Source organism: Miniopterus schreibersii, assembly GCF_964146895.1.
Source record: "Miniopterus schreibersii genome assembly, chromosome: 2".
NCBI classification, from domain to species: Eukaryota; Metazoa; Chordata; class Mammalia; order Chiroptera; family Miniopteridae; genus Miniopterus; species Miniopterus schreibersii.
The window spans coordinates 115,997,398-116,069,486 of NC_138102.1; the positions used below are offsets into that span (position 1 = coordinate 115,997,398).

The 72,089-nt window shown below is 35.2% G+C and overlaps 1 protein-coding gene and 1 pseudogene across 3 annotated transcripts; both read left to right on the forward strand.

Annotated features, from left to right (window-relative positions):
- The first annotated feature begins 5,560 nt into the window (after positions 1-5,560).
- LOC308552511 (MSL complex subunit 3 pseudogene) lies at positions 5,561-6,966 on the forward strand (annotated as a pseudogene). The gene has a single exon. The product of its transcript is annotated as an MSL complex subunit 3 pseudogene (transcript).
- A 5,337-nt stretch (positions 6,967-12,303) lies between these two features.
- RASSF9 (Ras association domain family member 9) lies at positions 12,304-42,645 on the forward strand. Of its 2 annotated transcripts, XM_081129591.1 has the most exons (3): positions 12,387-12,628; positions 24,778-24,905; positions 38,045-42,645. In XM_081129591.1, the coding sequence occupies exon 3, from the start codon at positions 38,061-38,063 to the stop codon at positions 39,303-39,305; it is 1,245 nt and encodes a 414-aa protein (XP_080985717.1). In that variant the 5' UTR covers positions 12,387-12,628; positions 24,778-24,905; positions 38,045-38,060; the 3' UTR covers positions 39,306-42,645. The 2 variants fall into 2 exon arrangements, with proteins under 2 accessions (XP_080985716.1, XP_080985717.1); XM_081129590.1 differs by lacking the exon at positions 24,778-24,905 and having other exon boundaries at positions 12,304-12,628.
- The last annotated feature ends 29,444 nt before the right edge of the window (positions 42,646-72,089 follow it).

Below are 72,089 nucleotides of genomic sequence, written 5' to 3' on the forward strand. Positions count from 1 at the left end.
CAAAAACTGGATCCACAAAGTTAGATGTGTGCCCATTTACCTAACAAGCTCATATCCCTGCAAGTGCAGAAAAGGTCACACATTTCTTTTTGACCTACACTAACAAATTTATGTAGTATCCTTTCAATCCAAAATGGCACTTTTAGTCATTGAGAAATTCTATAACATTGAGTCTCAAAGGGAAGGTGTGGACTGAGATCCATGAACTTCCCAGGAGGCTCCCAGATCTACTTACAAATTCACCCACCTGTTCTCCCAGGACACAAAGGTATTAAAGGAGGTAACATTCTTCCAAAGAGCAAAAGGTACTGTGCTATGCTTCTTCAAGGAAAATTAATCCAAGTTCATACACTTCACATTATTGGTGTATTAGTTTGCTCAGGCTATCATAAAAAAAAACACAGACTGGGTGTCTTAGGCAATAGAAATTTGTTTTCTCAAAGTTCCCGAGGCTAGAAATCATTCATAGCTGGTAAATTCGGTTTCTGGTGAGAAATCATCCTGGCTTGTAAACTACTTCTTTCTCTCTGTATCCACACGGCCTTGCCTCTGTATGTTCTCAGTGAAAGAGAATTCTGGTATATCTTTCTCTTCTTATAAGGATACCAGCATATGGGACCAGGGACCTGCCCTTATGACTTCATTTAACTTCATCTAAACAACTCTCTAAATGCCCTCTGTTCAAATACAGTAACACTGGGGGTTAGAGCTTCAACATATTAATTTTGGTGGGACACAGTTTAGTCTATAACAAAGAGTATTAGTGCTTTGATACATATGAGGCTAATATGTTCTTTGTATTATAAGGAAAGATGGCTGGTAGTGTGGTGAACTAAAATTACATTCACAAAATCTTTAATAAGTTTAAAAAAAGAAACATTTCTAAATCTATTTCATTAAATATCAATTAAAAGCCATGTAAATGATCGTATTATAATTCTAAAAATGTAGTTGAGATTTATAAAATGGCAATAATAACAGCTACTTCTCAGTTATTATAATTTTCCCAACTCTCCTAAAGAGATTTAATTGCTTTTCTCCCATATAACCACTCTACTTTATGCATAACTCAATTCAAGGAATAATACTTTATATTATAATTGTTTTTTTCTATTCAATTCAAGCTCTTTAAAAGCCAGAATTGTTCTATTTAATCTTTGAATAGTAGGCTTTTAATTCCGTGCTTTACCTACTCTAGGGTTCGAAAAATTGTGTCAAAGAACTAATTAGCTTCAAGTCAATGTGTTTGTTAAACATGAACCAAGCATAAGTGGTAAATAATATGCTTAGCAAATTTATTAAGATTATGTTTATATTTTTAACATTAATATTTTAACCTTTTTAAAAATCAGAAACATTTGTTATTATATGACAGTCTCTTCAAATTACTACAGATTAATGTGAATCACTCACATAAGGCATTTCAAAGGAGAAAAAAACAGATTTAAGGCTTTTATCTTTTGGTATTAATAATATTTAAGTTAAATCTCAGAGTCTTCTAGAAATAATCCATTCCAGTAAAATAACCTTTGCCCAAATCATACATACCCTAAATATCAGGAAATGTTGGGAGAGGGAGCTAACATTTATTGATTATATATTATGTACTTGGAATGCTGTATATGTTACCTAATGTAATTTTCAAAAAACATCATATTAAGTATGAATTCTATCCTTTGGAGGTTAGGTAGAAAATTAAGGGTCAGAAAGTTTAAATAACTCAGTGTTCCACTGTCACTAGTAAGTAACAGGTCAAATTCAGATTCAGATATGTTAGACTCCAGAACTCATGGCCTAGGTCAGTAGGAATATATTACATGGCAATAGTTCTCAAACTCTCTTAGAGGAACCGATCTTTTCCTAAGGGAATATTGACTGAGAGTTTCCTATTGCCAGTATGAACCAAGTCCTGAACACTCACTGTTGTATATATGTACATTAATTTACCTTAGTCATAAGATAGAACATATTCACCAGCTTTCCTTCATTCAGCGGCTCTCCCTTGGCATTATGTATCATGTCCCTGAATTTTGTTTTACCTCCACTTGCTTTATACACAGAAAGTGTGTCTTTTGTCTCTGTAGTTTCCAGTTGGCTATACATTGGCAAACTACCTAATGTCAAATCGTATAGGATTTAATTGTTCTCAACTCCACATCCTTCTATATTTTTCACCATGCCAATAAGGTTAGAAGCCTGCAAACCCTATTTCAGAGACACTTTGCCAAGCGAGGAGCTTAAGTGCCAACTTTCTCTGAACTTCTGACATTGAGAAATATGGGCAGAAGTTTTGAAAGTGGGAGGTTCTGAGGGATTTACAAATATTGACCCAGCAGCTTTGGAGTGCACAGCCTGAAGTTTTAACAGGCGTGGTTGGCCCAAGACGTTTCCCCAGCAGCTGAGGAGCTGTTGCTGGTTCATGGGGGCAGCATGGCACCTCTTCCTGGCGTTCTGCCTTTGTTTCCCTGCTCAACACCTTCGTAAACAGTTCTCAGCGCCGAACCTTGCTTGGCTTGAACTACCTAAAGTGCTATTTAAAGTTAAGACTAGAAACATATGGTGTCAGTTGTTCTTTCCTCACCTATCCCATATTTGTCAAAGGAGACTTCTTGAATTTTAAAGTTATTATTAGTATTTGGCATGTTAAAGCTTGAAGACTAAATTTCTACTAATGAGCACATCACATATCTTTAGAAAACTTACTTTTTCTCAAGGAAAATTCTGCTAGTGCTTCCTGAGTCATGAAGATTCTTGTCACTGGATTAAAACTACTTTATTTTTATTTTTTTATAAACTCTAGCATAGAGGTCATTTAAGTCTATGAGAATAAACCCAAATCATTTAGATGCTTCCAAGTAGAATGAGCGTATATAGTTAGTTATATAATTTCAAAATAATACTGAATTGAGAGAATTGTGTTTCAAGCCTACTACTGTGTGGTTTGGAAATTAATTTATTCTCTGCTGCCCTTAGCAGGAAAATGAGTCCTTGCATGGATGAATTCTAAGGTCTGCTCACGTCCCTACATTTTTATTTTGTTCTATTTTATATGTTAACTGCAAAGCTATATGTGAGTTATTAACATAGTCGACAAGGTCTGTTCTTGTTTCTCCTGCATGCTAACACACTCCCTTGAGCAACTGCATTTATCGCTGAGTCTCATGTTCTTCATTTATATAATGAGAGATTTTAAATAGAGGGCATCTATGTTTTTTACCTCCTCTAAAATTATCTTTGGTTCCAGTTAGACTTCATTGTTTTGAGTAATAGTTAAATCATCACATGGCTCTTACCCTTGTATTTTTAATTCATAAAATTGAAATATTTTCTTTTCTTTTTAAAAATATGTTTTTATTGATTTTATAGAGAGAGAGGAAGGGAGAAGGAGGGGGAAAAACATTGATGAGAGAGAGACATACATGACCAGCTGTCTCCTACACGACCCCATCCAGGGATCGAACCAGCTTCCTCTCGGGGCATGGGACTACACTCAACCAACTGGCCAGGGCTGAAATAATATTTTCTTTTCTGCTGACTATATTGGGATCAAATGAGATATCAGATACAAAATGCCTTGTGTAAAACACTACAATATAATAATATGATTCTTTTAGCATAGTAGGTAAATGTCTATTTGAGGGTGTTTATATACCCATATGCATACATTTAATTTTATTAAATTACCTGTGTTTCACAACACTTTCTTTGAATTTGAGCGATTTATCGTAGTAGCCACCCTTATAGGGTTTTGTCACTTTATCTCTTCAGAGTTAATAAGTCCTGGTTACAAAGTGAAGAAATTTGGCCTTTTATTTAGGACACAGGTATCTAGCCAACACCCAACCAGTCAGCTATTCAAATACTGTTTAATTAATTAAAAGCTTATTGAAGCTGGATGACTAATTAGACAAGATTATGTAAGTCCTATGAAAGTTTAGGAGTGTCATTCTAAACTTTTTTGGAAAATTAAAAGAACATTGCCACAATAGAATCCTAGAGCTGAAATAAAATCTCTGTTTCCAGGCTTTTCCTAACATTCAAGATAGTTATTTCTTCCATGCTTAAATCTCCTAGATTAGTTCGCAAACTTGAGACAGGAAAAAACTTTAGAAGGTAGATTCTCATTGGAATAATAATAACAATAACACTAATAATAGCAACTCTGGAATTCAGTCTAACTTTTTATACTCTCTTAACCTTTTTGAGGTTTTCTACCTTCTTCTACGAACAGTTCTGTTCTGCATGGTGCCTTTTTGCTATATCATGATTGTCCAAAGATTCTGATACAGGCTTTGATCACACTCATCTGGCCAGTGTTAATTATTTGCGAGTTCTTTTCTGTTGTCCAAACAAAACAGATTCTGTATCTTGCTATTTTTTCCTTAATTAAGCATGGGGTTTTGAGTAAATCAGATAAACTGACTTCCTATAACAAACTGTGTAGTATGTTATTCCCTTACAAATTACTACATAAATTGTGACAGAGTAACTCAGATTCAAGTAACTGTGCATAATCAGAGATCTAGAACCTCAGATCTGCTGCTCTTTTCATGCAGGCCCTGGGAAGCACTGGCTTTTGCCAGCACAGACACATATGTAATTATACCAGTAAGCCAATTTTATCATTAAAACGTGAAGAGTAAATTTTTAATAATAAGAAAAAAACACATCTGTACAAGACAATATTTTTTAAAGAAAAAATCTTCTTAAACTTACTTTTAATGGAAAATTAGGACACATTTTTATTATGTTCTTCATATTGCAGATCTGAAAACTCAGGTTAAGGAATTTATCCAAGATCTGTACTAGGAAGTGGCAGAGCTATGATATGCATCCCAGTCTACATGGCTTCAAAACTAATGCTCTTCAGCCCTGTACTATATCTGCTAGTCTTTTAGTAAAGTCATATGTTCTAAAGCTAAAAGTCAGAAGAGTTCACATAATAAAAAGCCTTAAATGTGGTTTCCAGAGGTGGGGAGTGGAAGGAAGGAGAATTGAAGAAAGTGGTCGAAAGTACACACTTCCAGTTACAAGAGAAATAAGTATTAGGGATGCAATGACTAGTTATCACAGCTGTATGATATGTGTGTGTGTGTGTGTGTGTGTGTGTATACAATGCCATTCTCTTAATCATAAGCGTTCTCATCATAAGAGTTCTCTATCCTAAGACTTCTCATCAGAAGAAAAACTATTTTTTTCTTTTTTCTTTTCTCTTTTATTGTATCTATATGAAATGGTGGATGCTAACTAAACATATTGTGGTTCTCATTTAGCACTATATGTAATTCTAACCATGCTGTACACCTTAAACTTCTATAGTGATGCAGTATGTCAATTAGACCTCAATAAAAGTGGAAAAATTAAATATAAAAAAGGACTTCCTGATATAAAGAGAGGTTGGTTCCATAAGTGAACTAAACCAAAAATTAATACATTTATTTTCTTTGTTATACCTCCTTCAAAAATTGTTTTCTGCTTCCTCCAGCTCACGGGCCCCTCAGGGACGTTACATAAATCTCCTCTCATCCTGCACAGAGAGACATGCGGGCTCCCCACCCAGATGGTGATGCTATTATTGGGAAAGACGGTAAAAGGCAGAAAGATCCCAGAATATCTGATCCATTTTAGTGGCTGGAATAGAAGCTGGGATGGATGGGCAGCTGAAGATCATATTCTCGGGGACACCGATGAAAATCGGAGATCACAGCGTAAACTGACAAGAAAACCTTTAGCTCGCCTAAGCACCAGAAGAAAGATGTGCTGCAGTTGCCTGGTGTCAATTCTTTCTTTAAAAGCCTCCCCATTGAAGAAAAAGATGAAAATGCTGAGAACTCAATAAGCACTTCCTCAGATGACAGTAGTGAAGGGAAAGGTGAAGCAATAAGTGAAGAAGGTGACACTGAAGAGAAGACTGAAGTGAAGGAAGAGCTGGAGCTGCACACAGAAAGGGAGATGGGAGAGAGCGATGGCTCCAGGCATCCCTGAAAGAAGCCGGAGGCGACTGTTACTTATCAGCAGGAGGAAAGCGGTAGGCAAACTTCTAGGCAGACGAACATCATAACTCTTTTGGAATCCTACCTGAAGCCTTTTGCTACAGATGCAGCCTTTTCGGGCAATGAGGGGCCTCGTCATTGTCAGGCCGTCACATGCCAACCTGAATGTGCACTATATCCCAGCGTAAGAGAACGCTGATCTTTGTAAGGAGACGGTGGGTGGATTAAGGATAACCCTTGACTACATTCTCCCCCTGGTTTTATTGTATCCGTATGAACAAGTTCAGTATGAAAATGTGACACTGTCCATTTTTTTCCTTCCAATTAAAGAAAGTACCACAGACACTAACTAATAAGAACCAGGAGGATGTTGAATCCATCTACCCCTTAGTCCACAGAGAGTCAAACCACCACAGGTGAACCAGCCACCCCCAAAAGTTGCAAAGCTGAGCTAGAAGCCTTTCAGTCTCTGAGTGATGCCACTCTGCCAACAGCGACAGGCTGGCTGAGAGCAGGGCCTCGCCTCAGCCCAAGCGCCAGCAGCAGGACACGTCAGCCAGCATATTCAAGCTGCTCCTGCACCTAGGAAAGAAGACGCCTGTGCACAGCAGATCAGACCCACCTGTTCCTGTGACCCCTACCAAGGAGGGGAGTGCCGTGTTTGCCCGCTTTGAAGGCAGAAGAACTAATAAAATAAATGAGGTCCTCTCCTGGGAACTTGTACCTGACAGTTACCCTCCAAGTGACCAGTTGCCTCCACCCTGTTACATTTATGGGGCACAACATTTGCTGCGATTGTTTGTGAAAGTTCCAGAAATCCTCGGAAAGATGTGCTTTTCTGAGAAGGACCTGAAGGTTTTATTGCAGCACTTTGATCTCTTTCCGAGAACTCCTTCAGGCATCTTCCCAGAGTCTGCCTGTGTGGCTGCCTGGGAGGCACACTGCAGCACTGAGTCCCATGGCGATTTATTAAAGTTTCCATGGCTCTGGAAGAACAGCCTCTCTGCCTGGCTTTGCTTTCTAGGTCCCCAGTGGAGAACTGGGGAGATGGTGGGAGATTCGATGACCACCCAGGGGTGCCCAGTTATTTGAGTTGTTACATACTGTAGTTATTTCTGTTAAGGAGGGCTTCCTTGGTGCCTGCACAGTCTCCAACATCTAACCCTAGCGCCTGTATACACGTCATGTGTGACAGTGGGAAAAAGAGCAGCTATGTTCCCAGGGAAACGTTTAGGAAAATGTGTGTAGGTGTTTCAGTACATGTTAGAGTTGTTAGCAACAACCAAATATTTTAGTTATTTGTTCTTATGATGATACTGAACAACTCTAACAAAATTTAATTTCCTTTGGAAACTGCAAAGTAGTCCCAAAATATTTTAGAGGGAATTGATATTGAAGGCAAAAGGAAATTTGTTGCTATATATTTGCTAGTTAGAGTTCCTTTTCTGTGAAATTTTATTTTTAGTGATCTAAATAAAAGCATCGGCTGACTTGTTTGAGATTTTACAGCTATACTTTGTTGTGTAATGCTATGGTTCCCATTCTGTAAAATGTTATTTTTGATGGTCTAAATAAAGCAGAGTGCCCAGCCGGGCGTGGCTCAGAGGTTGAGCATCAACCTAGGATCCAGGCGATCAGGGTTCGATTCCCGGTCAGAGCACATGCCCCGGTTGCGGGCTCGATCCCCAGTCGGGGCGTGCGGAAGGCAGCCGATCAACGACTCTCTCATCATTGATGTTTCCATCTCTCTCTCTCTCTCCTTTCCTCTCTCTGAAATCAATAAAGATATATTTTTTAAAAATAAATAAATAATAAATAAATAAATAAATAAAGCAGAGTTGCCCCCCAAAACAACATTGTTTCCTTTCAGAATACATTATTTTAACATGGTTTAGCTTTTGAGATCAACTCAAGCAGAATTAAATAATTTTCATTTGATTGAGAAAAATATTCACTTTTTCATTATCAAATGCAATGTGCCATTTACATGTTGATTTTTCATATTCATTTAAATATATAGGGAAATACTACCTATCTACTTTGGTTGAGCTTCATACTCATAGATAAGCAAAAGAACACTATTCTACCACCAAAACTTATTTTACACATTTTATCTTTAAGGAAAGGTAGAGATTGTATGAAAACTTTCTTCTATGAAGATTTCCTATTGGTTTAGAAAAGAACTGATGCATTCTGAATTTTTAAAAGTATAGTTTTGCCCCAGCCGATTTGGCTCAGTGGTTAGAGCGTCAGCCCACGGACTGAAGGGTCCTGTGTTTGATTCTGGCCAACGGCGGGTACCTGGGTTGCAGGCTCGATCCCTGGCCCTGGTCAGGGTGGGTGTAGGAGGCAACAAATGAATGTCTCTCTCACATCCATGTTTCCCTCTCTCGCTCTCTCTCACTCTCTCTCCCCCTCCGACTCTCCCAGAAAAGCAATGGAAAAAATGTCCTCAGATGAACATTTTTTTAAAAAAGTATAATTTTCAAAAATGTGAAATGTATGAATCTCATACAAATATATAATCGGCAGGTATCAAAGATTGGCTTAATTTATTAATGAGGGATCCAGCAGAAGTATAAAGCTGGTCCAAAAGAAGATAGGAAAGACTACTATATATATTTAGTAAATTAAATAAAGAATGCTGAAATAAAATTAAGTTAGACATAAAATTGGTGATGTCCCATAGGGCAATAAAAACCAAAGCCTTTTTTAGTTATCTTTCTACTAGACAAAAATCATTTGTATTGCTCCTGAAAAAAAATACTGTAATTTATTTGCTACTCACTCTTCTGTGTGTGTGTGTTTTTGTTGCTGTTAATCCTATTTTTTTCCATTGATTTTTTTTTAGAGAGAATGGAAGGGAGGGGGAGAGACAGAGAGAGAGAAACATAGATGTGAGAGAAACACTTTGATTGAGATTGGTTGCTTCCAGCACGTGCCCCAACAGGGGCTGGAGATCAAGCCTGCAACTGAGGTACTTGCCCTTGACAGGAATCAAACCCTCGACCCTTCAGTCTGAGGGCCAACGCTCTAACCACTGAGCAAAACTGGCCAGGACATTTTTCCCAATTTAACATCTAATTTTTCAGAGTATGGGCCTAACTAATAGTAAAAAGTAAGTTTAAAAAACTACCTTCTTCCAGAGAAGTGAATGATCTTTGGGAGGAACTATTATGAAATGCTCCACTATATCATTGAAAAGACATGCAGTCATTAGTTTGCCATATTTTTAAGTTGAAATAATTTTTTCTACTACTCTGTTCCCTATCTTCCCTGTTAAAAAAACATAGTACTTTGTCTAATACTTTGTGTCAACACTTGTATGCAATGTTTTATTTAGTTCTCAAATGAATATCAATAAACACAAATCTTTAGTGAAACTCTGATTATTTCTTTGGAAAAAAAGTCTAATGAGAATAAACTTGTATAAAAGAATTTAAATATTTTGGAGGTTATTGATGTATATAACCAAATACATATATGTGTCAATCTGTACTAATCATGTAGAGTAGTACACTCTGACCACCATATTGACAGAGTTGAGCTTCATCATTTTAAAAATCAGTCAATTTGGTAGATACAAAATGAAATCTCATTTCAATTTACCTATATGATATCTGGTTACTAGTAAAGTTGATTTTTAAAAAAAACATGGTTTTGTTATTTTCTTTTAAAATTATTATTTGCTTATTTTTCTATTTGGATATTAGTGCCCATGTTGTGACTTCTTTTAGCTTTTAATACCTGAGGGACATTAACCTTGTGTTTTAATTCTTACACATGAAAGAGCTTGTCATGAACAGTATTAATAGAATATTTTATGTGAGGAAGAACAACATCATAAATGAGACTCATTTGTGCTCACTTGAAACTCAACATAAGATTATACTAATAAAGATGTTACGTTGTTTCCTCTTGTTCCATTAAAACTCTTTCATTGAAAAATGTTTTATATGAAAGCTACATATACAAATAATCTTATAAGGGTGGGGAACCGAAACTACAGGAAACAGGACATTTGTAAATGCAAAATTCTTTAAAAATTGACTGCAAGCATTATATTAATAAGTAAACAGTATAGCTTTATGGGATTGTGTTTAGAACAACTTAGAATAACTGGGTGATCTTCCATAATGGTTTAAATCATTTTTTGTGATGTGCTTGTAAAAAAAGAAATCAAGAACTGAAATTGATGTATACTCAAGGTTATGTTATTTATGTTGCATGCAAAGTGTGTATGTGATTATACACACACACACAAACACACATATATGTATGTGTGTATATATATATATATATATATATATATATATAGAGAGAGAGAGAGAGAGAGAGAGAGAGAGTAGGAACCTCTCTGGTTCCTATGCCAATACTGTGATATGAGCCCTCTGGTCTTTCAACAAATATATATGTAAACATAAGCATGTAAAACAAAATATGTCATTACAAGTTTTGGTGTTTTAAAGGTTTTCTTTGGTACTATTATCATAGATCATTTAAAAGATGGGTGTATTGTCCTGGCCCTGGTGGCCCGGAGTTAGAGCATTGGCCCCTGCAGAAGGGGAGTGGGTTCAGTTCCCTGTCAAGGGCCCCTACCTGGGTTACAGGCTAGATCCTTCCCTGGTCAGGCCCCCTGTGGGAGGCAACCAATAGATGTGTCTCTCTCACATGTTGTCTCTGTCTCCCTCCCACTTTCCCTCACCACCCCTTCCCTCCCTTCCACTCCCTAAAAATAAATCAATGGAAAAAAATATCCTTAGATGAGAATTAACAACAACAAAAAAGATGGGTTTATTTCTGTAAACTGCCCTACCTTCCGGGACTGGGAGAAAGGTAATTGAATTAAAGCACTGGCTATTATTATGTTTTCTAATTTGTAACAATTGGGGATATATATATATATATATATATATACATATATATATATTCACAGACATATGTGGTTTACATACAATAAGTACAATTACAAACAATAAATAGCACATTTTAAATATTATATAATTTATATAATATTAAATATTATATAAATTACGTATATGTATATATATAGAAATATACAATATAGAGGACTGGAGAATTATGATAGTAGATATTGGGAAGAAATTTTTTTTGAACTGTAGAATCCTGAATAAATCAGTGCATATAAAAGAATAGTAACTTTTGAGATCACTTTCTTTTGTTTTGTTTGATGTTGGGGATGGGTGTAGAGCTCCCACAGAAAGTGTGAACCCTCAAGTTCTCTCCAAGGCCCAGAGACCCGGTAGCCTGAAGCGTGACTCAGAGGGAGCCCCCCGCAGCCTTGGGCTTCTTTTCCCTGCCTCCCTTGGCCGCAGAACCCCTGGTTAGAGGCATCGCGTGGGGAGGGGCGGGAGGGGTGGGAGGGAGGGAGATTAGGGGGCGAAATCCTAGGGAAACACGTCCCGGGATAACTCTGCAGGCCTTTGCCCGCCTGCAGCGCTTTCCCCAGGCATCTGGGGCTCAGGGGCGCGCGGGGGCGCCGGGCAGGGAGCCGGCACCGCAGCCCCCGTCCAGCTCCGCCAGGGTCGCGGGTTCGAGCCGGAGCGGGACGCGGAGACGCCTGACCCCGGCTGCACGGGTCCAGTTCCCTGAGGTCCCCAGGCGCGCGCTGTCACTTCACTAGTTCAGCTAGCGGCGGGAACAAACGGTGGGGTCCTCCTGCAAACTCCCAGGCCCCCAAAGGCGCAGCGAATGCCCAAGATGGGCCGGGGGCCCGCGTAAAAGCTTCGAAAGTCGGACCCCAAACCTCGACCGGCTCTTGGGCCAGTGCTGGGATCAGAGCCCTTCGGTGCGTGACCTTTTGGAAGATGAACGTGAAGGGGGTGGCGGCCTGGAGGGGGAGCCCCCGGGTCCTGCCCGGGGCTGGCTCCCCGCGGGCGGTGACCCCCTGGCCCCGTCTCCAGCTCCGCTCCCCCTCCGGGAGGGTGGGGGCGCTGCCAGCACCCCGGGCAGGGGAATTTGGGGTGAAACCGTAGGCAGAGCTGGGGGCCCTCACTCCAACCGGCCAGGATCAGATTATTTTCAGATGGAGCTGCAGGGGGTGGGGGCCTTTGCTCTGAACGCTTTCCTGTCGGTGCTCAGCGCGCCCTGTGTGGCGGGGTGTGGAAAGGAGGAGGGGGTTTTCCGAATGGCGTGGAATTCCCATTCCATAGGCACGAACACGCCCGTGGCGCTGGCACTTCTTAAAGTTTAGCAAGTCTGCAAATAAGTACAGAACACAATAGGGGCCCCCTCCCTTCCTCTGCCTCTTTTTATTTTTTTCTTTTCCTGCTTCCAAATGCTTTCTTCTAGGCTGAAGCTGGGCAGGTCTCCAAAGGCGCAGCAGCCACAACCACCCCGCAGTTCAAAGTTAAGCAGCGAGTTGCACAACTTCCAGCCACTCTCTCAGCCTGCTGCTAATGAGCTGAAAGCCGGGAACCTCCGAGGAGGGGGGGAAGCTTCCAGCCCTGCACCCTGCACCCCGCACCCCGCACCCCGCACCCCGCCCCGCCGAAATCCGCACACCCCTACCCCCCACCCTCACATAACTTGGGGGCCAGGCCCTTGCTGTTCACTTGCCAGGCGACCATGGCTCCCTTTGGAAGAAACCTGCTCAAGACTCGGCATAAAAACAGGTAAAGCCTGGCGTGTGCGTGCTCGCGAGTTCGTGTGAAAGTATGTGTTCTGTTGGAGTTAGGTTCTGGTGAAAATTGTTCTTTGGGGACAGACCCCTAGGGAGTTACATCTTGTATTTATACTTAACTGGTGAGGATAGTGTTTCAGAAACAATGACTGCAGTGGCCAGGGCAAGGATTGCTGAAAATAATGATTATTTTAACTCTCTCTCTTTTTTTCCTTACCACAACCAGCATCACCAAAATCTCTCTTTGCGTTGCCTTGCATGTTTGAGAGCAGTGGGCTGACAAGTTTCCTTTTGCTTCGGACAGAATAGTAGTGTGTCATAGGAAGAGTCCAAATTTTGATGAAGGTGTAAGTAAAATTAATTAACCACTAATTAGAACGAAAAGCACAGCGGCTGATACAATCCTGAAACAATGCTTTGGCTCCCTTTAGAGCAGGGCAGTCCTGATCCCGAAACTTGGAAAGTTCCTGAAGTGAAAATACTCTGTTGAGACAATGTTTATGAACCGATCCTTTCGAAAAACTTTGTGAGAACTTCAGGTGGTTTTAGGCACTAAAGGAGGATTCAGACAGCTGCCCTCCTGAATCCTTATTATTAATATTTTACTTTGATTCCATTTCCTTTGCTCTTTCAAGCCTGCAATGCCCATAGTGTAAATAATCTCTCTCAAATCTCTCTCTCTCTCTTTCTCTCTCTCTCACACACACACACACACAGATTTTTTTTTGAGCCAGTGTGTGTGTGTGTTTCGGTCCTATTAAATATTTTATTAACATCTTCAGTGTTACATCTCTATGCCAAAAATGTGAGGATAATTTTATACATGAGCTTTACTTTTTAAAATATATTTATTTTGGCATAAAGTCTTTTCCACAACTCTTCTCTCAATCATGCCTGTTTGTACTTGTTGTAATTTACTTGTGTAAATTTAAAAGCATACAATTAGATGGTAGGAAATGATACAATTATTTTTAAAGTGCCTGCATAACAATATAGAGTGATAGCACTTTAAAGTAAATCTCCACAGTTTAATTTGTAAATGAATATCTACTTGAAATCTGTTTTTAACTCATTCCAAATTTTTCAGGCTTTAGTTCACTAAATTTGCTTAAGAAACTAAAACAGAAATAATATATACTATAAAAATTTCTGAACCAGTTTTATTTGCTAATAACTTATACCACAAATATGCTATTTCTGAAAATTGGTAAAACTATATGTTAAAATAAAGATATCTGTTTGGATATTATTAAAAAATATGTTAGTGATGGTTATAAAAAAATAAGTTTTGTATCTTAGTACATTAAAATATCCCAGAATACTCCCCTTTTCAAAAGAAAACCCCTGCTACTTTTAAAATGATTATTCAGTAGGATTATTTATGGGTATGTTTCTTTAAATGCTGATAAAATATATAAAAATTACTTTGGGAAAGTTCATGGTTTTATAAGACAAGTTCTATTTCTTGCATACTCACCTTAAATATTTCCCCCGTAGTTGAGGATTGTTGTGCGCATGCGCGTGTGTTTGTCTTTTGGTTTTTTATTATAAATCCAAGGATTCTGTCATTGGTGCCACATAACAGTGCAGTGAGGCTTCGCGTGCACCCCTGTGAGTTCCCCTCAGGGGCGTACATGTCCACTTTCATTACCTCAATTTTGCCAACTCTGCCCATGAAACTAATTTTCGTTCAAGGAGGTGAGTATAGAAACATCCTTTAAATATGACTTTGGCTATGCAAAATTATAAAAAGTGGAAAGAAAGAATAATAAAAAATGAAGTTTCATAATATTTCAAGTTTCTCTGAGAAACTGGAAGGGTGCCCGGTGCTCCCAAAGGTGATGCTTTATTATGAATGTGTTTTGGCAAAGGTGGCAACAGTGTGGATATAAGTTCCTCTTATAGTTGAGAATTTCTGTTTACAGATTTGCATTTTTCTAACTCTTAAGAAAAATTTAAACCACAGTGGTAGCCTACTATGTAAAAATATGGGTGTTTTAAATTAAGCAGTAAATAATCCATATGATGTATTGAAATAGAATTAATGTATATTTATTCTTTCAGTGTTTAGTGTTGCTATTGATAAGATATTTTTGTTTTCTTCTGTTTTACTTTTCTACCTTCTCAAAGGTGAAACTGCAGGTGAAACTTAGTTACAGGATTAGGTTTATCCATTTCTTTTATCAGATTCTATAATGATTTAAATAATCCTTCTAGGACACAGAAAAACCAAATATCTTTCCTTAAATGATGAGTTTCTATCCTTTCTTAAAAAATGTGGTTGATGATAAAATAGTTATCTGATACCAGTAAATGTGTTCCTTAAACATTGTATACAACTCCATCTAGAATGTAAAGAAAGAATTTGAGCAATATATTTGTATACTTTGTGATATATATATATATATATATATATATATATATATATATGTATATATATATATACAACTAAAAGAACCACTTGAACATAATTGCATCTTTGTCAGCAGGGGGGGAAATGCAGATTACTAGAAAGAAAATTAGGAATTTGAGATCATAAATTTTTGAAAAAGTTTGTTTATGAAACTTTTCTGCAATCTATTCTCCCTCTTTTCATTTTTGTTCACGCTTTGAGTGATAGTTAATCATCCAAGATGGAACTTCTTTCAGTAGTTCTGTAAATATTCTCATAATTCAGAAATATTTGAGAGTTTTAGATACAAACTGGACACAAATGAAACTTCAAAGTATGAGGCATAAAAACTTTTAAAAGATACAAACTGTAAAACTTAGAGAGCAGGGCCTTATATGTCTAGTCAACACTGTGTTCTCATGTCCACAATGGTGCCTGCCATGTGATGGAGCTATGATAGAGTTGTTTATATAATTTTGTAAACTAAAATTATAATTTGTACTCAAACTAAAATATACAAATTATTTTATTCTCTATTCATCATCTACTGTCAGCTGATTTTATATAAAAGGGAATATTTTATAAAGAATTGGTTGACATTTGATATGATTCAAAACCATGGAAATAGACAAATAATTACATGGATTTGAACACTAAATTAATCTGATACTACAAAATCATCTTTTCTAAATTTTAAAATGTGTTTAATTCAAAAGTTTAGAAAACAGTCTTCAGAAAATTTGAGAATATATGGTCACAAAACAATTGTATTTGGGAATGCAAACCTTTTATGTTTTTCATTTCTAAGTTTCATATAAATAAAATAAATGGAACCTAAAATTTGTTATGTTTATAATCAGAATTCATCTTTTTAATCTTTTAATTAACTTTAATAGGAAGAGTAGTTTTCAGAAGGGCTTTTAATTTCAGAAGATAAATTGTGTACTTTGGTCCCAGAATAATAGAATGCTCTGTGCCTAAATCCTAAAGATTGATGAAGATCTTATGCAGCTTTTTGTTCAACATGAAGAATACAAATGGAAGAGTCTAGATATTTTCTTTTCAATAAACTACTTAAGATTCTAAAAACATTTTCTAAAACTCACTAGATAGATATTCTCATATAAAAGCCAAAGAAGCAGATAATGAAACCTAACTTCACTTGGTATTCACATGGACATTCAATAATTGGATTTAAATTATTAATGTATTCAAATATTCAGGTAAGCTCCATTTGTGATCCTGATCATCTTTATATTAGATTCTATTTTCGAGATAATGATTGTTTTAAAAATTATTGCTACTAAATAGCAATCAGCAACTTTTTTAAAAGATCAGAAAAGGAGAATATCACTATAAAGCATTTAGGGGTACTTGGTTGTGAGTTATGATTCATTGTGGTTTTAATTAATAAAAGTTGAGGTCAGAAAATTAGTTGGGCCTTTTACCAATTGTCATAGTAAAGCAGCAATTTAAAATGGAATAGTTCTATTGGAACTATTGGAAATAGCTGGTAATTTAAAATAGAATAGTTCATTTAGGTCATTTGTAAGAGAAAGGAAAATTAACAGTGATTATGAAAGGATCTAATCTGGTTAATATGGCCTTCATAATTATTGTTATGTACTGTTTGACTTTCCTTTGGCTTTTCCTATACCTATGGATATATGTCTATCACAGGTGATAAGAAACATTGGCATAACATCAACTCAAAATTAAAAGTCTCCAAAAATGTATTTGTAATAAATATATTAGAAATAAAATTACAACTCTGTTGTTTATAGTTGACATATGAAATTTGCATTAAAATTTGCTTTGAATCAATTAGAGCATACCTGGCCAAGCTTTTTAAAACTGGTGCTTTATATTGATTGCTCCCGTAAGTACATCACACCATGAATGCTTCATCAGAAGGAAGAATTAAGTTTGGTGTTAGAAGAATTAAGTTTTGCTGGCAAGATGAATATTTTCTGTTTGTAATTAGAAGTATGGTAATTTAAGAATTCTGCAGAATGGGAAATTATTATATAATGTTTTGCCTGACCTTCAATAAATATTTAAAATGGTCCCAAAACTGAATTGAGAAATGCTAGACATTTGAGTATTAACACCTTCTTAGTTCCCAGGAGTTCCTGAAAAAGATTTCCCTTAAGGATACCTGGTAACTTAAGTAGTTACTAGTTGGCAGCAGACAGCCCATTCAGAACAATGAAAGGAATGCTCTATTCCTGGCAAAAATATCCTGAGAACAGTAGCAGTGGTGAAATTGAGCTCTAGGCTAAATCTTAGATTGTTACTCAAACAACTATAAGCCAACTTTAAATCGAGTACATAAGATATGTTATTATGCCCTGTATTAATTCATGAAACTATAAGGTGCAAAGTTCTTAAATGGATATTTTTGAAAAAAATCTTTTAAAAGCTTGTAGCTGGTTAACAGTTTTATTTACATAATATCTTTATTAGCTAGACTGTATAACTTAGAAAGTTTTGATTGGTAGGTAGTTCTAGGAGATTTGATAATAGCTTTAAGTAATTCACAAAAATGTGTCTCCCTCTTTTAGTCCTTAAGGTGGAAAGTGTTTGAATTGTGGGTATGGGTTTACTTCTTTCAGTTGCATGTGGATACCAGTTCTTGAAATCTCTTTGTCTCTAGCATTTTAGTTTTCAAAGCAAGGCAACATATCTGCACCGTGTACATGTGAAAGGCAAAAGTTCAGAGTACTTCTGTGTTCTAATGTTTTTTAATATATATTTGCTTAGGAGTTTTTAAAGACATCCTTTTGGCTAAATACACATAATACATGTGACATTGATTTCTTAAGAATCAATTATTTAAAATTGATGGAGCCTGTGGAACCTGTTGTAATACTATACTTTCTAGAGGAAGTTTGCATATTTGTTGAGTATAATGTAAAGCAATTACTAATGTGAATGGTCACCCAAAGGTAAAGTTATTACTTTCTGTGAATTGAATAGAGCCTTGGGAAGATATTTAGCTCTGGCAAGATATTTCAAGGATAAGAATAATCAATGAAAATTAAATATGCTGACAAACAAAGAAAATTATCCTGAAAGGTTGCCCTCTGTTTCTTAATAAATAAAGTAACAAGATAGCTGTAAAAATTCTCATTGAGTATAGACTTAGTGAGAGCAGGGATATTATCTTCTTTCTTTCTAGGTAATTAGTGAGTAGGTGCTCCATAAATATCTGTTGAGTGAATAAATGGATTCAACATATACTCTCCAAATACAGCTGATCCCTGTGCAGTACTTGGCTCACAGCAATAGATCTGTGCATGGGTAACTTAAAGAATGAATCCAGAAATTCAGGGTTGACCTCTTTTTATCTCTGATCTTGGCTCAACTCCTCTTTCCTGTCAAATGGTTAAGGGCAATATCTGACAAAAATGCTGTAAAAGACTTTACTGGGCATTTGGTAGAAAAAAAGCGAAGGTAACACATCCTTCACTAGGATACTCTTACTTAACTTCATGTTCCTTGAACACAACCATGTTCCTATGAGTGAGGATTGGCCGACGACGGTGGGTGGCTTTTATACACCCCACTGCTGAATGTGAGCTTTTTCCCTTCCTTTTGAGATTGAGAGGAAAGCTGGTTGTGAAACATTTGCTTTCACACATGAAAGGGGACTTATGCTCTTTGTATAAGATAATTACTGTTATGAGACAAAGGGAAAACGTTAAAAATAGGCAGAAAAGTATCATGGTTAAGAATTTCAGCTCTTTATTTACATAGATCTTAGGTCATACCTCAGATATGCCATTACTAGTTGTATGCCCTGTGGCAAATACTTTATCTTCCTCATACAACAACAGCAATAACATGCGAGGGTAAATCCAAGTTTGACAATTAGAGGGAGTGCTTTTTAAGAGAAAGAATACACAATTATGAATAAAAATATTGCTAAGGTCATTCTGGGGTCTTGGAAGATGGCTGTGCAAATGAGGCAGCCCTTATGCTTAAATTTCATTAGCTTCAGCGTAAACCCACCTATGCCACTACTTTTTATAACAAATAATACTTAAAATAATACTGTGAAGAAGGCACTATTATTTTCCTTATTCTACATTCCAGGCAATTAAGACACAGAGGAGTGCAACAATTAAAGACAGAGACAAGATTTAAATCCATGCTTTTAACCGTTAAGGTGTATGGTCTATTTGGGACTAAATTTTGACATCTCTCAAACATGTGGGGTATAAAACTGAAACTCATGGACACAAAAAGCAGTGTGATGGTTGCCAGAGGAAAGGGAATGGTGGGGTGGGGGGTGAAGGGGACTTAATATATGGTAACAGAATATGATTTGACTTTGGGTGGTGGACACACGGTGCCATATACAGATCTTGTAACAGAGGCACCTGCACCTGAAACCTATATGATCATACTAAACAATGTCACCCCAGTAAATTTGATAAAAATAAATAAATAAAGTAGACTTAATCTTAACCATCAAGAAATCTGATTCTACAGTAAAGACAACGCAATGCTAGGATATAATAAAATCTCAATAAATATTTACTCTTCGTTCGGCCCTGTTTTATTAAAAATGCTGTAAAGTATACCTAAGTTTGTAATTCTTAAATGTGCTGTGATATTTGGGTTTCAAAAGCTCAAACTTGACTCTCTAAAACTTCTGTATCACAACTGATCTCTTTTCCTCCCTGGATATAAAGTAGATTATAAATTAGTGAATAAAATTATAAAATGAATCTATAAGTGTTATATAAAACTATCTTTGAATCTTGATGAAATATATGAATTCTGACATCTTTTAGGTTTAACTCTCACATTTCTTTTTGAGTCAAATTGTGAGACCATCAATGATTTTGCAATGCATAGCATAGTATAGTTTAAAGAATATTTCCTTATGTGTCTTTGTGAAATTTTGATTTAAAAAATAGAGATAAATAATTTAAATATTTTAACCTTACCTTTAATAAAATGAGAGATTGCATATTTAAGATCCCTTTAATGTTTAAACTTCTATAATTCTAAAATACCCTCTGTAAATTAGAGTTTAATTATCTTGTCCTGCTTGTTTACCTTTTCAAGATAACTTTAGAAAACAGAATTATATGAAGAATTTTTGTGTGTGATTTAACTTTGCTTAAAACATGATGCATTACCACATAACCTCCACCATGAAAGGTAGCATTATGGTAAAAGTCAAATGTGTTTATTTCTACTTATAATAAGATGTGATTAGTTAATACATTATAATATCTATGAATTATTGAGTGATTGCTACCTGCTAACTATAATTTTCAGTTTAGCAATACAAATATATGAATGTTATGAATATTTACATTTTTATTTTATTTCTTTAAGACTGGTAAACTCTGGATTTGATATTGTACCAGACATGCAAAGACATAACTCTATTCCTAAGAGATTAAACTCCTAATAGTTCAATATTTCATGCATGAACTTATTTTTATGTCACTCTTTCACAGGACACTATCTTTGAAAGGATAGATAAAAGCACAATCTTTATTATACAGTTAAGAAAATGAGAGCATAATATCTTGGAGTTGAGGAAGGCTGCTTCTCTGTAAAGTAGGTGCTCAATAAATGCTTTTTATTAATTCTAAGTAGACATATACAAGAGAGAGGTAAATGGAGGTAAAGGAAAATAAAAGGAGCATCATCATAATTAGCATTTATTAAACTCCTACAGTTAGGTGACAGGCTTGGACAAGAGAAGGGAACACAATAAGATGTATACAAAGATGTAGGAGGGGGCTGAATCACACAAAGCTAAGACTGACTCAGGATAATCAAAAGAGAAGAACCTGGAAGCAGGCAGAAATATGGTCAGTTTGGCAACAATCCATAATCTTGGCTATATTGGTAAACAACATTTTACAGTTGAGGAAGCATGTTGAAAAATGTTAAAGATGTGTTTATAACAAACAGTATTAGACTTACAGTCAGCTGTAATTAACTGCTATTCATTCTAATAACCATATTTAGTTGGTCAGATTATCAGTTCATAGAATCCAGTTATTCTACTATTTTGTGAATCTTTTGGATTTTAATTCCATTAATGCAGATAGTGGTCTAACTTCAGAAAATGATAGGAGTTTTGTCTCTGAGGTTTATTGGTATACTACAGTGTGTGCTTGTTTTCTCAACCAATGACTATGACATTGATAATCATGATCCTCAAATACCTTTAGTTACTCTAATGTTCCTCATTTACCCTGACCTTTTTCAATCCTTCTAGAATTCCCTGCAGTATGGTTAACTGAGGGTAGTTATGATCTAACAGCAGGGCATTAATTTGGTGAGACCAATCTTTCATAGTAGAGTCTGAAGATACTTATTTTTAGCTCTGCACATAAGACCTTACATTTACCTGTAAGCGCTGAGAGATGCTATGAAAAACCATGGCTGTTTCCATCTGGTAGACATATAATAACTATAATCTCATATGAAGTAAAGAGCTTTGCAAAATTAGAAAAAGCACTTGCTGTGTAAATCTATAGAGGGCCTTTGAGATTCTATCTTTTTTACTAGTACAGGTGGTTAGGCACTTTACAACAGTGGACCACAAGGTATTAACTTTGGTTTCTTGCCTGTCTGCCTACTCTAGTACTGAAAATCAAGGGATTTCTTCCTAGGACTATTAATAATCACCATGAGACTTAGACTAAGTTACTTTTTAAAAAAAGTTGATTATTTTTAGTGGTTTTACTTTTTTGTTAGGAGAACATGCCATAATCAGTTTAGAGGCTTAAGTAAAATGGTAGCTTGTACTATGTAATACTTTATGAAGTCAGGGCATACTTTTGTATTGCTTTCTTGTCTATCTAGCTCCTAAAAACAAAACATTCATTAACTGTCCCACTCTTTCAGATTTGGCATCTACTTGTATATATTTGGCTTGTTGTGATGCAACATGATCATTATTTGATGATTTTTTAAAATCCAGAAATATTAAATGAACCCTACACTTTAGGGGCATTATGAGACTAAAGGTGAATTAGACACGGATCATACTTTTAAAGAACTTGCTGATTTGTGAACACATAGACATACATAAGTAATTACATTGTAAGGCAGGCATTTTAAAGTATTATAATAAAATTTATGTATTCAACAATAACCATTTATTTACTCCTAATATGTGTGATATGTTATTTTAGGTGCTGGAGATAAAATAATGAGAAAGATAGTCAAGATTTCTACTCTCATTGAATTTATAGTACAGTGATAGATAGACAGACAATAAACAAACAATAAATGAAAAAAATCTATTATTTCAAATACTGTTTGAAACAAGAAATTTTAGATAACGGTTACTATTAGGAGTCACCTTGGAGGCAGAATTTATAGGAATTCAAAATTGAGTTGGTGGAGCAGTAGAAAGTGTCAGGATGGAAAAAATATAGAGTCATTGATAACTATAATTTAGGGTCTGAGTAACTGGGAATGTAGTGTCATCATAAGAAAAGAAAAAATGGCAAGGGTTGTTTGGGGAAGGAAGAACATCAGGGTGAAGAGTGAAAAAATTCAAAGTTGCATTTGAATGTGTCCAAATATTCCACCTCCAAACACCTGGTGTTTGGACATGCTGCACCTGAGATGGGACTGTGAAAGCAGCCTTTCATCCAACCTACTTTGGTACCTCCTGACATCCAGGAGGTGGGTACGGTGGAACATACTGCACCTGGAATGGGGCTTTAAAGGCCAAACACACTGGTTTCCCAGTCAGGGCCTTTAAGCTGACTCATTGTTAAACTCACCCAATTTCCATGAAGCATTTAGTAGCCACCCTTTTAGTGATTCTTTGGTCACTACCTTTGGTTGAAATTACTTTTGAACATGGCCATCACTTCCACCGGACTGTAAATTTCTTCTGTTTAAGGACCATGTAATTATTACCTTTTTGTCCCCCAGAGAATCAGAAACAGAACCATTGTGTAGATACTGGAGTTCAAAGAATGTTTTTGTATTTAAATATATGAAAACCTAAATTTTTGGTGCAGGTAAGTCATCTAGGTCAGAGTTGGCAAATGGTTGGTGTAAAAGGCTACATAATAAATATTTCAGGTTTGAGGGGCCATAATATTACCTTCTCAACTACTTAACTCTGTTAGACAATGTCATGTGAAAACATCTGTAGACAATATATAATTAAATGTGCATGACTACATTCTAACAAAACTGTATTTAGAAAAACAGGTGATAGAACAGTTGTAACCACCAGGCCCTAGTTGACTGGGAAATCCCCTTCATTTATCTCCCACCCCAATTATAATCCTACCTCCCCACCTCCCACCCCACCGCTACTACAAAAAAATAAAAGAAACATTTATGACATCTATGTTAGGCACTTAGGCTTCAAAGATGAAAGACTCAGTCTAGGACCCAACTGAAAGACTATAAAAATATAAAGGTAGAAATACCATTACTTAATGTCACTGGGTTCTGCAGAAGCATGAAGAATGAAAATTCATTTCAGTCTGGGGTGGTGGAAGTTGTGTTATCCAGAGAAGAAGGTAAGGGTATTTTCCTAGAGGATGCAATATTTGAAGTTAAGTAAGAGTTAGTCCAATGGAGAAGGAGGAAGAAAGGTGTTTCAGGCCAAGGAAACAGGTTGTAGAAAAGCCCAGAGTAAAAACAAAAATATGGCAGATATAGTTCAATCCAGTCTACTAATCCAGGGGGATATGTATGTGACAGTCAGGTTGCCCTCATGTTAGACCTGTTAGATATCAGCAAGAAGTTAGGAACTGCTAGATGAATGTGCACATTAAAAAATGCTTGGCTATGAGTTGGAGGAAACAGATCATGGAAGGAATTCGAGGAGTAGGCAGAAGAGCAGGCTGAGGGGGGCAGAGGGGGGGAGAGACAGAGAAACAGAGAGAGAGAAAAGAAAGGGTGTCATGGAGAGGAAGAGAGGTAAAGATTAAAAACAAAGAACTTGGAAATCATTTAAAGATTTTAATCAAGGAAAGTACATACTAGATTGCAGTTTAAAAGGGAAGCCTGGCAATATTATGGGGCCAGGCAAGAGTAAAGTGGGCAAGAATTTATAATATAATTTGTAATAGCTTACTATAGTAGTTTATTGTAAAACCAAGGGTTGTCTGAATTGTAGTATGGTGATAGAAATGAGGGCACATATTTGAGACATTTGGAAGGAAGAATAATAGAATGGGGTATGAGAGAGAAAAAAAATTAAGGAAAACTCCCAGTTTTCAAGCTTGAGAGAAAGGGCGGGGGGTAATGATTACATTCAGTAAGATGGAAAATCAGGAGATGGAATATTTTGGGATATGAGAGGATTGGATGATAAATTAATTTTGATGGGTCAAATTTGAAGTGCCTTGGGCTATACAAATATAAATATCAAGTAAATGCAAAAAAGGAAGTTGGGAACATGGGTCTAGAGTTCAAGGGAAAATAATTGGATTTGAGAACTATCATCATATAATTGGTTGATAAAGTTGTGAGTGATATTACAGTCACTCATAAATGTCTATAGTGAAACAAGAAATGAGTCATGGAAACCTGGAAGATGCCAATTATATCAGTTATCGCTGCATAATAAAAAATTCTAATAATTAGTAGCTGAAAACCAAAATGTATTATTTGTCAAGATTTTGTGGGTAAACTGGGATAGTTCTTCCGATGGTTTCACCTAGTCTGAGGACTAGGTTCAGATGGGACAACTGAGATGGCTGGATCTCTCAACATATGGTCTTTCATCTCAGGCTCTTTCAAACAACAGCCTCAGTTCAGCTGCAAAAGATCTGTGGTCATTCCTGAATGACACCTCCATCTATTGAGTGTGCAGAGGAAGCAAGATCCATGGATGAACTGAGAAGGAGAAGCTAGAAAGGTAAAGGAAGAACCATGGAGAATGAAGTCAAGAAGTGAAGCAATGGATTATTGCAAGAATGAGGAAGGAAGGTCACAATGCATAATGTTACAGAGAAGTCAAATCAGATCAATGCCAAAAATGGCTATTAGGTTTGGCAGTTATGATAATCCTAAGAAGAATTATGTCTGCTGGGGATGGATTATTGTTTCTGTAAAGTGATGAACTAGAGAAAGTGACTGTGGGCTGCTATTTGTGTTTGTGAAAGAAAGATAACTGGGTAGAATATGTAGTCAAATGCTGGTTGTTACAATGTGACAGGATAGTAGGAAGGACCAGAGGAAAAGGTAGAAGATAAAAAGAGGTTAAGAAGGGATAAATCATAAGCAAAGTCCTTCAGGAGGCAGAGGCAGTGACATTCAGAGCATATTAAAGAATTTAAAATGTTGGGAATGACCCAGCCAGTGTGGCTCAGCAGTTGAGAGTCAACCTATGAACCAGGAGGTCACAGTTCGATTCTTGGTCAGGGCACGTGTTGAGATTGTGGGCTTGATCCCCAGTAGGGGGTGTGCAGGAGGCAGCCAATCAATAATTCTCTCTCATCATTGATGTTTCTCTATCTCTCCCTATCCCTTCCTCTCTCTGAAGTCAATGAAAACATATATTTATAAGTAAACAATAAAATAAAATAATAAAATAATAAAATAAAATGTTGGGAAGGTAAACGGACAAAAGATACTTTTGATATAGATAAACAGTGTTTTTCTCTTTATCAATGATGTTTTCAAGTATCCCCTTTCCCTTAACAAAATTACATGACAGACCCTGGTATATTCTTGTTCCTATGAGTTATTAATTTATTGTTGCCCTTTAGATAATTTATTTATGACTAATGCAAAGAACTAATTATTTTGATAAGTTTCCAATTGGAGGTCACGTTTTATTACAGTTTATTACAAAGTATATTCAGAAAATGAAAATCAGGGATAAAGAAGCTTATCTGGTACTTTCAGCTATCCTACTGGATAACTCAAATTCTTACATATTTCTAGTGCCATTCAAATATGCCAACATATCTCAGAATACATTTAGAGAGGGAAGAGTTGGTGGCTGCAGGTACATACAAGCTGAAAATCACCATCATTAGGAAATATATTTCACTAAGAACTAAAACCTATCATAGAGTTAGCTGCCAAAAGGAAAACAAATGCTAATCGTTTACATAACTTTAGCTATCACTAAACTAAATATTCAGGCTGGGTAACTTTCCTTTAATAAATATACTTAAGCTTTGTTGTTATGAAATATTTCTCTACAAAGTAGAAATCAATAAGGGAACTTTAGGTATTTGCCAGGCACAGGTAACAGTGGGAAGTAAGTACTAGAATTTCCAATGAGATTAGACATTTTCTCAACATTTCATCTGGCAAATACTATGTTAAATATTTGCATTTTGATTAGAATCAGTTTCTGGAATCTGAACTATGAGCATAGTTTGCTTAACTCTCAGTAGTATCCAATATCCATTCTTTCAACACACCTTCTTCCCTTTCTCTGTTAATGGGAATTATGTACTATGGCTACCCTGCAGTTATGGAAGATCTAGGGGTTTTCTTATCTTCCGAGACTGATATATCATTGCTTTCTAGAAAATTAAGCTGCCATTAATAGAGCATATGGGAGTGATTTTTTTTCTCTATATATGTAAATATACATATATGTTAAATTTTAATTTTCAGAGGAATTTTAATTAATTTTTGACTGTCACAATTTTTTATAAAGTAGTTTTCTGAAGAACTCCAATTGAAACTATTTTAGTAAAAAGTTAATGGTTTGTGTTTTGTGAAAACTATTTTATAGGACTAGTTTTCATGCTTCATTTATTAAATCAGTGATTCAAATGATCTCAGCAACCTAAGAAAGATGCACTATTTATGGCTCAAAGGTTGTGTGATTTTCTCTTCCACAGATCGCAGCACTGTGGTCCCCAAAATGTTTCTTCAGAAGCCATTTGCCACACTCTGGGTAAAACATCCAGAGTAAGTTTGTGGCCCAGAACTTCCTCACTATTTGCCTGTTTCATTAATTTTAATTTGCTTAAACTTGTGTGTGTGTGTGTGTGTGTGTGTGTGTGTGTTTGTGTGTGTGCATGTGCATGCATGCACACACACAAATACTTTAAAGAAAGACAATCAAAATAGCCATTTAACACTGCCTTTTCTTATTTTATGTATAGTGTAGGGGAGAAAAAATTTCTCAGCCTTCTCGAAGTGCCTGGGATGGTCTGAAAATTAAAGTGACCCACATTAACAGGAAAAGGAGCATACGCATTTATTATGAGTTTTATGACTTGGGGGACTTTCTAAGCAAATGAAGAGTCAGAAAATGGTTAAGCCTGTGCATTTTTATGCTAGAGTTGAAGAGTGACTGCTTGTGGAGAAAAATGATCATTCAATATGAGGTAGGCGGGGTAGACTGGAGGGAACCCTGCAAGGCCTGCTCGGTGGCTCTCCTGCCCCTGGGGCGGCGGAGGTAAAGGTGCTGTTTCCTCCAGGGCCAGGGAGGGCGCTTCTCAGGCCAGGGAGAGGCGGGGAGGGAAAGTCGGAAGGGGCTTCCTGCTTCTCCCATGTTCTCAAACTCCATGAGCTAAAAATACTCACCTTACCAAGGGGCCATATTTAGGGCTATTGTGTCCTGAGTCCCATCAATAGCATATTTGCTTTACTCCAAATGCCAGCAGTCTTCCTGAGGTGATCAATTTTTAAGTATAGAAAATAGCCAAAACAAACTCAAAATAGATTTAAAAGGTCAACATAACTTCTAAAGGCTGAAAGAATGGGGAACACATAATGCCTTAGATAAAAAAAAAATACATTCATGAACTGTTCTCTGAAACTTAAAGAAGACCTGCATCTTTCTTCTAGGTTGTTATTTAATGTCTAGTCTTTCAAAAATTAGAATGTTTTATGTAAGAGAACCCATCAGCATCTTTTACGGAATTATATATAATCATGCTTTGGTTACATGAAGGAAATGTTTTAATTTTTTTTATTAAATACTGGTGGCTAGTGAGAAAAATGACATCATGTTTCATATAGTAAAGAAAATTTCTGAATGTGTGCATCGCAAATGTTTCCCGGAAATCATGCATTTGTGAGATGTCATGCCAAGATTAAATAATTAAGCCTGTTTTCTCAATAGGTTCATATACCTGACTTATTTGCTACCTTGTTTTCAGAGAGAGAAAAATAAAATATGTTGATTATTACATTAGACTTAGCAGAGATTCCATCAATGGTTTGATTCAATTCTTATTTACACGAACTACCCTTATTTTATTTCCTTGTTACCCTATTTCCCTTTCTCCTGCTTATTAGCTGAGTAAATATTGAACAAGTACTTAATCTCTTGTTCCTCAGTTTCCTAATCTGCAAAATGGATCTGACAATAGGACCTATCTGATAGGGTCGTGATGAAAATTAAATGAGTTAACATGTATAACAATGTCTGGTACATGCAGAGCAACTCAATAAATGTTTATTACCCCATGTTTCCTTTCACACACACCCCCGCTGTTCTCCCCAGTCACTTTATTATTTTTTAAGTACCTGTTCCTTAACTACCGTCATCATGCTAAGTCACAGTATCAGCTGGGCCTCTTACAAACAAGATCCAAATCAGCACCCTGTCCCAAATGAAATCGCCTGAGGCTCTTTCCCTTGATCTGACTCCCTGCAGAGGGCTATGGGGATTGAGAATGAATTGAAGACCTTGAGGTCAATTTTGATGTCTTTTTATTTTTTATTCAGTATCACTTAACTTTTGTTACTGCTGTTCATTTTATATGTTTTGAAAACTCTATAACACATTTGTACAGAGTTATCTCCTGATTTTCAAAAGTCTTTACATGGCCTTGAATTTTTAAAACCTCTCTCTAACACATATCTTTCCTCCCTCTCAGCTGTGTGGCAAACTCCTGAACATAAAGATCATCTTATTTTCCATATCATTTATCCTCAGCATGTATCACATTTGCTAAAGCTACAGTTCCATTGACAATGCTTGTTAACTCGTCATAAAATGTCCTAAACCGTAATGCAAATGGATAATTTATTTGGAGGATGAATCACAGGCTGGATTCAGCTTATTGACATAGAACTTTTGTTGTTTGTTGTTAATCATATGTTTAGACTTTTATCCTTACCAGTTTGTCTCTAAATTTCTGTCTGTGTTTGGTTCATTACTTTTCTCTTCTTACAAAGCCACCCAATCATATTATACAAAATATAAATTTTCTCTTACATAATAATGGTGAAGCTGAGTAATTTATTAGCTAAGCCAATTATAACTGTGCTGTGATAGTTTTGATTATTGGGGAAAGATGCTATTAAATTTGGAAGTACGATCTTTTAGTTCGAAAATAGCTGTGACACGTCATTGTAAACCTTTACCATCCGAACCAATTATTTACAGCATCCTTAGCATTTTAAACTTCAAACCTGGTGTATGAGTTTGTAAATTCAAATAATAGTTTATAACCATTGATATGAAACTTAATTTAGTAAATTTGCTCTTTATTCTCACCCTTTATTTTTTAATGCATTATATGTTTTTATTTTAAAGCAATGTGATTTTCTAGAAGCTCTTGTCAGATTTGAGCCTGAGATAAATACACTGAAATATATGTTTGAATTTTCCTCATTCCCAGCCATCGCTTCTAACCCTTGCACCTTTGAGTTCTCTCCAAGGGCTAGTTACTGAAGTGTCTACGTGTTGTATACAGTAAGCTATACATTAAAGGGTTAAATACCCTGGGCCTCACTCCCTGTGAGGCTTAATGACTTATTTGGGTAAGATGTTTTGAGAAAAACTGCCCAAGAAAGGTTTTCATAACTTCTCAGTCATCCATCTTTTCCATGAAATATTTGTCATTATGAGGGATTAAAATCTCTCCTGCTGGAGCAGAATAGCTGTTGCAAGAACAAATTTTTTTCCTCTGTATTGTGGCTTGTTTTACTTTATTACTTTATTTTTTAATTAAATTTTGTCAAAATACAGGACACATAAATGACATATGTTGCATTAATTCTGGCTGTATTCCTTGCTATCACTTTGGATGGCAGAGTAGTATTATGGTAAAATAAACTTGTATCTCCTGAGGGATATAAATGTGTTTGGAGATTAAATCAAAATTTGAAGGGCATTAATTGTATTATGGGATAAGAAAGTATTGGGGACCAATATTCCCTACCAAATGAGACGTTTGGCTGAAAAACATTTTTTTACTTTCAACTGCATGGAAAAAAATATGAATGTGTTTATTTGTCCAAAATAAACTGGTAAAATGCAAAATGTTAGAAACCCTTGCTTTGCATTCAGCAATGAGAAGGTGCCAATAACCAGACTTCTATTTATTTATTTACTTTTGCCAGGCCAGTTCATTTGAATAGTATCAGGACAGTATCACAGTGCGGACTGTCTTCTGCTTAACCAAACAAGATAATGTTATCTTCAGTGAGGTTTTATTGCTAAGGTGTTTTTAGAGGCTGTGTCTGACTTACTGAGGGGTAGCTTCCACGCGTGCAATGCCCCCAACTTTTACAAGGTGATAGCAGTGATTGTTTTCTCTCTCATTTCCCAGTTCTCTCTGGTAACTTCCCTTTCATCCAGTAAACCCTGCAGGTATTATCTTGACTTCATCTTCACCCAGATTCTGGGTGCCTAGAAACCTGCATTCCTAATTCTGATCTTTGTCCCCTCTGTTTAGGGCAGAAAAGACCGCAAAGGCGGAGTAACAGAGAAATACAATGAAAAGCCCTTCTGCTGACTCCCACCCCCCACACACTCCAGGCACCACTGCACAGGTCTCCTTGACCATTCCCATCCTGTCATTCTATCTACACTTTATTTATTTATTTATTTATTTATTTATTTATTTATTTTAAATATATCTTTATTGATTTCAGAGAGAGGAAGGGAGAGGGAGAGACAGAGATAGAAACATCAATGATGAGAGAGTCATTGACCCGCTGCACCCCGCAACCCGGGCATGTGCCCTGACCGGGAATCGAACCCTGATGCCTGGATCCTAGGTCCACGCTCAACCGCTGAGCCACGCCCGGCCGGGCATATCTACACATTTTTAAATTTGTTTTTTATCCCACAGTTCACTCCCCATGTTTGGCAGCCAGATGTTCAAATACTATTTCTTACTGGAGAAGGGAGATTTACTAGTCTGTGAATGTAAGTTTTTTCCTGAACTAAAATCAACCCTATTATGAATAGGGTTTGGGTTTCTATGGCATCTAAATGCAACTATCAGTATTCCTTAGGACCAGCTCTGGGATCAACAGAGGGAAGTCCCTTTGTGCAGGGTTAATGACAAACGTAAGACTGGCTATAGGGTGAAAGGAGAAAAGTTCATTTGTATTCCATTAAATAGAATGCCAACTTTCATCGTTTATTTTAGACTAAAGATTGGAAATGTCCCTCTAGTAAGTTTTGCTTTCACGTATTTTACTATTAGTTTCTCCAGAAGATGGAAGGAAAAAACGGGTAAAGGTGAAGCAGCAATGAAAGTCTATTTTGTAAATCTGGAACAGAATTGCTCAAGAGCATGGCTATTGACATTTTAGGCTGGAAAATTCTTTGCTGTGAGGATGCTGTTCTATGCATGGTAGGAGGTTTATGTTCCTGGCCTCTATCCACCAGATGCTAGCAGCACCCCAGGACTCTACTGTGAGAAATAAAAATGTCTCTACACATTTCAAATGTCTCCTGGGAAGCAAAATCATTCCTGGTAGAGAATTACTGGTTTAGAAAAAGAGAAACTTCAGTTTAAAAATAAGTAATGGTAATTTAAAGGAAACAGAAGTCTTTGGGCAGTGGGCCAGGACTTGGATATTTCCCCCAAAGCTTCATAGTTCTTTGCCCTTCAATCTGATGCATCCTTCCATTAAATCTCCAGGCACAGGTGCCACCAATAACTTGCAATGAAAAAAATTCTGACTTTTGATAAAATGTGGCTCTAACTTTTTATAGAGTGTGGTTCTGCAGAGAGTCAAGCAATAAAAGCATTTACCTCAACGCACTCCTGTACATGGCCGCTAGATTGTATCAGTATCACACTCTCCGGGCTGGCCTAGGAAATAATTGTACCATAGTTTCTATGGAAAAATGCATTTTAAGTCAAACATTTTCTATAAATATCTATAAATTCCATTATAACATAAGTTCTAAAGATAAAAATGCATTCAGAGGTCCATATATTTTTTATAACTATCTATTGCTTGCATTCTGGTGTTCAGATACTGGCATTTCTTATAACATAAATATTCTTAATTAATACTTTACCATTTTAATGATTGTTATAGTTTTAAAAGTAGTTAATATGAGATATTTGTCCTGATAATATTATACATCAAATTTCAACTAAGCTTTAATGTCTAATATATATATGAAGAAATGATGCTCTTTGATTTAATCTTCTGGGTCCCAACTTCAATGCCTTTTTCCTCTCAGTCACAGAATAATCATGGCAAAATATTATTCATCTATCTCTGCCATTACATGGAATCCTTTTCCATAAATATACATTTTATGGCATCTTCAGTTTGCCAATAAAATATCATATTCAGTATTTTATCTTAAAACTTCCAGATTTAAATACTCCTTAATGCTTTGTACATAATATTACTCAGTGGAAATTTGTTAAAGAAATATTTTATAAGTGTTGCATTTGTATTTATAAGCCAAATTATCTTAATTATGCATAATTGTTTTTGAGGTATTAAAATTATTTATCAATGGGGAAATAGTTTTTAGTTTCTGGTTAACAATAGAGTAAATGCGAAAAAGTCTCATATTTAGTTTTTACCGTTAGTTCAGAGTGAATATGGAAAAGTACCTGTAAGTGGGGGTAATACATGTTGTTAAAGTGTTTTATTGAGCATATAAATATTCTTAATTTTTCAGTGAAGATATTAGAAATAGGCAAAACTGAATAATGAAATAGTTATAGAAGAATAATCAATCTTAACAAAGATCAGAGTTATAAATCTGAGTAAGATTAAAATCATTCTTAGCTCAGCTGGGATCCAAAGATTATATTAATGATGCTTTTAAATGTCTCTTATTAGCTAAACAGTTATGTTATATTGGAAATGTACTTGCAAAAATATTGACTAGTTGAAACAGGTGAAAAAATATTGTGAGAGAGGTTGGAAAATATTTGTAAAATAATATTATTAACTATTATAGAAAGTTCAATAAAGTTACAGAATAACAATGCTAAAAACACTACACCCTGCTCTGCATTAAATAATAATATTAATTTTATTATTATTGTTAGTAACCTATATTTACCCAGGCTGTGTTTTATAATTTTCAAAGCACTTTTATTTTTTCCCTTATTTGATACTTGCAGCAACCTTGTGAGAAATGTTAGTCAGATATGTACATTGCAGTATTACAGTGAAGGGTACAGAGAGTTAGAAAAAATGATTTATCAGAATTCAAAATCACTATTAATGATAAAAATGATGTCATAAATTTAAATTTTCAGTCCATTTGTTCCCACTGTACTCTTTTGCAAATCTTCACAAAAGAATCTTATTAATGTTTCAAAGGGAAAAAGGAGTTAAAGCATTTGATAAAAATGGATACTGAGCATTATGAATGTTTTTTTTTTTAATTTTCTTCTGTATATATAAATAATTTTCAAACATTTAGTGATTATAAACTTTTTAAAATAAATTAAACGGCAGTGTGCTAAGTAACAAAACAATATTTTCATGAGAACCTTAGAATATATTCAAAATTATCAAATTTAATAAAGCATTAAAATACATATGTAATTTTTAAAAGTATGTGCATGAAAAATGTCATAAATATATGCTATGTGATTATAGATGTAGTATAATACACACTTAGAATGTATAGTAAAATGTATTAATGTTTCAAAATACTTTTAATACAGTTTCCAATGAGTCAAACAGTAAAAGATGATTGTGTAAAACAGTTATGTGTTGATAGGAGTAATAGTTTGAGCATATTAAGAACATTTTTTCTTTTCTTATGAACCATTCTTGAAATAGACAAACTAGTTCAAATCAAGTCAACACATAATTATAACTCACTTTCCAACACATATTTCACTGTAAAATTTCTTGTTTTATTGATTTCTGTGTATTACTCAGAAGCAAAATTTGAGATACCCTATTTATATAAGGCATTTTAAAATGTTTTTATTTATTCATTGTTTTACCTTCCTAAAGTGAACACCTTAAAGTAAATATGCTTGTGATGTAGATAACCAATTTAAATCTTCCTGGCCATATAATTTATGCAAGAAATTTCATTGATAATAAGATATTAGGAATGCTAAGTACTATACTTTGAAGCTGTAATCTGACTAAATTCTTGCTTATGAAATTTCATATATACTTTCAAATTGTATGAGAGAACATTTATCAAATTAGCCTGATTCCAAATTTAAACTGTTGTGAATTAAATGTGAGTACACCAGTTACTTTATTTTTATTAGTCTACAATTTTAGTACTTTTACTCTATAATGTAACACGCAAATTATCAATCCTATAATCTAAGCAATTCTCCTTTTATAGCTAGTTAAATTATAATTAATCTATACCTAAAAATAGCTATGGTATTTGTAGATCCCATCAGGAAGTCCCCCTGTTAGTTATCCACTTCCAGAGTATCTAGAGAGAACCACTCCTGCAACCACCACCCACGGTAACCCGACCATCTGCTGTCGTTCTCTTTGTCCCTACTGCCTAATACTGTGGAGTCAGATACACAAGAGTCCCTCTGACTTCCCTTTATACTGGATGTTTAAATGAAAGTTGAGGAGGGCAATTTTATACTGTACCTAAAACATTCAAACTTGATTGATTAAACCAAGTAGGACCTTAATTTTATGAGAAAACACATTGAGTTTCACAAGGAGTTAATTTAAAAATAATTTCTGAAATAAAAGCAGTTCATAAATTGGGAACTATTTGTAAGTGGATAGTCATAATCGCTGTTGTAATTTATTTTTAGGGATTAGTCCTAAAAATAAACTATTAACGTCTAAGTAACATCTGATTGGAAGGAACATTTCTGTTTTCTAGCTTTGTGATTTTAGGCCTGTTACCCTCTGTTTGTTTCAGTTCCCTCATCTGTAAAATGGAGATGATATTAGTAACTACCACATACATGAGTTCTTAAAATCAAAGGATGCTGTAAACCAAGAAAGATCTAAAATAAAAAGTAACTTTGTTGAATTGGAAATTGTAAATGTCAGCAAACATTTTCAATGTATAGAAAAAAAATTAATTGCACTATTAAGTAGCATCAAGTGAGCAAGGGAAGAGTATGAGGAGCTAAAAAGAAAAAGAATTAATAACTTTAATCGGATTAACAATGATTATAAATGAAACTAAAACAGTAGGATAAAATTAAAAATAGAAGAGAATTATTGCGATATAAAACTTTATAAATTAAAGCTCTAAGATTTTTCAGTTTTTATGTGGTTATAGTATATTTTCTGGAAAGTTTAAGATCCAGTAAAATTTTTATCACTTACGCCCAACAAACATACAGTAAAGCAAAGCAAAGCAAAAACAACATTCTTAGACATGCAACATTCTTAGACACTCTTTGTTTTTATTTTGTTGCATTATAATTGGAAGTTATATGTCTCAACTACTAGAGCTGAACATTAGGTAAGAACTGTTTGTTACATTATATTACATGACAAACCAATTTATGTAGTCTAAGTTTGTATTTTTAACCTTTGTTGTGTGTGTTTGTAGATGTAATTATTTATACTAGATTGTAAGGTTTGGAAGAAAACATTGTTTCTTAGTCCCAGTTCTAGCGTTAAATTCTTTATTTATATCAGATGACTAGGTTTGCATGGATCTGTGAACAAATAAAAACAATTATTTCTGAAAAATAGTGATTAAGATTGCTAAATAGGTTTAATTTTGTTGAATTTTTTTCACATCCTTTCTATATTTTTTTATTTGAATGTGCTGAAGGTCCGCAGTCTAGCTTCTGGGAAGCAATGATGGAATAAGAAACTTAGCACTAGTATTGACACTAAAGTGCTCCCGTCCAACTCTAGCACTCTTTCCCATAATAGGCCAGAGACAATGTCTTATAAATAGTACATCTTTATACAATCCACGGGAAGTGTTTAGCAAGTATTTGTTAAATGAATGAATAGAAAGTCAATCAGAGCCGTACTATAACTGGGTGTAGCTCAGCGGTTGACCGTCAACCTAAGATCCAGGCGATCGGGGTTCGATTCCCGGTCAGGGCACATGCCCGGGTTGCGGGCTCAATCAATGACTCTCATAGTTGATGTTTCTGTCTCTCTCTCTCCCTCTCCTTTGCTCTCTCTGCAATCAATAAAGATATATAAAAAATAAAATAAAATAAATTTAGTTTTCAAATTCCTAAGCTTGCTAACAAAACAGAATTTAAAAATGATGGAGCTTATACTAGGTATGAAAGATTTATTGCTTAAATTCAGTTATAAACAGTCATTACTTTTAAACATGTTCAGTCAAGTGGCTTAATTTTTTAAAATTCTCTGGTTGGAATGATGGTTGTAAAAATTCCACAAAATATTTAAAAATAACTGACTCAAGAAAATACAAGGAGGTTTAGGGCAGATTTAAAAAAAAAAAAAAGTTTGGAACCAGATTGTTACGTTATTAATAAAGGCACTAACTTTCTCATTTGTTATATGGAAATAATTTTTTTTTTGATTGTGAATAATAACCATTCATGTTACCTTATCCACGTGACCTGAAAACTAGCGGAACTCCAGGGAAAATCATAATATACAAGAACTTGAACTTTCCAAACAAGACAAATTTCAGTTGGGGTAGGGGTCATGAAAGTATTGGAGAGCTGTCATGTAAATGGTTATTATTATCTGCTTTTCTAAAGAATCCCTTGATCTCTGCCTCTCAGTCTTCTTTATAGATAGGGTATAGGGGTGAAGAGTTTATTTGTCATGTACCATCCTTAGCTGCAGACACAGGACTGATGTTTCCCAGCCAGAAAGTGGAACAGGACATAGGAACTACTCTAAGGAGACAACAATAACAGCATCATGCATATATATACACGCATATATATGTATATATGTTAAAGCATAAATACGATCATATCCTTCTTCTACTTAAGCCTTTCCCATGGCTTCTCATTAAAACTGGAACAAAATCCAAATATTTTATCACTGCCTGCAAGGATATACCTTTCTGCTAGACCTCACCACCTATCATTTGACCTCTCTCTCCCACCAGCAACAACCTCCAACTCCGCTATCCTCTGCCTCCAACTACATTCAGTTTTTCTGTCCCTTGAATATTCTTCAGGACCCTTGCACGTTGGTTCACTCTTTTTGGAATTCTTCCCTTAGGCCTCTGATTGCCTCCTCATAATTTATGTTCCTATTCAAATGCCATCTTCTTAGAGAAATCTTTCTTAAACACTCTAAATAAAAACAGATTTCTTCTTCCAAGTCATTTAGTATCCCTTTATCCATTTAATATTTTTTTCTAGCATTTTATCTGATTTCATATCAATTGCCCATTTGTGTCTGTGCCCTCATTTACTTTGTTTTTTGTAGTATCTTTAGCACCTTCAGACACGTCTGGCACGCAATAAACATTTGTTGAATAAAAGAATGACAATTTTCAAAAGTAGACCATTTGCACTTCCCTAACTCCAGTATCATTTCACAATTCCTACCTATGCTTCTGTGCTCCTTTTCTTGTCCTAAGGCTCCAGTAAAAATAATCTCATTCTATCTCCTCTGATTCACCTCCATTTTGATAATTGTCTTGATAATTGTCTTAACTCTATCAGTTTAATTTATATTGTGGTTGACTTCTAAAGATAAATTAAAATAGCCTGTTATTTTTTATGAGAATTTGCTCTTTCCGAGGCAACAAAGAAATGAAAAGGAAATTAAGATATTTTCAATGGCTTTAAGATTTTTTTCTTACAATAAAACTTCTGATTCTTATGTATTCTCAACCACAAAATGTGTCTCTCCTTATGGGTATTAAAGTTAAACCGTCTTTCTGAGTTTACACAGGTGATGACAGGACTATAATGTGCTTTGTTTTTCTTTCAGAGCTCCAGCTAAAGACATGGATTCAGAAGAGAAGGAAATTGTGGTTTGGGTTTGCCAAGAAGAGAAGATTGTCTGTGGTTTAACTAAACGTACCACCTCAGCTGATGTCATCCAGGCTTTGCTTGAGGAACATGAGACTACATTTGGAGAGAAACGATTTCTTCTGGGGAAGCCCAGTGATTACTGCATCATAGAAAAGTGGAGGGGCTCAGAACGGGTTCTTCCTCCGCTAACTAGAATCCTGAAGCTTTGGAAAGCGTGGGGGGATGAGCAGCCCAATATGCAATTTGTTTTGGTTAAATCGGATGCTTTTCTACCAGTTCCCTTGTGGAGGACAGCTGAAGCCAAATTAGTACAAAACACAGAAAAAGTGTGGGAGCTCAGCCCAGCAAATTACATGAAGACATTACCACCAGATAAGCAAAAAAGAATAGTCAGAAAAACTTTCCGGAAACTGGCTAAAATTAAGCAGGACACGGTTTCCCATGATCGAGATAGTATGGAGACCTTAGTTCATCTGATTATTTCCCAGGACCATACTATTCATCAGCAAGTCAAGAGAATGAAAGAGCTGGATCTGGAAATTGAAAAGTGCGAAGCCAAGTTCCACCTTGATAGGGTAGAAAACAATGGAGAAAATTATGTTCAGGATGCATATTTGATGCCCAGTTTCAGTGAAGCTGAGCAAAAGCTAGACTCGCAGTATGATGAAAACCAGGTTCTGGAGGACCTGAGTAAAAGCGATGGAGTCCTGCAGCTGGAGGAACAACTGATCTATTACAGAATGCTCATTGATAAGCTCTCTGCTGAAATAGAAAAAGAGGTAAAAAGTGTCTGCACTGAGATACATGAGGAGGCAGAAAGAGCAGCTGCAAGTGAACTTGAAAGCCTAAATTTAGAAAGTGTTAAGTGTGATTTGGAGAGAAGCATGAAAGCTGGTTTGAAAATCCATTCTCACTTGAGTGGCATCCAGAAAGAGATTAAATACAGTGACTCATTGCTTCAAATGAAAGCAAAAGAGTATGAGCTCCTGGCCAAGGAGTTCAGTTCACTTCATATGAGCAACAAAGATGGGTGCCAGGTAAAGGAAAACAGAGGCAAGGAATCCGAGGTCCCCAGCAGTGGTGGGGGGGCTCCTCCCTCTACTCAAAGACTATTTAACGTGTACACAAATGACACAGACTCGGACACTGGCATCAGCTCCAACCACAGTCAGGACTCAGAAACAGCCCTAGGAGACGTGGTGCTGTGGTCAACATAATTTGAATGGCTTATTTCTGACCTACTTTGGTGTTGTTCATGCTTGTTTAATTTAATAGGGGACTTTATTTTAAATATTACATTCTGAAAAGAAATGTAAATCATGTTAAAATATTCAGTAGTTAATAAAAGCTAGAGAAATGTACAAGTTTGTTTTTGATTTAAGGTATCCAAGGTGGCCGAATTATTATAAGTTCAAATGATGAACTATTTATTAGGAATGCAGCACAAATAGCTTGCAGTTGTACAAGAGAAATAATTTGATGCAAGTTATAATCTCCCATAACTTCTATGAGAAATGATTTATACAAACTTAAAATTAATTCTTAATATTAGGCAGTCATTATATTCAAACTATACTCATGAACAGGTAAAATGCTGTAATGTATTTTTTCAATGCTGTATTATTGAAATTTTTACATCTGTAAAGTACATTACAGTTACTCTGTTGTAACCGTATTAATTCAAATCTTGGTTCATCTCATTGATAATTATAATGTACATTATCTTTGTCACTTCCTGAACCCCTTCCACCTTTCTAGACCTAGACAACAGGAGGTGGAAAGGGCTGCTCGAGGGACATGTACAAAGACCAGCAGTGGATCAGATGGGGGCATAGATGAGGAAGGGCCAAGTGCTGCATGCAACAGCAATTTTTCTAAAGAAGCTTGAAGTTATCAAAAGATAGATGTGTGCTTCCTCTAGCTTGCAGTGCCAGCCTTCTGATGAAACCAGTGATCTGTGCAGCTTCATTCTTCGAGTGAGGTATGCTGTGGCTTACAGAGAAAATCACCTGGTCATAGTTCTGTTTGTTTACTCCCTACAAAAGTTGAAGGGTTGCAACTTGGAGTCCTTTGTGTGGGTAAAATAGAGCTCTATGGGCCATTTTGTCTCTGAACATGCAGAGAGGAACTCACACAGACAAGAAACTTCTATTCTGCTATACTATAATTCAGATCATTTTTGTTGTACTTCACCTAATGTGCAAACTGAAAAAAGTACTAGCTCAACCCCTTACCCCCAAGCACGCTAGTAAATACAACAAAGAGAATGGATTCTTTACATCCTGCCTTGATTAACAATCATTGTAGTACCAGACTATGCTGAGTTTTGCCTGGTTTTTAGTTTAGAAGTCCCCCTCTTTCTCTCCTCTCTCACTTCCTTGCTTCTGGCCAGTGAACACAGGATAAACCGTATTGAAACAATTTTATTGTACTGTTAAATGAACCATGCCACAGTTTATTTTTCTTTAGCTGACACTTCTCCTGTACATCAGTGCCCATGTAAGTAGAAATATTATTTTACTTATATATGAATATTGGTTAAGATTCCCAGAATTTCTCATTTATTCTCTTTTATTCATATGCTTACTGTAGTGCATGTTTTAACTCAGTTTCTTAATATATTTTTTTCATTGCTCCATCCCCCAGACTTTTCACCAATCTTTGGGAAAATATTTAGAATTTCACTTTGGGGAAGTATCTATGTTGTCATTTCTTGCACCAATATATTGCTAAATGCTTTATTTGAAGCTGGCTGGTAAGAAAAGTAGGAATTTTGTTCCAGAACAAGTAGAGTGATAAAGAGTAAATAATAATGCTAACATGGGTTTGACTTTTAAAAGTGAGAAGGGATTGAATAGTCATCTAAGAAAGGGTTGTTTATGGGCCTAATATTCTATTAAATCATTCAGCAATATGGTAAGCTATTGACAAATTTATTGTTATTTCTGGGGATTAAATTTAGATCATCATCAATGTAGGATCAGACAGATAATTTTATTTTAGAAACTTTGAATTTACTTTTGCTTCTATACAGTTAAGCACAGAGATGCATTCTAAGAACCAATTTTTCCACATTTTTACAGTAAATAATATTAAAAGCCCTTACCTGAATGTAGTACAGTTGATTTGTAAATTCACTCTAGAATTTCCATTTGTTCTTTAGTTATAAAAATACATTTGTGCTTTTAATTTGTTATAATATTAAATCACCAGTTAGCATGGTAAGTCTCTAATTTAGAGTAGTGTATTAATACAAATTTAAAAAAAAATACAATGCCCTCATCTCCGAAAACTGAACTATTCTTTACTAAATTAACTAAGGATTTGAATTATGAATATAGAACTTGATAGAAACTTAATGTTTTAATTCTTTATAAAGTGGTTTATAAATTCTTAAGTAATCCCACAGGTTAACTATGCAATTGCTTTATGCAACTAGAAGTAGCAAACAAAGCTGACTAGTCTTCCTTTCTATAACAAGAATTAGATTTTCACCAACTGGGCCTTGTCCATTATTCCACATAGAATGTCTCTTCCTCCATCTCCCACCCACTGAAATCATACCCATCCTTAGTCTATAATGTGTTATCTCTTCTTTGAAACATTTACTGTTGCATTCAAGCAGTTCAAGTATCTTATCTCTGAATCTACAAATATTTTAAGTGTACTATTCAAAGGGTAGCATTTGTATCGTGGCCTGGTTTCTATTTATTTATGTACTTATCTAACTTCCTTCCCCCAGTGCATTTTTGATTGTCTATTACTTTGTCTTTTATCTTGTTAACCCAGTTCCCGCCAATCACCTCTTTGCCCCTACTCAATTTTTGAACTGAATAGATAAATTTTAGAAGATTTTACAACTGCTAAATTGTAACTTTAAAGAAAGTTTTTATACGTGGTAAATGATGCTTGTGCATTTTATATATAAACATGCATCTTAGCAGACTTAAAACATTGACAGTGGTTCTACTTACAAATTCTTTAGGAGAGGTGCTAAATCTTCACATTGTTGTGAAAACATTTTAATGCGCTATCAGTTATTTTATTTTTAATTAGCAATTACTGGTTTAAAGCAATGCAAACATTGTCTTTTTAAAAGGCCCTTGGTAGTTAAATTATGATATTTTTCTCTGCATTGAATGCATGTAAAAAAATGTATTTTATAAAGTTGAATTTTAAATGATACACAAAATAACTTTGAAATATCCTAAATGAAATGTATATTTTCTTTTAATAAAAAAGTAAATGGCCTCTCATTAATGTGTAGAAGCTATTTTAATTCATTAAAATTTATTTTTATATTTATTTAAACATCTACTGTATATGACAAAATATATTTCTGTGGCTGCATTTTATAATTTTCAAAGCAGGATTATAGTTTTATTTAAAATGTATTTGTTCTACTGACAAATGGAATGCCTTCTAATCCAGATATAGATTTAAAAAAATATATTTGGCTATTTCTTTTCATACTACTGATTGGTTTAACAAACCTGACATGAAAATATATATAATTTCTCCAAGTGTAACTAATTCATAATAATAAAAGAAATAGTTGTACCCTTTCATGTGATATATCTTGTCTTTCTGGGTGTGTCACTTGGCTATATTAAAAATAAATGTTCATATCAGCTGGAATTATATAATTGCTAAGCTAACTCACACAATTTAAGATCAGACTATATTCTGACAATATAAATGTATAGCAAATAAGATCTAACAAAGCTTTTTATTAGGTTTCATCCATATTTGTTTCAATTTCCCATTAAAAAATATGCTTATTTGTATATAGTAGCTCCCCCTTACCTATGGGGGATATGTCTCAAGGCCCCAAGTGAATGCCTAAAACTATGATAGTACTGAAAAAACATATACATACTATGTTTTTTCATAAACATACATACCTATGATAAAGTTTAATTTATAAATTAGACACAATAAGAGATTAAAAAATTAATAATAAAATAGAAAAAGTATAACAATATACTGTAATAAAAGTTACATGAATAGCTTTGGGGCAATTGTTAAGTAAAATAAGGCTTACTTGTACACAAGCCCTGCGATATCAAGACAGTCAATCTGATAATTAAGAGCTACTAAGTGACTAACAAGCGCATAGTGTATGCAGCATGGATACTCTGGACAAAGGCAAGATTCACACCCTGGGTGGAAAGGAGCAGGATGGAGAAAGATTTCATCGTACTACTCAGAACTGTGTGCAAGTTAAAATTTATAAAATGTTTATTTGTGGAATTTTTACTTAATATTTTTGGACCACAGTTGACTATGGATAGCTGAAACTGCAGAAAGCAAAACCGTGACTAAGGGAGGACTGTGCTACTGGATGGCCTGATATCTTTCTAAAATAAAGTCCATTTTAATGTAAAAATATTCAAGTGTAAATTTTTCCTGTTATTAAATTTGTCACTATCCTTATTTCTTAAAATAGATCTTTAATTTTGACTGTCTTTAATAACTAAATCATTTGAAAAATAAGGAAACTTATTTGGTTGTTCTATAAACCACCATAAAATGACTATTAAAAGGTTGTCTATAATGTTCAGTAACAACACTTAGAAAAAGTTAACACTATTTTCTTAGCGAGCGTATCTCAATAGTGAGAGAAAACACACAAAAGTTATTTTGTTAATCTAGAATGATTATTTCCAACAGCTACTGAAATTGAGACTACAATTTGTAAGTTTCATAATTAATAGTTTTATATCAGAAGGTGGAAACCTAAATGATTACTTTGATATTTAAGAAGCAATTTAAATGTTATACTTTTATTAAATGGAAATATCAGATGCACTTTTACAGAAGGCTATTAAGTCTTTTCTTACATTGAGCTTATTTATTTTCAAGTAAAATAGACACATGGTATTCAAATTATTTGTATTATTACTATAATACAGATTACCAAAAAAAATGTACACCATGAAAAGTAAGCCTCCCTTTTACCCCATGTCCTAACTATGCAGATATCCTTCTCAGAAATATCCACAGTTAAGTTGTTTATGAGTTGTTCTAGAGGTAATCTATACAGATACAGGTATATGTATACTCCTATATTATCAATATAGAAATTCCTCATTCTGTTTGATGGCAGCAGGAAATTTTGTTGCATGAATTAATTTATTTAACCAGCCCTCTCCTGATAGGCACTATGTGCTTTACAATCATTCACTATTATGAACAATGTTATCCTATCAGTGTATTTCTGTAAGACTAGAGTGCTACATGTAGAAATGCTGTGTCAAATGGGTTTTTTTTAAGTTTAGCATTGCTAATTATTCTTTATAGAAATTCACACTTTATGACTTGTGTAGGAAATAAATCCCTCCCTTCCACAGTGTATGTTTTTTCTTTATAATTTATTTTTTGCCCTGGCTGGGTAGCTCAGTTGGTTAGAACATCCTCCCAATAAGCCAAGTTTGCAAGTTCAATTCCTGATTTGGGCACATACAAGAATCAACCAATGAATGCATCAATAAGCAGAACAATGAATTGATGTCTCTCTCTGTGCCTGTGTCTCTCTTCTCTGTCTCTCCTCTCTCTCTCTAAAATCAACCAATAAAAAAAAAATTAAAAAATAAATACTACTCCCTCCCACAGTGTATTTTTTTTAATTTGTTTATTTTAATGCAAAAAACAATTGTTTTAATTATTTTGAATTTGAGTTTGTGTATTTTTTCTCATTAATAACTCATGAGGTCCTTTTGCTTGTTTTTTTGTTTTTGTTTTTTAGTCATTACTAAAGAGGCCTCCCTGCTGCATAACTAATTTAAAACTAAATTTCTCTCATGCCTTCTTTATACTGCATTTGTTTTGTGTTTTACTTTTAAACGTTTGAACTATCTGCAATGCATTCTGTTGCAGTGTTTAAGAAGAGGTAATTTGTTTTTGACAGTTACTAGTTATCCCACATCACTTAATCAAATAACTTTGTCCCACTGTGTTTAAATGCCACTTTTCATTGTGAATCAGACTCTGGTACGGATATGAGATCTATTTCTGGACTTTCCATACCAGTCCATTGATTTGGCAGTGTATTTTACCCATGAAAGACACTTTCTCTGACTAGAAATATTAAGATAAAAGAAAATTTGAATGTGATGAAACCTAACATTTTTACTAGTTTTGTGTAAGGCAGAGTTCATGGAGTATAACTGGCAATATTTATAATGACCATGAGCATCAGATAAATAAAACAGGATGCCCATTAATACTGGGTCATTGGTCATTAGAATATTATAAGGCTATAATATTCCAGACAATGGCCAACCAGAAAACAAAAAGATAGTAAGAGAGATTAAAAAACTAGTTGTCACTGTTATTAAATATACCCGTAATGAGTCTCACTGTTTCAGGTATTTAGTTCTCATGCTTCTCGATGTTAGTAGAATTTGTGCTGATACCATGTACCAGCCCCACCATTTAGTTACTGAATTTCCTATTTTGAAAATTAAAAGAAATGGTCTTCCCTGAGAATCACTTAGATTTACTTATGATATAACACATTGGGAAGTAATCTGTAAATAGTATTAGTATCTATCAACAACCTCAGCTATTCAAGATTTCAGTCAGTATTCTGATCACTCATATTTAATGTCAACAAAATATTCCAGGACTTGTGAAAACCCATAGCATTTAGGAATTTCTCATATTTTTATGTATAATAGAAAATTGAAAGCCCAATAATACAGGAAGTCTTAGGTAAATTCTGAGATATTATTTGTGTAAGAAATTTATAAAATTAATACTGATGTTTATAAGATCATACAACAGTAAAATCTAGTTTAAAAGAAATACATATAAAAATGGAAATGCATAATTTTCTTAAGAGTGTTTTTGTTAAAGTGATAATTTGGTTCATAGTATATTTATTTTCACCATATATATTTTAAAATACAGAATATAATTTAAACACATTAAGTATATTCTGTATATTGCATCACTCTGACTTTCTTATTTCTTTGCTGAGGATCTTTAGAGTCCTTCATGAGTATCAAAGAGCTAGAGAGTGATGTACAGTGACAAGATCAACTAACTGGAACTGAGCCTGCATTCCGTAAGCAAACCATTTGAATCCAAGGATGCCAGATTCCTACCTATGAAATATGGTTTTCAGAAAAGAAAAAGTTAAAAAAAATTAGGTAATCCTTAAGGTCCTTTCAAGTTGGTTAAATTCTGTAAGGCAGCACATTCAATGGATTTGGTACATGCACAACAAATATTAGATATTTACTGACTGTTCTTGGCTCTACTCTCTTCATTTTATCTCTGGTAGAACCTACAGGAGGCTAATGAAAGTAGTCCAAAACTCTCAAAAGAGTAAATAAAACTCAAAACTCTGCCTCTCTCAGCATATTTATTATCTCTAATTTCTTTCCAAATTAGTTAGGGCAGGGCTACAGGGTGGTTAGTATGGGCCTTGATAGGCAAATGAGTCATGGTTATGTTAGTTAAACAATATATGGCCAGGAAAAAATAATATTATTGTGTTTCCAGAACAGAAAGAAACTATGCTGGAAAGAGAGGTGGTGAGGAAAGTAACCTGTATTTGTCATTTTTATATATCTCTAGAGTCTAACCAAGATTTGCATCTAGTATTTTCCAAAAACCATTAATAAAATTAGATATGTAATTAAAGGGCTAGCACAGTTTCTGGATTATAGGAGTTGTTTTATAAATGTAAATAATGAAAGAAAAGTGAAGCTTCTGCTCTTCAGTAAAATATGCTATATACTATATTTGAAATAAGCCCTACCTCTTTCCCTTCCTGCAAATTAATGATTTTATTATTATAATTTAAGTATCTTGGAAAGTAATATACTGGCACTCATACAGATACACATTCAAGATAAGGTTTTTCCAATTCAAATACTATTTTTAAAGTGTTTCATTTTTTTACTCCAAGTAGCATTTGTCATACCCAGATAAGAGAGTAGAGAAAGTTTTATACCTTTCAGAACTGAAACTAAGATTTTGAAATGTTTCTTAGCATTACATTTTAGGTATGTGAAATTTTCACAACTCATTCTCCTCTGGTAAGGGCAGGTGTTTGACACAGTGATTGTTAGTGCTTTTTCTGCTTTTCAAGTATAGATTGTTGACCAAGACTTAAATCGCCTGAAGGGGGAAAAGCTCAAAGACAGAGGGGCTATCTATCTTTTTTCAGCATCAACCCACAACACCCATTCCTGAGGTCATCTTCCAATGATTATAAAATGCACAAATGTCAAATACTGAGAGGAACAGCAGTTTTACTAGGGATTGGGGGTATGGTAATGCTAACTGGGATTGGTAGTTCGAAAGTAAGAGACTAGAGAGGAAAATACCATGGGCTGGAGATTTAACTTTTAGGCCATCCTGAGCTACGAGCCTATCTGCTGTAATTACCAAACCTGTCTCCACAACAGAATCACAAAGAGTACTTGTTAAAAATACAGATTCCTGAACTTTACCCTGGAGAATTTGATTGAGAGTGTCTGGAATGTGGCCCCAACTTTTGTGCTTTTAAATAGCTTCCCAAATGTTTTTAAAGCAATGGTATTGGAGTGTGGTTTGCTAATTCTAGCAGAGCTGGGGAGTAACTGAAGACTTTGCTAAGCAAGCATGAAAGAATGTGAAGACAAAGCATTCTCAAGATGACCAAGAGTGATCACTGGCTTTGAAAAGACATAAACAGCTCTAGGGTCCAAAGCCAAAGACAATCTGGAAACAGAAACTTATTAAAAAGCAGCTCCAGAGACTGCAGACTTCTGTCCAAGAACAGAAGTTTATTGTCTGATTTCTAGGTAGTGCTTAATCTGAGGTGAAAACGATAGAAGAAAGTAGGCTATTATGGGGCCTACTGTGGCCAAATTAGTACTGCAGGTATATTGGATGTTTATTGTAACAATAAACCCTCCAAAAGTGTTGTGTATTCTTGGCTCAAATTAAATATGATTCCTCCTACAAAATAGCCAAGGCCGTTCTCATTCAAGAAGCCAGAGAAATTTAGTTCAAATTTGAATTCCAGCCTTTATGACCCCTATGACTTTAGTCACATTATTTAACCATGTTGTGCCTGAGTTTTCCTAACTGGAAAATTGAGACAATACTATCTGACTTTTTGAAATGCTTTAAGGATAAGAGATGCAGCATGAAAAAAACCTAGCGTTGTACCTGGCATGCAGTAGACTTTTACTATTATGGTGGCTATTATTACTACAATACTTTCTTGATTTTATTACTTTTACTATGTTAATGATAATAAAAGAAACATAGATTTTATTTATGTTAAAAATGTTCAATGTTCACCAGGTTGAAAAATAAGTTGTGCCGTAGTGTTTATTGTCGGTGTTGTGGGAATATTTACAGTGTCTATTTACCCTATTGCCATTGCAGCTGGGTATTTATACAATTTGCACTACATCATACAAATTTACGTAACATATTTTACTACAGTCCAGCATTAAAATTAAAAATATGTGTGTGGGAAAAAAGAGGATACAAATAGAGCTTTGAAATGAGGTATTTAACATAAGTTTTACAAGCAATGCATGCATTCTTCCTTAGAGGATGACTGTGTATTTATATTTAATTTGAGGCAACAATAAAGAATTTTACAAAACTTAATACGTCAAGATTAAAGTTCCACTATATTCGGTCATTGAAACACATTATGAACGGATTTCTTACTCACAGAACAGACAATGCAATTAAAGCTGGTAAAAATGCCAAGCATCTCAGAACAGACCACAGGCTTTTCAAAGTTGGGAGATTGCTGTTAGGGTGAGTAACTTATGTGTTATGAAGCCTACCTTTCAGGCACCGAATGACAATTTGTCAAAAAATTTTGTTGTAGGTAATGGAACAGCACTGGGTGTTGGACTGTTGAGGTCAGACCTGACCGGGGTTCACCAACTTCTGTACTTGGGTCCTGGCTAGGAAAGAATTCAGGGCCAAGAAAAGGGAGAGGGAGAGGGAAAGTTCCCGGCACACTCCCAGGAGGGGAGCACTGGGTCTCCGTCCTAAGGATTTTAAGTGTAGAGATTTTAGGGGGGTCTCAGGGGAAGATCTCAGTAGAATATTCAGCAGCTTTCCAGGTGTGTCCTTTCAGGGTCTAGGTCTCCACTGATGGATTGGTTAGCACCAGGGCAGGGCTCATTATCCAATGCTGCTGGTCCTGAGGTCAACCATGGGGTCACTTGTCTGGTTTTGCTGCTTTTCTGGACCTGGGACTGAAATACAACTGAGACCTAAATGTTATATCTAGGGAGGCAAGGTCAGGGAGTCCGAACCCCGTGACCAGCAATATGCTAGGGAAGGAAAGGCCAGCCTGGGGGTGAGGTCCCACCCTACAATTGTCCTTACCAGGCACCTGGGGCTTTGCACCTGGTGACCTTCCATACCTGGCCCATCATCCTTGCTCTGCTCATGTCTGTCTAACTGTCTACCACAATCTGACTGATTTTCAGGAAGAATTAATTTCCAGCAATATTTAATTTAATTATGTTGAGGAATCAAGTTATAGCAGAAGAGAGATGCTGATTGTTTATATTCCATGATTTTTTTTTTTATCATAATAAAGAGATCAAATTCATAAATATTTGTTCTGATAACCAGGATTTTATGAACATATGAACTAGTCATAATTGCCAATGCTCAAAAGTGATGTAGAACAGTTTAGGGATTCTTAAAGGGAAGACTAAACCTAATCTGTTATAACAGAAAAATAAAGCGATGTAATTGTTGGTTAAAGATGCTAGCACATGAAGTTTCTTTTATTCGTCAAAAACTGTTATTGAGCAAGTATGCTTAATTGTTATATACATAATACATTGTATTTCATAACAGAAATTTTATAACAGATAACACCAGCTATGACAGAATCAATCCCAATTTCCAAAAGAAGCAAGAGGTTATTGACTACATTCCTTTAATTATACTTTACTTTAGTTGAGCTAGACAAGAGGCAATTTGTGACTGAATTTGGTGTGTAAGGAAGTACATGAAGGTTATGGTACAGTTGGGAAGAGATTCTATCTGACCTTATCTTAATGCCACAATTTTAAAAAATTGTTTTAGCAACCAATATGTTGGAGAGACAAGCGATAAAAACACTAGAGAGGGAAAAATTACATGGCCATTATATTACATATGAGATACCAGTTACAATGATTGAGAACGAAGAATCTCCCAATTACTACAAAAAGATAAAATTATCTGTTTATTTTTACCTTAACATTTTTCAAACTTTTTATATATGTTTGTTTATCTTTAAAAAATCAGTAACCAATTTTCTGTGTATCATGGAGTTGGAGTACGGGATACAAGTTAAATGCTTGAAGCCTGATGCAGTGACATGTCATTCCAAACAGACTGTTTCTGCATGTGGGCCCCTGTTGCCATGGAAGCTGAGCTGAAACTGGCTCTGTCAGTCTCTGTCTCCGCCTTATTGCATGCAATACCACCATTAGCTAGGATCATGGGTGGTCACTACTTTATGCTTTCCCCCAGTATCTTAAAATCATAATTAGAGCTCATGCTCAGTATTCATCATTCCTTGCGCATACAAATTAAATGAGGCTTGAAGTGTGTGCGCTTTCTCCATGCTAAGTGAGTAATGAGTTTTTATGCATGATGCCAGAGGAATTTTTCCAGATGGTTAAAACTAGAATACACAAGTCAGGGAAAGAAGAAAAAAAAAAAATAGGTTACAGCTTTCCCAGGCAGTCAGTGCTCATTGTTGAACATGTGAATCACCTGCCTGCTCGGTTCTTTCCCCTCACGTTGCCTGCATTTTGAGGGATCAGTAATCCAAATTGAAATCCTCAGAATCTCCTGAGACTCCTCACATCAAAACATCATATTCAGTGCCCCCAAATCTCATTACTTTTCTCAGGCATGTATTTTTCAAAGTCCCATTTTTCTTTTATTATATCTTATTTCACCTGGGATTTGAGAGGAACTGAAAGGTTCATGTAGTCTAAATATCTCATTCTGCAAAAGAGTAAAGAGATTCCTGCACAGCTGAAGTTTTATAGGTAGGTAATGGAGGAATTAGGATGGAGATTCAGGTCTTTGAAGTCTTAATAGAAAGTGGATTCCCCACAGTCTCTGTGTTAATCTAACACTTGCTGTTCTAATTCTGATATTCTGATTAAGCTGCAGCTTTCATTTGCATCATTTCCCTCTTTGGAAAAAACAGCAGGACTCGTAGAAATGTATCATATAGTCCTGGAAAAGCTGGAGCCTAGCTTCAGATCCTTCTGTCAGTTGCCCCATACACCCTTAGAAGCAGCAAATGGACAGGTGCGGTATCTTGCTTATCTTTTTTATCCTAATCATTAGAAAAATGCCTAGAACTGAAAAGTATTGAATGAATATTGGTTGTATTCACACCGCATCAGTCATTTGACAACCAGCTGCACAATTATAAGGCATGTGCCTCCTCACTTATCTCAACAAGCAGTTTATATTTTCCTGTGTATTGACTACAGGAAAATGAGCAGCAGTTTTCCAAAAGAACAAAAGAGGGATTGTTTCTAAATGTCATAAACATCTGACAATCTTTAAGGAAGTGTTATTCCATAGTTAGCATTGATTTTTGTTTCATTGTGAGTTGCTTTGAGATATATATATATATATATATATATATATATATATATATATATATATATGTTTTTATTCATTTCAGAGAGGGGGAGAGAGAGATAGAAACATCAATGATGGGAGAGAGTCATCCCCTACTGGGGATCATGCCCTGAACCTGGGCATGTACCTTGACCTGGAATTGAATCATGATCTCCTACTTCATAGGTTGACACTGTACCACTGAGCCAAGTTAGCCGGGCTGCAATATATTTTAAATCTACTTTATAGAACACCTGACAGGTATGTCTCTCATCTAAGTATAAGTTCTTTAATTAAGAGTTTGCACTACCACAGTCTTTCTTTCTTGAATGCATGTATTTACTCCAAGCTTGTGGTAGAAGTAAAGAGACCTTTCCTCTATGAAAGACACACCAAGTAATCCTCTCATTCACTCATTTACTCAACAAATGTTTGTTGCTAAAGGCCCTCAGTTGTCAGTCTTTTCATTCTTGAGAGAATGACACACGGACATTGCTGAATTATCTGTGAAGTTGCCTTCTGGAGTTTCAGTCACTGTGCCCTTTTTCTCACTCTACCCTTTCTGACGCTCCCAAGGGCCAGCAAGGGAGAGTTCACTCAAGGTGACAAATCTCCAAACCAATTTGTTTATCCAGGCTTTCCCAGGAATTCATTATCATAGGTAACCAAGAGTTTACTATAGAGGCATCTAGGGTGTTAATCTGAAAGTTAACGTACACAACCCTAGGGATGGGTGAGGAAGCTGAATTTGGATAGGTCTGAGCTTCAGTTAGCAAAACGGGCAAGAGAGGCAGGGGAGGAAGAATAGATCATAGGTACAGCAAATGATATGTAAACACAAAATTATGACTAATAAGAATAAACCAAACATTCTAAATCTGTGAAGAAACACACGTAGTACCTATAGCATATGCAGAGATGATCTCACTCTATATCTGTAGCTCTTCAAAACTTTACAAAAACCTCAAAATATTTTCATATGTGATATTGTCTTACCACACAACTCACATGGATGAGAGTTAAGTGTGAATTTACCTACATTTTAGAGACGTAGAAACTAAAGCAGATCAGAGTATTTTCCTCCCAGCATTACCATATAATTGACATTATAGGCACAGAATAAAAATAGTTTTTTGGTTTATTCATATCAGTATCCAATCTTAAACTGTATATACATTTTATTTTCAAAAATAAGATTTTAATTTTTCTTTATTTCTTTCTCTCTCCTTCCTTCCTTCCTTCCTTCCTTCCTTCCTTCCTTCCTTCCTTCCTTCCTTCCTTCCTTCCATTTATTTATTCATTTATTTATGTATTTTGTGCTTCCTTTTTAAATACCAAAAACTATGTGTCTTTTTTGATCTATGTATTAGGAGCTCCCATATAATTTTTCACAATTTAAACTTGCAAGATTTTGGTTTGTACATTAAAAGAAAATTTTATAATTTACTTAGCAAAATCCATTCAGTAAATATTTCATGATGTCAACCAAGAATGTAATACATGGTAAATACTGTGATAAACACAAAAAACATATGATTCAAGACAGGGGTAGAGTCTATAAGAGCTTATTGAGGAAACAAAACATATAGCCATAAAAGATTTGAGTGATGACTATAATAAAAGATAAATGACAGAAATTTAAGGAAGTCCTAAGTAGAAGGTCAAATCAGCTGGGAATGGAACCTAATATTTTTGAGAATCTATAGTTAGCTAGGGACTTTGCAATCATTAATTTATTTTAATTTTACAACTCTGAGAGATATTATTATCTCAACCAAACATATTTTAAAAACTGAAACAAAAAGGGGATAGCAAATTTCCATGATAATACAGTGAGATTTGAAACTAAATGCATGATGTCAAAGATCTTATTTTGGCCTCTGAAGGACTTGGAAAGTTTTAAGTAGAGAGAAAAAGACCATCATAAGCAAAAAAAATCATCATAAGGAAAAAAAAAGATAAATGAATAAGCAAAAGGTCTGAGAAGTGTAGTCTGGTTAAAGGAAATAGATAAGAAACGTGATAAGTAAATGTTGTATTTTCTTGTATTGAATTTGAGTAGTCAATAATTTATCAATAACATGATAAAAATATTTTGGAGAACAGTATTCTGGACGGGTATACTGAAGAGATGTTATTACAAGAGTCTAAGCAGAAGGCAATAAAGCACAAAAAAGAGGCTACAGTTGAGATTACAGAGAAAACAAAATGAGAGATGTTTAGCAATATTATCTGTAGGAAAGTGTTTTAAAATTTGGGTTACGATTGAGGAAGGAGACAAAATACATAAATTGTACATTGATTGAGACTTAGTAACAATCAGGAACAGAGAAAAGATTGAAGATTCTGATTGGCTGATTCTGAGGCACTGTTAGAATTAAAAAATTAGTTGCTATAAGTAAAAGAAAATCCACAGAGCAGTGGCCTTAAGCCTTGGCTATTTGTTGTAATGAATTTTAGAAGATTATATCTATCCCAATATGCAGATTACACCCAAACCAATTAAATCAGAATAATTGGGGGTGCTCCTAGACTTCAATCATTTTTAAATCTTTCCATGTGCAGCCAGGGTTGAGAAGCAGGGCCATAGAGAGTGAGATTTGAAGTTGTGAACATGGGTGAAGTCACCACATAGTGTGTAAATACTCACAAGAGAACACTGAGTCAGCAAAGGAGACAGAGAAGAAGAGGCCCCAGATCGGTAGGACAAAGCGGATAGTGCAAGAGCCCAAAGGCGAAGTAAAGAAGTCACGTAAGAAGAGATAATCAATGGGCCAACTGTTCAGACACAATTAGAAAGAGGGCTGAAAAAAGGCTTCAGGTTTACTGATAAGGAAGTTACCTCCTGACTGGAGAATCAGTTCCAGGAATGTAGCCAAGGTCATATTACAACTGAGAGAATAGAGTTGAAAAAGGAGTTATTTCATGTAAACTAACACTTTGGAAAAGAAGTGGTCTAGGAGCTGAGGAAGGGAAAGAAATGAATTGAAGGAACTTGATAATTTATATCATGGTAGATTTATAAACATTTTAGGCTGAAAGAAAAGATGTAGGATTTTGAGAAAGGTTGAATGTGTGTATAAAAGACTGAGAAATATGGTCCAGGAGAAAGTAAAAAACAATAAGATGCAAAATACATGCAGAGAATTAATCCTAGCAAATCAAGAAGTTTTGCTTTTAGAAAATGATATGAAATAGGAAGAATGATTTGGAATTCTTTGAAAATGAAGAGACAAAACTATTTTCTTAGGGTTTTAAGGTATGATAGGCACCTTCAAGACAGGCAAGAAAGCATGGCGTATGTAACATGCAAACTTTGGTAATATTATAAATAAGCCCTCTACCCCCCCCCCCCCCCCCCCCCCGCACACACAACACACTTCAGAGTAGCACTGGAAGCTCAATGAGGACACATCACAGACATTTGTGGTAAATCTTATTAGCATAGTCTTGAGACAACTATCAACAAGGCTCTGTACTTAGAGAAGTTTGGTATGGGTAATTGTGAAATGTTTGCTATTGATGACTCACACATGGTTAGAAATTGATAAGAACAGATGAGTAGGTCAACAGATTCCAAGAGATTTTATAATAGTAAGCATGTTATAAAAATGATAGAGTCTGGAGTTCCAATTGATTTCATTGATAAAATCAAAGTGGTGGGGGGAGAAAGAGGTGCATTGAAATACTGTGCTGTCTAGTGTTTGGGAATTTGTTAAGTCAAAAAGTTGGATAGAGGAAGTGGTTAAAAAAATATTTCAGAGTTTAAGCAGTAGAAATTGATGTCAAAATGCCTTAGGAAGTAAACAGTCAGAAGAGTAAAAGTCACTAAATTTAAAGAGTTTAAAGGATGTGAGGCTGTCACTCATATTAGAATATCTGCAAAAGGCTAATAGTCTAGTCCACAAAGACAACTAAATAAAAGCTACAGAAAGAAACAACAAGCTAAGCATTCAAGGGAAATAGTTTCTGACGTTTTTACACAAACATTCGTCAGGAATTGTTCATTGAAATAGTACCCTGATCTTTTAAATCAAAGGAGTAAAGGAGTTCCAAGGGCAAAAACATTAGGAAATATTCTATCTTACTTTCTATTATAGATATTTGCAATGTACATTAGCATATTAAAAGACCTGAGAATGTCTGTCTTAAGAAGACAAAAAATACACAATAATAAGTAACAAAAACCTGTGTCACTTAAGTATGTCCAAACTTATTTGGTTACTGAACTTTCTTCTGCTACACCTAAAAAGATCCAATAAAATAGCATTTTATGAAACATTTTGGAAAACATGGGCCTACCAAATTAAAATTAAAATGTAGTTTTAGCAATGATTTTTCTCATGTTCATGGAGAAGTAATTAAATTTGTCTGTATCTTCTATTTTTTTTAATTTTACTTTATTTTTTGAATGAAGTAGCCCACTAATTTCTATTTTGCCTTTAACTCAGTAGACAAAGCCTCATTTTCATTCATTTGATTTTACATGAGTTGAAGTACACATTTGTATACTGGCATTAAAGGAATATATAAATATTCATATTTTTACAATAATATGATATGAGAGAATTATTAATAGATTAGTATTTGCCTCAAAATGTTTATAGGTGCAGCCCTGGCCAGTGTGGCTCAGTTGGTTGGGCCTTGTTTCAAGCACTGAAAGGTTGCCGGTTGGATTCCAGGTCAGGGCACATGCCCAGGGTTCGGCTCCATTTCTGGTATGGGGCATGCTGGAGGCAGCCGATCTATGTGTTACTTTCACATCCATGTGTCTCTCTCTCTCTCCCTCTCCCTTCCCCTCTCTCTAAAAATCAATAAAAATGTTTTTAAAAATGTTTATAGATGCAGAATAATAGAAATACTACAGTAACAAGAATTCAGAAAAAGAATGTTAACAGGCCCATCAACCATACCTTTTGTTCTATGCAACCATTACACACACACACACACACACACACACACACCATATATGTATATATTATATATATAATGCATATATTTCTTTATGTAAATATAATACAGAAGAAGAGAACTAGAAGATCATGAATCAAAATAATAACGGTTGTATTCCATGTAAAAATAGGTTTCATTTATTTCATTTGACCTAATGATGTATTTTAAGTTTTCTACAAAGAGTATATACTACATCTGCAATGAAAAAAAAAAAAATCAACTTGACCACATGTTCCACTGATCACAAGAGAAGTTTAGTCCTGGCTTTAAAAGGCTGATTTATGTTTCCCAGCAAATTACAAACAGAAAACTGAAGCACGAATGTGAGCCTGCGCCACTGCAGGTCCACACCTGGGACAAGAGGTAATCTAGTTGGTGTTATATGTAATATGTTTTCTCAAGTCTGAACATATGCTAAAAAATATAATTATGATTGAGGTTGGAAAAGATAAAATCTCATATGCAAATGTGTTCAATGGGTTTTAAAAACAATTTGGGAAACAAATATTCCTTTCAAGAGAACAATAACCCAAATGTAGGTTAATGTTTTTTAAAACAGTAATTGTAAATCGGGTATCGTGCTAGTTTGAGCAATATAAAATTACTGCTATTAAACCATTTTTCCCTTAAGAAATCTGCAATTTCGTTGGGCTCAAACTAACAATTGAACATGCAGGAAATCAGGATGTTAATCATTTACGCTGGAATGTATCTGCTGAACTGAGAACTAGTTCCTGTGTAGAAAATAACTGAAACAAGAAAAGACGTGCTTTTGTTGTTCAGGATTGAAAAGTCATTCTGTTGTGTTTTCTTTCTTATTTTCTTATATCTGAAGGTAAGGACTTCTAAGGACAAATAATTAATAGTTTGAGTTGCATTGTATTGAAGACACAGGTTGTAGTTATACAAAGATACATAAGTGCTGAGGATAAAGAAATATAGTAGTTTTTGTTTTGTTTTGTTTTGTTCAGCAATCTGATGAGATAAAGGGTTTAGGCCAAGTTATAGCAAACATTTAATTACATTGAGATGAAATGCAACTCACTAATAGGAGAAAAGGGCACAGTAATTTCTTTCTTTCTAGGATAAAAATATCTTAAAATAATAATACTGTTTCTGTTTCAATACTCACCTGTTGAAACCTGAGTTTACTTCACTTGATCTGATGATTCTTTTTTTAGTCAAGATATTGATCATCCACTTCTTTCATGGAGTTTCAGAGACAGAAGTTCTGGGTTAATGATGCTGGTTTTGTAACTTCTAAATTCTGTAAGCTTTAGCTACAGTCAATTAGTTTCCCCTTTAAAAGCTCTTCTTGAGTTTCTTGCTTTATAGGTTACTTACTATTTTTTTGTAGCATAAATGTGCTAAGGCAATTTCTTTGAAGTATAACAGGGACTCCTAAAGCCTTGGTGGTCTCTGGTATTGGTTTTTGGTTTTGTTTTGAAATACAATGTCTTAATTACATAAAGTGAAAGAAGCAAGGTTAATATATCGCTCTGAGGAAAAAATGACAGTAAATCAAAGGAAAACAATAGTAAATCACAGAGAAAAAATGGTCATAAAATTAGGTGCGAGATTATGTAGGCAAAGAACAATTTCAGGGATGTGCCAAAAACAAAACCGGAATAAACAATCAAAAAGGCCCAATAAGAGATAGGAAATGGAAAGATCCATAGATAAGAAACTTCTTTTAAAAACAGTGAAAGAGAGTATGTGGAAAACCAACTGAGCACAACTGTAAAAATGCATATTTAACTTTTGCATATATGATGGAATAACTTCTCTAATATCTCATATTGGAAAAAAAAAACATTCAAAAACTTTTGATTATTCTTAGATAAGGTGATAAGGCCTTCCAAAGTTTAGAAAAATTTATTTTGGGGAAATTTTTACTTTGCTAATGATAAATTACTGCACTGTCAACAAAATAAATGAATAAATAAATAAAATCTTTAGGAAACTCCAGAAAAAATTTATCTTTAAGCTTTATCTGTAGATAAATTCATGAAAAATTGCCTAATATGATTATTTATTGCTGCATAACAAATTATCCCCAAATATAGCAGCCTAGAAACAATATGACTTTATTAATTCAGAGTTTCTGTAGGTCAACAACCTGGAAACAGCTGAACTGGCTCCTCCCCTTCAGAAGCTCTCACCAGTCTATAATCAAGGTGGTCTCATCTGAATGCTCACATGGGGAAGGATATACTCTCACGCTCACTAGCCTAGAAGAAATACAAATTTATGCCATGCAGTATTTCCCCCTCATTCACAGGGAATATGTTCCAAGATCCCAAGCTGTTGACTGAAGCCACAGATAGTATAAAACCCTATGGTTGTTTTTTTTTCTATATGAAAAGTTTATATAATGCACAGTAAAAGATTAATAGTGATAACTAATAATAAAATAGAACAGTTACAAAAACATACTGTAATAAAAGCAATGTGGATATGGCATTATTAAAGAAAATAAGGGTCATTTTGATGGGGAACTAAAAAAGTTATATTCTTGAATTTTCATGAAGTTAAAAATTTTAATTTTAGTTATACAGTTAATAGGCTTGGTAATTGATGCATGTAGAAAGCTACTGTTCCAAGGACTGGAATGTATGACTGGACCTGCCCTGACTTCAGGAGACCTACAAGCAATTCGACTCTTGTGCCCCAGAAGGACTGCAAGCGACCAAGACTGTATATGAGCCCTTGTGCTCCAGGGAGAGAATGTACACCACCCAGGATGCAGCTAAAGAATCACCATCACCGGTCAGCAGAAGAAGGGATGCTCAGAAAATCACGGGACTGCAGCTTTTATCTGAATAAACTTTTCCCCTGAATTCCAAACCCCTTACCTATTTTGTCCTGAAATTCCAAATCCCTTACTTACACTTTTCTTCTCCTTGTAAAAAAGGATTAGCTTGAGGTGAGATATAGACAGTCTTTAGGGTATATAACCTGCCACCTTCTCAAAACTGGAAATCTGAATAAAGTGCCCATAAAGATTCAATCCTTGTCTCTACTCATTGGTTCTGGTAGTGACAAGCAGCACGAACACCAACTTTTCCAGTTTCAATTTGAACACAAGCACTGCTACACCATAACAGATGATCTGATAACCAAGAAAACTACTAAGTAACTACTAGGTGGATAGTGCACGCAGTGTGGATACGCTGGACAAAGGGATGCTTCAGGTTCCAGGTTTGAGGGAGGGTGATAGCAAGAGATGCTACTCAGAATGGCAGTTAATTTAAATCTTATGAATTGTTGTTTCTGGAATTTTCCATTAATGTTTTTGGACCATGGATGGCTGTGGGTAACTGAAATCATGGAAAGTAAACAAATGATAAGGAGGAATTACTGTATTTACTTTAAAGTCACACATCTAACTTTAATTGCAGAATTTGTCAAAATTATTTAAAGTAAAAGCCACAAACTTTGAAATGAAAACAATTATAAATATTCTTAAATACTTCAGAATATATTTTTGGAACCCCTTGAATCTCTTTAAGGCTACTTCAAGGCTACTACTCATCTAGCAATAATCTCTTGTCCTTTCAAACATTCTGCTCTTAAGACTTTTAGAATTCTACTCAACACTGTCTCCTGAACATGTCCCCTGTAGGTCTATTTCTCTCTTCATGCGTGGCATTCAGAACTCAACACTCCTGGAGTAATCTTACTAGGACAGAGTAGAGTAAAATCATCACCTCTCTCTTGCTATAATTATAGCCACAGTACATAGAATGTGCTTACTGATTTTTATTGATGGTAGGTGGTTTTATTGCTTTATTGTTTTACTATTGCTATTTCAACTTGTATTTGGGGGGTATTCAAAGTGCCTTTCAATTGGTCACAATATTTATTTCCATTCCCATGATTTGAAACTCAACCATATATAGGAGGTGGAGCAGTAATTAACTCTATTTTACAAAGAAGGAAACCATAGCTGAGAGAAGTTATCATAAAAACACTGTGGAGGTAGACTTATGACATGATTCTATGTGTATCTCCTGCCTCCAACTACTGTTGAATTCACCAGACAACATGGTGAGCAAAATTGGGTGTCCTGCCCTTTAAAGCCTTGACTCATTTTCACATATTTTATTGTAACGCCTTTGCTCACAATACGCGCGCGCGCGCACACACACACACACACACACACACACACACACACACACACAGTGTTTTTTTTAATTCAGTTATGCATCCTGTGCTCAACACTGTTTAACTTCACCTTCTTAGGTTTAATTATCAAGATCTGTGGGTTTGGCTTTTAGCACTCCACAACAAATAAATTGAGAAATGCAAAGGAATGCCAATGCAGAGCTGAAAGTTTCAGAGCTAGGTTGACAATTTTTTCTTTCTTCAGCATTTTAAAGATGTTGCTCCATTGACTTCTAGCCTCCTTTTTTAAAAAATCCTTACCTGAGCACACTTTTCCCATTGCTTTTTAGAGAGAGTGGAAGGAGGGGAGAGAGAGAGGGAGGGAGGGAGATTGGTTGTCTCCCTTATGCACCTGGACCCGGGCCAGGGATTGAGCCTGCAACTGAGGTATATGCCTTTGGCCAGAACTGAACCTGGGACCCTTCAGTCCATGGGCCAATGCTCTAACCACTTAGCCAAACTGACCAGGGCCTAGCCTCCATTATTTTCATGGGAAGTCTACTGACATTAATAGTGCTCCCCTAAGTATATCATTTTGTTTTTCCCTAGATTAGAGGTTGACAAACTTTTATTGCAAATGACCAGATGGTAAATAATTCATGCTTTTGTGATTCTGCTTCTAGATTTTATGCCATATTTTCTTGCTTTTTTGTTTCCTGATTAATAACTTTTTATAAGCCAGACATTGTGTATAAAAATACCAATAGTAGAAACTCAATAAATCATGTTTAGTCCCTGGATAAGATCACACCAATTCCTTTCTCAGATCATAATTTTAGTGAGGCTGAGACTATCTAATCTGTGATTGAGCTGGGTGTGGGCTTTGCCATAGCTTTGGAAAGATTCTGTCTACCACTGGCTTCAAATGTTGTTAATGGTGGGAGTAGAATATTTCCTTAGCAGAGCTTAGGATCTGAACACCACCAAGACACCAGAGATCTTTGTATGCTTTATAGTCAGTCACCACCTTTCTGAACTGCAGGAGATGTAGCTTTGAACTCTCAGATTCACAGCTAGGCAATCACCTTTTGGGATCAATGGAGAGTCTCACTCTCCACTCCTGCACCTGGCTTTCTGTGCTCCAGAAAATCTCTCCACCCTACCGCCCTACCCTTATCTTTCAGGGAAGACTCAGTTCAGTGTACCTCAGTATAGATTACTGATGCTGCTCTTCCATTTATTCTGTTATTTTATTTATTCTTCTATCCAGTCAGCATTTTTGAGCCATCAATTATTTCTGAGGATATGGCTGAGAACAAAACAAAGTCCCTCCCTGCCGAACATGGCTCAGCAGTTGAGCATCAACCTAGGATCCAGGAGATCATGGTTCGATTCCCGGTCAGGACACATGCCCTGGTTGCAGGCTCGATCCCCAGTTGGGGGCATGCAGGAGGCAGCCGATTAATGACTCTCTCATCATTGATGTTTCTATCTCTTTCTCTCCCTCTCCCTTCCTCTCTCTGAAATCAATAAAAATATATTAAAAACAACAACAAAGTTCCTGCCCTCATGCACCTTATATAATTGTGAATGGAGATAGAAAATAAACAAGTGAACATTCAACACATTAGCTGGTGAGAAACACATTGCTGTGAGAAAGCAAAGCATGCTACAAGAGTGTGGCTAATTTTATATATAATGGTTATTCAAGGTGTCTCTGAATAGGTGATATTTGTGTAGATAGCCTAAAAGTAAATGAGCAATATATGTGTGTGTGTATATACATATACATATACATATACATATACATATACATATACATATACATACACATACACATACACATACACATACACATACACATATACATATACATATACATGCATATATATATACAATAGGGTGCTGAGCATTTCAGATGACAGAGAAAGTGCAGGCCCTGAATTGTGGATATGCATGATTTGCTCATAGAACAGTAAGAAAGAGAGGGTTGATGGAAGCACCATCAGGAGGACTCAATACTTGGAAGTCTGAGGAGTAATTGCTACATTGTGTAGGCCTGGTAGGTCATCACAAGGACACTGTTTCTCTGGGTAGGCTGGGAAGACAAAATCTGAGCTATGTTATAAGAGAATCCCTATAGATACTGTATGCAGGACAAAAAGCTGAAGGTAAAGTAAACCAGGCAGGAAAACACAGAGGCTAAGAATCTATCGAAATAATCCTGGTGAGAAATGATGGTGGCTTGAGTGAAGGTGACAGCAATGGAGCCGGTGAGGAGTCATCAAACTTGGGATATACTTTGATGTTATGAACTTGTTACTAAAAGAATAGATGAGGTGTATGAGTTAAACAAAGGAGGGTTGGTTGGTTTGTTCAAAAATACTAGATTAAACAGATGAAATTAATCACTATCTTTACTAATAGGATTTTCATATAAAGAGCTTAAACTAGAGGTATCTTAAAAAAATAATATTTTACTGAAAAAAACAGAATGTTGCCTTTATAAACTAAACACGCTGTTTATCTTAGAATTCTTTATAACTTTAACATTAGAACATTTATGCATATTTCTGGAGATTTCTTTTCTCACTAAGTATTCCGTGAGAAGCCTTCCTCAGAGAAAATTTTGTAAGACTGATTCACATCAGGTTTCACTGTTTATTTCTAATAAAGAAAAAACCTTTAAAAAGTCTTGATGGATGATGCTTACAGTACATAGAGCAAATAACAAAAACTAAAGAATCAATTATGCATCCTGGAATGTCATATTGACAGACTCTTTTTTAATATTGATTTACTCTCTGTTAGACAAATATATAAGAGAGAAACAAAGGAATTTTCTCATAATGACTAGAATTTTAACTTCTGGGAAGTTTATTGTTAAAAGCAGAAGCAATACATATAAGTAAAGGAAACTATAAGTAAATTAAAGCAATGACACAAAGATAGCTAAGTAATTTTATCTAATTGAACTCATTTATTTTTGCTCCTTTATTCTTTTTTTACTATTTTTTCTCTTTACAGTGAAAGCTTGAGAAGATTGTCACATACCATGTGATTTGGGGAAGTTTCATCATTTGAAGGGACCTATATATTTCATCTGCAAAATGATAACATTGGGTTACATGACCACTGCAGTTAAATATAATTCTTAATTTTGTGAGAAAAATAAAATATAATTTAGAAAATTTATTATTTCAAAGTTAATCATTATATATAATGTTTAAATTTGCTTTATTGAGGAAGCTTTGCTAAGTTAGTCATATGTTAACATATTTATTCAACAATTATGTATTATTTACTTTGTTAATATTTTGCTGAATAAGACATGAAGCCCACCCTGTCCCCACCCCCAAATTTCAGTCTATATGGGGAATAAAATAAACAAATAACATGCAATAGAAAATCAGAGTGCTCTGATATATGTGGTTCAGGATGGGTATTTTATTAGTTAGAAATCTGTGGTTGTGACAGAAGCTTAACTAATTTGTTATACAAAGAAGGAGGTATGTTGAATTTTCTTTTTTTTAATATATCTTTATTGATTTCAGAGAGAGGAAAGGAGAGGAAGAGAGAGAGACAGAAACATCAACGATGAGAGAGTCATTGATTGGCTGCAGCCCGCAACCCGGGCATGTGCCCTGACCGGGAATCGAACCCCAATCACCTGGATCCTAGGTCAACGCTCAACAGCTGAGTCACACCTGGCCGGGATGAAATTTTTTTTAAAAAATTCTCACAATTCAAGGAAGTTATATAGAAACCCTGGCATCTCTGGAAACCTCAGGGTTTAGAAGAGGAATTCAACTGTTGGTGAGATTGTAAATTGGTTCAGCCACTATGGAAAACAGTATGGAGCTTCCTCAAAAAATAGAAAATAAAACTACCGTATGACTCAGCAATTCCACTTCTGGGTATATATCAAAAGAAACCCAAAGCACTAATTCAAAAAGACATATGCACCCCTATATTTATTGCAGCATTATTTACAATAGCCAAGGTATGGAAAACTTAAGTGTCCATCAATAGACAATCGGATAAAAAAAGATGTGGCAGATATATACAATGGAATATTCCTCAGCAATTAAAAAAAGAAAAGAAAATCTTGCCATTTGCAACAATATGCATGGACCTAGAGAACATTATGCTGAGTGAAATAAGTCAGACAGAGAAAGACAAATACCATATGATCTCACTTGTATGTGGAATCTAAAACACAAAATAAACAAATATAACAGAAACAAACTCATAGATACAGAGAACATTTTAATCACTGTCAGATGGGAGAGGGAGTAAGGGATGAGTGAAAAGGGGGAAGGGATTAAGATGTACAAATTTCCAGTTATAAAAACAGTCACGGAGAAAAGCACAGCATAGAGAATATAGTCAATAATATTGTAATAACTATGTATGGTGCCTGGTGGGTACTTGACTCATCATGGTGATGACTTCATAAGTTATGTAAGTGTCTAATTACTACGCTGTACACCTGAAGCTAATATAATATTGTAACAAAAAATAAAGTGTTTTGCCTCATCCAACAATTTAACCATCAAACAATACTATGAGGTAGGATTCAATTTCTTATTTCTGCTTTTTGAAAGGTAAGTACAAAAACGTAGATATTTTAAGTGACTGGTCAAAAGTTATAAAGGTAGTGAGTGGTGAAGGTGAGGTTTAAATACAGGTAGCTGTCTCTAAACCCATTCGTCTAAACACTATGGAATTCTTCCTCTTAACAGGCAGAAATTTAATATCACTGGGTTTCTGTGGGATGAAGAAGGCTGTGCACTAGGGTGTCCTGTGGCTTTGATACATTTAAAATGTTTATTTTGGAGTGAGGCAATTAATGTGACTCAACCTGCTGCATTTACCAGAGGCTCTCAGTTAGAAAAGAAGACACATTTAAATTTACTCTTACAAGAAATTAATTATTTAGTCACAAGCTTCCTACCTCAGATAATTTTTACTATATATTTTCAATTTAACCCAATGGCAGGCAGCTGTGTTTGAGTAAACCTTAATTATTGAAATTACAAAAATAGTTTCCTATGCATTATAGGCACTGCATTATATTAACGTTTGTTTAAAATATGTATTGTCGATGAAATATTAACAAGATGAAACATTATGCTACCCAGATCATGTTGTGGGAGAAATGAAGTAACTGGCATATTTTATTTTTTTTGCTATTTTCGTAACAGAGATATTCTTTGTTGTGGCAACTGTGTTTGTTATTTATAGGAACCAGTCAAAACCAGTGTGACCCAAAGGTAAGAGGGTCAAATCAACACATTGTGTGTATAGAGGTAGTTCTGCCTGTTGCTTTTCCTTTTGTATGGTTTTGTGATGATGACTGGGAACCTTTAAATGTTGGTTAAACCTTTTTTGTCACTATATTGACACATTTAAATACCCAACAGACTGGACATATTTTAATTACATTGTTAAATAAAGCAATCAGTAGTTTCAAATTAGGCTGTGCAGACATTGAGAAGGAAGACGGCTGCTAAGAAGGGCTTCTGGCGGCTAACTGGGCCCACATTTTAAAAAGACAGAGCCTAGCAGCCATTTCTACAAGAAGTCTCTCGCACAAGCTGTACTTCAGGGAGAAGCCTGCACTGAACTTGCTTGCCTGCACTGTGCTTCTGCCATCCGAGCCAGCCCTTTAAAAGAAGCTCTTGAATCCTATTCAGATAGGACCGAAGCTTGGCCCATGCAATTGGAGCTGTGCGGCTATAGCTCCCGTCAATGTCTCCACCACCAACCAGAGCAGTTCCATTTTAACCAATGAGAACAGTGTCTTTTGGATCAAACAAACTGTGAAGATTTGGAGCCCTTATTTGCATGAGGACAGACCAGTCAGGGACCAGGGATGGAAACTTCTGTCTACACAAGCCAGCTTCCCTCGGGCTGGGGAGCACTCCTTCCCTGGCTGAGCTGAAACACCAGAGATGTCTCACAGAGCAGGCCAGTGAGGAGCAGAGCAGAGCAGAGCTATCTAGCGGGAGAGGGGCCTGGCCCCAGGGTCACCTGGCTCCAGGGCTGCCTCACAGCCTGCTCTTTTCACACCCAAGCTGTCCTATATCACAATTGAGCTCTTTTTCACCAAATAAATTTTCCTTCTTCACCCCACACCAAATGGAGATTCCTGTTGACTTTGAATTAGCGCCAATGACCATTGGTTGATAGCTGATATATTTAATTATTATCTGTATTACCCCATAACTATTACACAAGAAAGCCCACAGTATATCTGTTGAACATATTTCATAATGAATAGCACTACCTTAATACATTGTTAAAAAATCAATTTCCAAGATGAATGTTGTTGAGCTCTCATGTATTTTCAGGGTTTTGTGTAGTTTCCAATGACTAGAATTACTGATACTATTTTTCACGTAATATATTTTAAAGATAACATAGATTTCAAATGAATTAACATTAAATTAGTAAACTAATTCATTCTTTTAACTATTGCATTGCATTATATATTATAATCTTACATCAAGCAAGCCCTACATACTTTTTATTATCCAATTATAGATTACAGTAGAACACAGAGTAAAACTATCAGGGATTTATTTATTTACTTATTTATTTTTTTAGTAATAAAAACTAAAAGAAGATTTTTAATGTTTGTTTTGCTATGGTTAGGTTTTGTGTGTTGATCAGGCTAAATACAAATAACTTATTTTAAAAAGGAATCCAAAAGGCTAAATGTTCTTGTAAATAAGTAAGGAGATGTTCTATTGATATGCAATCTAAACAATGTTACCCAAACATAAGTAAGGAAAAATGAGTCCATTCTCCACAAAGCAGAATTGAACTGCAAGAGACCTTGAAAGACATGATTTTCCACTGTGGCCTCTATGTCCTTGCCTCCTACAGCGGGTTTTTCCCACCCAATTTACACATGACCATAGCCCCTAAATCTTCCTCCTCCGTCCTTCTGCATAAATTTGAATTTACCAACAAATAACTGCTAATCTACAGAACAATTTCTCCCTCTTCCCAGAATGAGTTTGATCAACTATTTTCCAATTTAGTTTAATTTTGTATAACCCTTCATGCTAAAGCTCTGTAGAACTCCTCCTTCCTTCTCCTGGACAAAATGTTCCTAGTGAGCATTCTTGTTCCCAGTATTTTTAATAAAGCCTTAAGCTAATGACATTCTGATGTTCTTCCATAAAATGAACAGGAAATTGAGCAATTTGGTAGCAGTGTTGCTGTGAAAAACCAGGATGACTTTCTATTTCTATTGATACCAGTTAGAATGTTAATCAAGAGCAAGGAAATTTGGTAGTGCAAGTGGAGTCATTGTTTCTAATTCACCAAAACATAATTTATATGTTCATAGAAATGAGTACAACACTTGGATTCTTATTTACCTTGGTGAGTGGTTTCTCTCAAAAGGCAGGCTAATCATAGTACAGAAATATGAATGAATGAATGAATGAATGAATGAATATAAATAAATAAATAAATAAATAAATAAATAAATAAATAAATATAAATAAATAAGATGGTGAAATCAAATCTAGACCAGCTTTGTTCTCAAATTCATTCAAAATTTAAAAAAGAAAAGAAAAAACAAAATTTTGGTCTGAAATTCTGAAATAGAATCCTCCTATTTGTCTTGGTTACTTGACAAACATCTCTAAATCTTAGTATTTTTATTTGGAATAATTACAATTATAATTAATTGAACTACATGGAAAAAACTAAGCCTACTACACCATTGTAAATTAAGAATCTCTGCAACAAGTGGCAAAAACCTATTCAAACTACCTGAAGCAAATATGATTGTCTGTAAAAACTCTGAAATCTGGAACTTCATAAATGTATGCATCAGCTATTCCTGTGTGAATTGGAGAAAACTTTTCAAATTTTGCTTGCTTTTGTGGAAAAGCTAAGGAATATTAGCAATAAAATCTGCGTACTTTGCTACATGATGTAGAGAGCATCTCTTGGTTTGGGCTGCCCCTTAAACTTAGTTCCTTGGGGAATATTTAAATTTCCATTTCCCATGGTAATAGTGAGGCTCCAATCATATCATCCCACCTACTCCCAGATTTAAGCCCTCATTTAGGCATTCAGACTGACATTATCCTGTCCTCAGCGATTGGTTTAAAAAATAGGCACAAAATTTAAATCAGGCTGGGACATTCTTTCTTTCTTTGGAGGGTTAAGAGTTGCTTTCTTGCTTCTGGATACCCAGTGCAGGAAGAATGTTAAGCACTATCATTGCCCATATTCTACAACACACAGAGGAAGCTGGTCTGTATTAAAAGAGCATGTGGCCAAACCAGAGAAAACCAGGGTGAGTAGAGAGAAAAAGTTCTAGAGATAATAGGTGAGCCCTTTATTTACTCTTATGCCTCTGTCACCTCTATATGTTCTTTTTAGTTATTGCGCAATTGTCTTTTTGTCTTTTTCACTCCTCTACTTTGAATTAGGTTTCTGTCAAGTGATTATTTAATAACTGTGAGATTGGGTGGAATTAATTTTCTACTATTAGTTCAATAGTTCAGTTATATAACTCTTTAGAAGGACATTTTATAAAATTAATAATATTAATACCAGTAAGACAAATGTATTTTATGCTGTGTACAGGTGAAAGTGGATGGGCCCATATACTAAGAAAGATTTACATAAAAATTAGAATAAAAATAAGATCATTTAATGTGTATGCATACACTGCTAATAGATTCTTATAACTGTTGCATAGGTCCATAAAATATCTATTTCAATCTTTCATTTATTTTTAAATTATTGACTAAGATTGCATAAATTTGGATACTCTAAGAATAACTTGTAAAGATCAGTGACATTCGATTATGTTGGAAGGGATGGTGACTATTTCTTCAATGTCTCTTTGGTATGTCTGCCTTTCTAAAGCTCATATTCTTAGTTGAACCTTTTTTTCTTCTTCCATGTCTGGTGTGTCGTACTTCTTTAGATTGACTTGTAAGATGCAAACTTGTAATCAGAGTTCATGTATTATAGGTCATTTATCAATCACCTATGGACTATTATCTTGACGTTCCAATTTAGTAGTTCATCCCATTTTGCAGTATACAATTTGTCTTGTAGATCTCCCAGAATTGCCATTAACAAAAGCAATTACAAAATAATTTCTTCACTATTAATGTACTGTGTTGATTTAAGAATAGCTGACTCTGCATCAGTCAAAGGCATCTTGCAAAACAAGGTTGTGTGGAGGCACAGACAATGCAGCTTCTCTTTGTAGGATTTTATGGGGCATCACTCTGTAGCGTTCTTTGCGGGTTGACTCATTCTGACCTATTTTGTCATAAGCAAATCAATATTTTCCATCGTGATGATCTCAGCAATCCATGATCCTACAAAACGTGGTAAATCATTTATTTATATAACTCATTTTGTTCTAGGGCTATTCCATACCTTTTTTTCCCTGGGGCCTACCCCATCCTTCAAAAATGCCTGGATGCTTTATTTGGAGAAGAATTGGCAAAGCAATTTTAATGTAACCAAAAACTTTAAGTAGAAACTAGCTATTGTATTAAAAATAAGTTTGTTTTTATTTTATTAAAAAAATTCTATTTTATTTTAATTAATTAATTAATTTTTAAATATATCTTTATTGATTTCAGAGAGAGGAAGGGACAGGGAGAGAGAGAGAGAGAAACATCAATAATGAGAGAGTCATTGATCGGCTGCCTCCTGCACGCCCCCAACTGGGGATCTAGCCCACAACCTGGGCATGTGCCCTGACCAGGAATCAAACAGCCATCTCCTGGATCCTAGGTCAATGCTCAACCACTGAGCCATGCCCAGCTGGGCAAATTCTATTTTAGATCTTCAGACTCTAACCCACGTTTTCTTTTTTGGTTTTGTTTTGTTTTTAAGTGTTAAGATGGAAAACAAGACAGGTCCAAGCTTTGATTGATTTCATTCAGTCTTCTTTTCTTTCTTTCTCTCCTCCCTCCCTCCTTGTGTTTGTCTCTATCTTTTTTTTCTCTTCTTTTCAACCCTCCCTCTTAGCTATGTAAACAAGACTCAAATTCCTCAGAGGCTGAAGATGAGAAAAGACAAGTAATTTTATGAGTGATGTTCTAGTAAAAACATAGCAAATCGACTGGCCAGTGTGCCTCAGTGGTTGAATGTCAACCTATGAACAAGAAGGTCACGGTTCAATTCCCAGCCCCAGGTTTAGGGCTCAATCCCCAGTAGGGGGCATGCAGGAAGCAGCTCATCAATGACTCTCTCATCACTGATTTTTCTCTCTCTTCCACTCTCTGAAATCAATAAAAACATATTTTAAAAAGACTTAAAAAAAAAAAAAAAAAGCAAATCAAAAGCCTGATTTGTAGCATTTACTGATTTCTATAGTGTAAAATATACACTCCAAGGCCATTTTTATACTACCAACATGATGTCACTGAACATAGAATTGGAAATAAATGCTAACCATTTGCTTTAACTAGACACAAGCCTGCTCTAGTATATCACTGAATATGAGCAAGGACGGGTGGAGTTGCTTAGAACTTTAGAACTACTAGGCCCCTTTGCTTCCTTTAATTTAGACCACATTCTGTTCACTGGAAAGCCAGGAAAGATCTTTTCTAAAATAAGTACCAAAATCAAAGGTAATATATAGAAAAGGAGTCTTCTTCCACCAGCAATTCTAAGGAGTTGGTGCCTGCATACTCTCAAACTTGAAACAACCTCAGTATGTTGCCATCTTCAAATATGTCTGAAAATTTATTCTAAGTAATGGATCCAGAGTTTATGTCCAAAAGTATATAACTGTCAAGACTGACTGTGACTTAAGAATAAATAAAGATTATATATATATTTAATATATATATTTAAATATGTTTTTATTGATTAAATATGATTTTAAATATGATTTTATTGATTTAAGGGAGAGGAAGGGAGAGGGAGAGAGAGAGATAGGAACATCAATGATGAGAGAGTCATTGATCGTCTCCCTGCTGCATGCCCCCTGCTGGGGATCAATCCCAGGCATGTGCCCTGACTGGGAATCCAACTGAAGTCTCCTGGATCATAAGTCAATAGATGCTCAACCACTGAGCCACGCTGGCTGGCTAGAAAAATATTTTTTACTTTCACATAATCATTATTATTTTTAGAAATGGCAAGGTTTGCAAATGGCAAGAGTCAGTCCCACATATAAAAAGAGAAAAGGAAAATAGAAATGCAAAATATTTGGAGGAAGTAAGCAAATAAAATTACCAGAAGTGGAAGCATAACGTTCAAATAAATTGAAACACCAATTATCTTTGAACTTCAATAATCATAATGGAGAA

Excerpts from the sequence above, each read along its gene's own strand:
- RASSF9 (XM_081129590.1), top strand. The coding sequence starts at position 12,582 with ATGGCTCCCTTTGGAAGAAACCTGCTCAAGACTCGGCATAAAAACAG. Across the intron at positions 12,629-38,044 it reads AAGACTCGGCATAAAAACAG|AGCTCCAGCTAAAGACATGG; the intron begins GTAAAGCCTGGC and ends TTTTTCTTTCAG.